General features: G+C 42.9%; 1 protein-coding gene across 2 annotated transcripts; it reads left to right on the top strand.

Annotated features, from left to right (window-relative positions):
* Positions 1–19,506: 19,506 nt before the first annotated feature.
* On the top strand, positions 19,507–40,198 carry LOC307143441 (uncharacterized protein). 2 transcript variants are annotated; one of them, XR_013818608.1, is made up of 4 exons: positions 19,507–19,743; positions 21,851–22,423; positions 24,448–24,673; positions 39,134–39,901. XR_013818608.1 is itself a non-coding variant. In XM_079844994.1 (3 exons), the coding sequence occupies exons 1-3, from the start codon at positions 19,554–19,556 to the stop codon at positions 39,562–39,564; spliced, it is 1,194 nt and encodes a 397-aa protein (XP_079701120.1). In that variant the 5' UTR covers positions 19,510–19,553; the 3' UTR covers positions 39,565–40,198. The 2 variants fall into 2 exon arrangements, 1 of the variants encoding a protein (XP_079701120.1); XM_079844994.1 differs by lacking the exon at positions 24,448–24,673 and having other exon boundaries at positions 19,510–19,743; positions 39,134–40,198.
* Positions 40,199–72,089: the final 31,891 nt, after the last annotated feature.

The raw sequence follows: 72,089 nt of genomic DNA, 5'->3' as shown, positions 1-72,089 counted from the left end.
ATCATATATCAGATCGGAAAGGAATTTATTTTCTATGAATATGAAGAAAATATTAGAAAAGTGAAAATAAAGCTACTAACGCGTTTAATCAGTGTTTATCAGGGTATGTAAACAGACGTGCTCAATTAGAGACGATACAAGTGAGAGGGCCCAATATCATTGGTCTTAAAAAGTGTGTGAGTCGATGCCATCTCCTGGCGAAACGCGGGAATTCTTTCAATGCACGGCGCGACTCTCACAGTGCATTATGGGTATTCTCTAGCCGTCGAGCATACATCGGTTGCAAACTCGTTATTGTGGTGCATTGTGGGATTGTATGAGTGCACTTAATAACGTCCACTAGGGTTTCGGACACCACTAAATGGCTGTTCCCTCAAATAGTGCCCACAGCTGAATCAATCATCCATCCATCTTCCGAACCGCACTGGTCCAGCGCAATATCATGCATACAGGTATAAATGATCCTTTTTAAGATGATTATTATATTGTTTGATTAAGGTTACATGCTAGTTTCCGTAGCAGAGTTCAGGATAAATCTTTTCATTATTACTGGAGCTGCCAAACAGCAAGCACAAACTGCAAAAACGGCAGCCTTTCCGGCGCACTTAGTGTCCGAAATCACTCACTCGTTTTCGAAGTGGACTATATCAGTGGACTAATGTAGGGAATAGTGAATGAGGGTATAGGGGGCGATTTCGGAAACAGCCTGGGTATTTATATAATTCTCCACTTGTGCTGATTGTGTAGACATGTTGATTACTGATTGCTGACAGCTGGTTGGAATGAACAATCAGAGCTGGATCTCTTATGCTGCGTTCACACCAAACGCGAATTGAGCGTCAAAATCGCGTCTACCGCGTCTAGTTTCACGCGCGTACATTTTGAATGCATTCGCGCGTCAGCAGAGAATTGGACGCGCGTAGAAATCGAGCGCTGGAAGCGAAATTGACGCGCGTTCAAGGCACTCCAGGAGAAATATGTCATAAAACACCACTCTGCCTCTTTTCATTTTCATTAAACATATATATTAAGCATTAATAGCCACACAAATGTGGTCCAGGCAACTCCTACATTATCTTCACTGCATGTATGTTTAAATATCCTTAAAATATAAAGTTATAAAACTTCTCTTTGCCCTCAGTCAAAACGATTTGGCAGACAACAAATTATATATTCATGAGAGCAAAGATCGCCCGTTAGATCCACACAAGATGCACCACTACAGGACATCAGAGCCAGCGGCAGCAGCAGAAGGACTGGCCGAGGAAAGCAGGCTGCCTTCGCTGGGGTTATGAGCAGTGATTGCCCGGTGATCGCCTGGATCTCACAACTCCAAAAACACAAGATTATTTTTTTTAAATAGGCGCTCTCTTTATAAATAAACCACAGATTTGAGCTTTAAACAACTACATTCGCACCTGAAAACGTCTTAAAACTACATTTTGTGACACAATAGTACTGTTTTTAATTTATGCAGGGTTTCTCATACACGTCACTTTACCACGTGACAGCAGCGAGCAGGCTCCTGATTGGTTAACGCGGCGCGAATTGACGCCAAAGTTCAAATTTTTCAACTCGGGCGTCAGACGCGAATTCGCCTCAAACGCGTGAATGCACAAAAGCACCATTCGCGTGTAACGCGCGTATCGCGCAAGACGCTCAATTCGCGTCCAATTCGCGCCATTCGCGCGAACTGGACGCGCGAATGAGGCGGATTCGCGTCCTTCGCGCCGCGCGTAACGCGCCTCCCGCGCCGCGGGACCTCCAGACGCGCGTCAACGCGCCTTTCCATTGACTTAACATTGAAATCACTCGCGCCTGACGCTCAATTCGCGTTTGGTGTGAATGCAGCATTAGGCAAGAAATGTTTCATAGCCTGTGAAGCTTTCTGTGCCTCCGTGAAGCATTCCGCGAAACCCGCTACTGCAGGACCGAACAGGCCGCCAGCTGTGATGGGGCATGCAAGAAGGAGGCTCTGTCCGACTCCTTCATCTCAGTGAGGTTTAGCCACAGATGACACTCGAGCACGGTCAGGCTGGCCATGGATTTCCCGATCACCTGGGCGGTGGCTTTGGTCACTCGCAGGGCTATGTCAGTGGCGCTGCAGAGATCCTTGAAAGCTTCCGGGTCAGGGACAGACTCATCCAGCGAGCGGAGAAGTTTTGCCTGAAACACCTGGAGTACAGCCATTGTGTGCAGAGCCGACGCAGCCAGGCCGGCAGAGGCATAAGCTCAACCCGCGAGGGCTGACGTGGTGCGGCAGGGCTTAGAGGGTTGCGATGCCTTTGATTGCCATCCTCTGCCGGAGGGCGGACAAAGGTGGGCGGTGACAGCCTCTTCGAGCGGGGGGGAAGTTCTCGTAACCCTTTTCCTTTGCGCCGTCCACCGTAGAGAGCGCTGGGGAAAAGGAGGATTTGGCGCAAGCAGAAAATGGCGCTGATTCATAACGCTTCGAAGCTTCATGATGCATTGTTTTGAAATCGGTCATCACTATGTACGTCGTTATTTAGGTTTTTTTTGCGCACAAAAACTATTCTCATTGATTCATAAAGTTATTGTAGAACCACTGTAGTGAGATGGACTTTGTAACAACATCTTTAGTACCTTTAATGGGTCTTGAGAGTGTAAAGTGCATTGTGCCAATGGAGGCCTTTCTGAGCCATCAGATTACAACTAAAATATCTTAATTTGTGTTTTCCGAAGATGAACAAAGGTCTTACGGGTGTCGAACGACATGAGGGTAAGTAATTAATGACAGAATTTTCCTTTTTGGGTGAACTAACCCTTTAAGTTGGGTGCCCACCTTAATAATAATAATGAAACCAACACATTTAAAAATATCTCTCTAACCATTAGGGCCCATTTTTAACCATTTTCTTTTACTACTGTAAATATTAAATTATTATGGGATCTCATTTATGCTTTCAGAATTGTTTTAATAATTTTGTTTCTGTATTTTTAAAATATATATTTTATTTTAACATATTTTAATGACAGTATATATTGAACAAAAATGTATTCTTTTATTTATCAAAATAAACATTAACAAAAATAGTACAAACTTTGCTAAATTGATTGTTTTGAACAAGTACTTTCTCCGTGCTTCGTTTCGAAAGGTGACACTATGTTCCGAATGGTAGTAGTCAATTGCCGTTAGACATTTGTGAGAAGGAGAAGAGTTTATAGCGTAATAGCTTGAAACAAAATTGACCATGATGGGACTAGAGTACATTTATTAATTTATGATAAAGCGCATGATGGCAGTAGCCGATGAAATATTAGACTCTTTAAAAGACAGTATGATTGAATATGAGAAGGAGATAGAGCGTCTAAAGCAGGAGAACTGTTCTCTGAGGGGCCAGAACTGCAGAGGTGCATGCAGAAACATGAGTAACCTCTATAAAAGCAGAAGTTTTGGCAGTTTGCTGATCTAGAGCATTCAGGTGTGCTAACACAATGCCAAGAAGTAAAGTCATCACCAATGATTGTAGAGAAGCAATTGTTGCTGTCCATAAATCTAAGAATGGTTACAAGGCCATTTCCAAAGAATTTGAAGCCCAGCATTCTACAGTGAGGAAGATTATTCACAAGTGGAACACATCGTCCCAGAAAATTCACCCCAAGGCCAGGCTGTATAATGCTCAGAGAAATCGCGAAACACCCACAAACTACACCTCAGACTCTACAGGCCTCAGTTAAATGTTAAGTTCATGACAGTATAATTAGAAAAAGACTGAACAAGTATGGCTTGTTTGGAAGGGTTGCCAGGAGAAAGCTTCTTCTAAAAAGAAAACGGGCAGAACGGCTGCTTAGGTTTGCAAAGTTGCATCTGAACAAACCACAAGACTTCTACAAGTTCTAGACCAAAGTGTTTGGCCATAATGCACAGTGCCATATTTGGCAAAAAACCAAACACAGCATATCAGCACAAACACCTCTGTCAAGCACAGTGGTGGAAGGTGATGATTTGGGCTGACCATGAACTCCTCTGTATACAAATATAGGCCTATTCTAGAGTCAAATGTGAGGTCATGAGATTAGGTGTGTGTGTGTGTGTGTGTGTGTGTGTGTGTGTGTGTGTGTGTGTGTGTGTGTGTGTGTGTGTGTGTGTGTGTGTGTGTGTGTGTGTGTGTGTGTGTGTGTGTGTGTGTGTGTGTGTGTGTGTGTGTGTGTGTGTGTGTGTGTGTGTGTGCGTATTGTTGTTTAAATATGTTTTTAGGCTCCACTGGCTGTTTTGTTTTAACAGTTTTTAGAGTTTTATAAGGCTAATAAAAACGTTGGCAGAATGTCATTTGTTTGTTATTTGTGGTGCTAGCATTAGGCTACTTTATCTTATGTTTAATTAAATGCAATGTTTTATCAATGTCATTCTGAACGTTTAGCCCTAATATTTGTGTAATTTTTTTCACAATTTCTACCAGCTGTAACCGTGTTGGGGGTAGTAACACATTACAAGAAACTCGAGTTACGTAATCAGATTACTTTTTTCAACTAGTAAAGTAATACATTACTTTTAAATTTACAACATTTATTGACAGACAGCTCTCTTGTCCCCATGTTGAGTGAAACCGTGAATAACTGCTAAACCTCTATAGCATTGTGGCATTGTGTACACTGTGTAAACCTGATGGTTGTTGTAGTTCTAGACTAAATGTGCAGCAAGCATTTACTTATCTCACTTGCACAAAAAATATTCAGTATTCCTCAAAATGAATAAAATCAGTGAAATGCAAAATATGCAAACTTCCAATAATTACATAAAACATAAAACAAACATTTTAATATACAACCCCAAATCAGAAAAAGTTCGGACAGTATGGAAAACGCAAAAAAAAAAAAAAGAAGTGATTTCTAAATTTACTTTGACTTGTATTTCATTGCAGACAATATGAACACACAATATTTCATGTTTTGTCTGGTCAACTTCATGTCATTTGTAAATATGCATCCTTTCCTGTCATTCAGACCTGCAACACATTTCAAAAAAAGTTGGGACAGGAGCAATTTAGGGCTAGTAATGAGGTAAAATGGTTAAATAATGATGTGATTTGAAACAGGTGATGTCAACAGGTGATTGTAATTATGATTTGGTACAAAAGCAGCATCCAAGAAAGGTCTAATCCTTTAGGAGCAAAGATGGGCCGAGGATCGCAAGTTTGCCAACAAATACGTGAAAAAATTATTGAAATGTTAAAAAACAATGTTCCTCAAAGAAAGATAGGAAGAGATTTGGATATTTCACATTCAACAGTGCATAACATAATTAAAAGATTCAAGGAATCTGGAGGAATTTCAGTGCATAAAGGACAAGGACGCAAGCCTAAGCTGAACAACCGTGATCTCCGATCCCTCAGGCGGCACTGCATCAAGAATCGTCATTCATCTATAAGCGATATCACCACATGGGCTCAGGACTACTTTGGCAAACCTTTGTCAAGTACCACAATACGTAGTTACATCCACAAATGCCAGTTAAAACTGTACTGTGCCAAAAGGAAGCCCTATGTTAACAGTGTCCAGAAGCGCCGTCGACTTCTCTGGGCTCGGAGGCATCTGGGATGGACCATCACACAGTGGAAACGTGTACTGTGGTCAGATGAATCAGTGTTTGAGGTATTTTTTGGGAGGAATGGACGCCATGTGCTCCGGACCAAAGAAGAAAAGGATCATCCAGACTGTTACCAGCTACAAGTCCAAAAGCCAGGGTCTGTCATGGTATGGGGTTGTGTCCTTGGCAAAGGTAACTTGCACTTCTGTGAAGGCACCATTAATGCTGAAAAGTACATAGAGATTTTGGAGCATAATATGCTGCCTTCAAGAAGACATCTTTTCCAGGGACGTCCATGCATATTTCAACAAGACAATGCAAAACCACATTCTGCACACATTACAAAGTCCTGGCTGTGGAGGAAGAGGGTACGGGTACTTGACTGGCCTGCCTGCAGTCCCGACCTGTCTCCAATAGAGAATGTATGGCGCATTTTGAAGCGCAAAATGCGACAACGAAGACCCCGTACTGTTGCCCACCTTAAGACTTGTTTGCAGGAAGAATGGGACAAAATTACACCTGAAACACTTCATCACTTGGTGTCTTCAGTCCCTAAACGTATTTTAAGTGTTGTGAAAAGGAATGGCAACATTACAAAGTGGTAAATGCTTTACTGTCCCAACTTTTTTTGAAATGTGTTGCAGGTCTGAATGACAGGAAAGGATGCATATTTACAAATGACATGAAGTTGACCAGACAAAACATGAAATATGTTGTGTTCATATTGTCTGCAATGAAATACAAGTCAAAGTAAATTTAGAAATCACTTCTTTTTTATTTATTTGCATTTTCCATACTGTCCCAACTTTTTCTGATTTGGGGTTGTATATAATAAGAATAAGAATAATTTGTTACATTTATATAGCGCTTTTCTGGGTACTCAAAGCGCTTTACATGGAAGGGGGAAATCTCCTCAATCACCACCAATGTGCAGCATCCACCTGGATGATGCGACGGCAGCCATATTGTGCCAGAATGCCACTACACACCAGCTTAATGGTGGAGAGGAGACAGAGTGATGAAGCCAATCAGTATATGGGGATTATTAGGAGGCCATGATGGACAGAAGCCATTGGGCAAATTTGGGATTTTTAATGACCACAGAGAGTCAGGACCTCGGTTTAATGTCTCATTCGAAAGACGGTGCTTATTGACAGTATAGTGTCCCCATCACTATACTGGGGTGTTAGGACCCACACAGACCACAGGGTGAGCAGAGACCCTGCTGGCCTCACTAACACCTCTTCCAGCAGCAACCTGGTTTTCCCAGGAGGTCTCCCATCCAGGTACTGGCCAGGCTCAACCCTGCTTAGCTTCAGTGGGAAACCAGTCTTGGGCTACAGTGATCTCACTTTATTGACCAATGTTCTTGCTGCCGACCTTCAATGAGTCAGTTAAAACAGAAGCAAAATAGATTTTTTGTTTTTAATTGTGAAGTAGCCTGAGTGTTAAACTTTCTTTTACTGCATCCTATTCCTCTTCAACCCAGAATGGCAGCACAGCTGAAAGGTTTGGTTGAGCTGCGCCCTCTACTGTACACACGTGATTTTGCATTTCCTTCAGCCTTATTGTTTTAATTTAGGTGTGAAAGTGCCTTTACATTTGCCCAGAAATATAACTTTAAAAAAAATAAAAAAACAAGCTCAGCCCAGGTGAGAAAAAGTAACATAACACATTACTTTTCTTAAAAAGTAACTAAGTAATGCATTATTTTTCACAAGAAGAAAATAAAATTTAAAATCATCATAATCAATAATCAATCAATCATCATAATGGGTTGTGCAGCCATTGTAATGTAAAAGAAACAGTTATGTCTGTTGTGTTCACGTAATACATACAGAATATATTGTAACAACAATGAGTTTCGGGGAATAATTAATTCAAATGGTATAAATATTCATGAGTTTATGAATATGATTTGCTTGTTGTACAGACAATATTAACTTATAAAGGAACCTTTAATCATGTAAAAGTTACCTTTATCCAAATTGATTTCTTCATCAATTATCAATCTTACAAACTTTAAGAAACATTAATCTGCTTGATCAGGACAAATAATATTTCTTATGTTTGTACAATTTTTATTACTGAAGTAGTAATACAAGAAAATCAAGCTTAAATGGGTAGCTAAAATCTTACGTCTCATTGACTTCGATATCTGTGAGCAAAACAATACGGATTCAATTCAATGCAATTATTGGGTTTTAATAAAACAACTACAGTATACAAGCTACGAGTCATACGGGGTAAATATGCATATATATATAGGAGAAAACAAACAATATGGTACAAACAAGGAAAAAATAAAACAAACAAATAATATAAAGGGAAAAAGAATGATGGAAAGAGAGAATTAACAAGGGAGAGAGAGAGAGAGAGAGCGAGAGAGAGACAGACAGAGAGAGAGAGAGACAGTTTCACAGCCCTTTCACAAGAGCCCTCAAGGAATTAACAATCCCGTGAACGGGAATAATTCAGACAACCTTTACTCGCAGTTTGATTGTGAAATAGAATACTTGCATTACTATGGCTTTTCGTGTGAGTGTCTGAGTTCGAATCGTCAGAGGAGTTCGCTAAGGATCTGCCGGTCTCTCTCTCCGTGGCGGGGATGCCTTCTCTCTCAATGGCGAAATGCCAAGGGGTCCTCTCGTTGTGGCGGAATTCAAAGAGTGAATGGTCGGTTCCAGTTCTTATAGATGGGATGGCCGACGCCCAAAGAGTTCAACGTTCCAATCTCTTGCGGAGACACGATGGCATTTCTAATCTAATCAGCGCAGATAATCACATCAACACACAGGCCCTTTGTTTAAGTATGATTTAATTAGAAAAGTCACGAGAGCTGTGAGGAGTTCAGACTTTGGGACTTTATATTGTACAGAGTATGAAAATTAATGACGAGTGTTGCTCCTCAAATTGCAGGAAAAAGGAATAGGCTACAAGACACGTCATTCAAAAAATTGTTAGCAAGAAAACAAGGTCTATGAAAGATTAGGTTTATATACATATACACACACACACACATATATATATATATATTGTATAAAAGGCTCTGACGTTTCTGGGTGCCTGCCGCTTTAAGACTCTTCTTCGGTGGTTACGATTGATGAAGTGTGTGGCTAGTGAGTTGGTTGTGGTTACAGTGAGTTCGGAAACGTATTCAAGTTCAGCAGGATACGTACCTGATTTGTGTAGTTCCTTAATCTGTTATGAATGATCCAGCTTCCAATATTCATGTGTTGAGTTCATGACGAAAAGTAAGTGACTGTCACTTCGTTGTGTTTGTGCTTCTATACTGTAGAATTACAATGCATTAACGTGCCCAGCGTGATGAGTGAGATTTATAGTGATAGAACAATGTTTAAGCTGTAAAACACTGTAGGAAATAATAATTGAACTAATGTGGGCTTTCTGATGTCTAAATTACGTAGTCATGTTGACAATATTTAATTAAGGGAAGTTAATATCGTGCTCAGGAGACCACGTGCGGACGCTGTTGTGCAGTAGCCTTTCCTTACCAGAGGATGTCGCCATTTCTCCTTCTGTAATTCCCTTTAATATAGTTTATTGTAAACTGGTCAGTGATATAGGAGGTGAAGCTATTTTGTGAAGGAAGTAATATCCTCATTATGTAATTGTAGATTATGTTTAAAGGGACATAGCAATGTTTATTGATATATTTATGTTTGATGATCCTGATTTGTATTATTTGTGTGGATTTATTATATACGTTGCATAGTAATTTAAGTACCTAATGGTGATTTATTTGTTTCTTTATTAGACTATAATGACAATACTGGATATTGGAATGTTCTGATGAGTACTGCTGGATCTCAATACAGTTAATCGAAGAAATTACATCTCGTCTTTATTCCTGTGTCCTGACCGATACACCATCCTGTTTACTGGCTAAAACCCTTGATGAACTAGCCCTGCTAGAATACCTCACTAACATTGGTCCTTCGAGCCGGATAGCAGTATTCAGGATGGAGTCAGATGAAGAGATGTATCCTGGTGTGAGACCTAAACGTCAAATACGTCGACCTGTCAGACTTCAAGACTTTGAAGTGGAATATATGGGATATAGTCAACGAGATCAGCACCACTGGGGCCTCTCATCCCCTGCCTTGGATAGGAGGGCGTTCCTCACTCGGGAGGGTCCAGATCAGATGACCCCTTTCCAGACAACCCACCCTCACTCTAGTGGCTTCCCTGGGAATGCTGCTCACCCTGAGATTCCTCAGCTAGCCCCAGACCACAGCCAGAGGAGAGATTTGGATGGGCTTATCCAGCCTGCGCGAACACCCTCATCCCATCAGAGCCCATATCTGGATTCTCGTTTCTCTGAGGAAATCAGAGCTATTCGAGAGGAGAATACTAAACTGCTCCAAACACAACAAGCCTTTCAAACGGGCATAAAGGAACTCAATGAAGCACGGCGTGAGATGAAAGAATTACTGGAGGTGGCCCGCTCACTGAGAGCAGACCTGGTGCAAGTTAATAGCCCAACCTCAAACTATAGTAATCCCACATCTCCACAAGCCGATGCTGTAGCTTCAAGGAGTTTGAGTATAGCGTATGTTAGAGTATGTAGGCCTTGTAAGCCTCCACTGCCTCCTCAGTATCCCGCTCCTACTTCCGATAAAGGGATAGCACCATACCTCTCTACCCGACCCCCTCAGTTGCTCACACACCTTGCCCCAGCTCATGCACCTGTAATGCAATCAGCGCCTGCCCGAACCTACCATCCTTTAGCAGCCACTGGAGCGGTACATGGCATGCCACCACCTAATCAGTTTATGCAGCCGCCAGGGAATGAACAAGTGTATCGAGGGCCCCAACCCACAATCCCAAAGTTCATTCACCCGGATCCCAGTGAATTTGCACGGCTTCGCATAGCTCTAGGAAACCTACTCCCATCTAATGCTACAGAACTCTTCAAGTATCAAATACTTGTAGATCATTTAAAGCTGGAGGAAGCTAAGCTTATTATCGATGCTTATCTAAACTCGCCAAACCCCTACAGTGACACTATGTCAGCCCTCCATGACAAATTCGGTCAGCCTCATCAACTTGCCTTAAAGAAGATAGCAAGTGTTTTAGAAACCCCCGAAGTAAGGCGTGGTGATACGATGGCATTCCAGAAGTTCTCTCTTCAGATACAATCTTTAGTGGGCTTGTTGCAGACGCTGGGTCCTGAGGGAGAAATTGAACTCAACTGTGGCTCACATGTTGCTCGTCTGCTGGGTAAGCTCCCTCCGGAACAGCGAGCTGATTTCCGTAGACATCAGTTCAAGCAGTTAGGGGCAATCCACACTCTACATGATTTGGCAGAATGGCTCCGCTATGAATCATGGTGTCAGGGCTTCGACAGTCAGGCTACTGGACGCAGCATAAGGGAAAGGCAGAATAGAACAGTGACCATCCTACATGAAGCTGGTGAGTCAAAAGAGGCAGCATCTTTGCACCATAAAGAGAGTTCAGCCAGCAGAGGGGCCAAGAGTAAAGCTTACTGTGCCTACTGTGAGAGTACTGAGCATTATCTTAGTCAATGCAGTGCGGTCACCAAACTCTCCAAAGACCAGCTTAGAGAGTGGATACGGGTTAACAAGCGGTGCTGGCGCTGTGCACGAACTCATCAAGCCGCTCAGTGCATATTGAAGAAACCTTGCAACATCTGTCAGGGAAAACACCTGCTGGCTCTTCACAAGATAAATACAAGAGCAGAGAGGGGCAATAAAGATGTAGCTGTTAAAGAAGAGAGCTGCTTAACCAGCTCTGCAGCTGACTCGCTCTACCTGGACAGACCTGGAGCCGGAAATCGGGTCATGTTAAAGGTCGTCCCTGTGTTTGTACATTATGAGGACCGGACACTTGACACCTTTGCGATCCTCGATGATGGGTCAGAGAGGACCATGTTGTTGCCAACAGCAGCTAAGTTTCTTGGCATAAAGGGCACTCCTGAAGCGCTTCCTTTGCGTACAGTCCGACAGGACATCCAGATCCTCCATGGCCACACAGTGTCTTTCAGTGTCTCACCAACTGCAAACCCTCACACCAGCTCTAAGATCAATGGTGCTTTCACAGCTGGCCGCCTCAGCCTAGCACAGCATACTTACCCTATTGACCGCCTGAAGAGGAAATACAAATACCTAAGTGGCATTCCCCTACCTGCCTTAAGAGATGCTCAGCCAACACTCTTTGTAGGCTCTGACAACCCTCAGCTGATAACACCTGTCGAACCAGTCAGACTTGGTCCACCAGGTGGCCCAGCCGCAGTCCGCACCAGGCTTGGGTGGACTCTTCAAGGCCCTACCCCATTCATGGGGCGGCCAATCCAACCTGCACAGTGTCTGTTTACTTCATCTACACCACCAATGGATGAGCTTTACAAGCATGTAGAGAGGCTCTGGCAAGTAGACACTGTACCTTACCGACATGAAAGAGAGGTGACTCGGTCAAAGCAGGATCAGCAGGCTGTAGCATTGCTTGAAGCTAAGACGGTCCGTACTAATGTAGATGGAATTCTTAGGTACGCCACACCATTGCTGCGCCATCCAAGCATGCCACCTTTGCACTCGCCAAAGGAGTCAGTTATGCCCATGTTACGTAGTACTGAGAGGCGACTCTTAAAGGACTCCAAGCTAGCAGATGCATACAAGATAGAAATGCAGAAGCTCATTGAAGCAGGTGCTGTGAGGGAAGTCACTGAGGAGACCTCTACCAAAGTAGGATGGTACATCTCACATCATCTCGTCAGCCACAATGGGAAGAACCGCCTGGTCTTTAACTGCTCTCATCAGTACCTCGGGCAGACCCTGAACCAGTACCTGCTACCTGGCCCTACCCTTGGTGCCCCCTTGCTGGGAGTCTTACTGAGATTTCGTGAACATCCCATAGCGGTTAGTGGAGACATCAAGGGGATGTTTCATCAGGTCCGCCTCATCCCTGAAGATCGCCGCCTTCTAAGGTTCCTGTGGCGGGACCTGAAGGTGGAAGAACCCCCAAGAACATTTGAGTGGCAAGTTTTGCCTTTCGGCACAACCTGTAGCCCGTGCTGTGCGACATACGCCCTGCAGCGCCATGTTGTTGACCACTGCCAGCCGGACGATGACCTGAGATTCTCGGTTGAGAACTGCTTTTATGTAGATAACTGCCTGCAGAGCGTGGGTACGCCGGGTGAAGCTAAACTGCTGGTGGATCGTCTCAGGGATCTTCTGATTTCTGCAGGTTTTGAGTTGCGTCAATGGGCTTGCAACGACCCAGGCGTCCTGAGTCATTTGCCTCAAGAGGCCAGATCTGAAAGCCTGGACCTGTGGCTGGCACAGGATAAGTCCAACCCTCTGGAATCAACCCTTGGTCTGAGCTGGAATTGGGCAACTGACTCCTTGGGCTACAAACATAGGCCTGTGTCCTACGAGGTGCCAACTCTGAGAAACATTTACAGAGTTCTAGCTACACAATACGATCCCTTGGGTTACATGTTACCTTTCTCCACCCGAGCGAAGCTCATCATCAGGCAGCTGTGGTATAAGAAGCGAGGTTGGGATGACTCTAACTTACCCGCCGAACTCCTGCAAGCCTGGTCCAGCTGGGAGGCTGAACTGGAGTCCTTACCTCTCCTTACATTTCCACGTGCATATGTTCCAGCGGACGCCAACCTTGAGGGTGCTACCCGTGAGGTGCACATCTTCGCAGATGCGTCTGAGCAGGCTTATGGAGCTGTAGCCTACATGAGAACTGAGGACAAGGAAGGCCAGATCCACCTGTCTTTCATCCTTGCTCGTTCGCGAGTAGCTCCAAGACGTCTGCATTCTATCCCACGCCTGGAGCTTTGTGGAGCTCTGGTTGCAGCGCAGCTGGCTCATGTCCTCGAGAGGGAACTTACCTTGACAGTGGCTCGAACTGTGTTGTGGTCAGACTCCACTACAGTCCTAACCTGGCTACACTCCCAGTCTTGCCGCTACAAGGTCTTCATAGGCGCCAGAATAGCTGAGATACAGGAGTTAACAGAGAAGTGCACTTGGCGCTACGTGGACTCAGCGAACAATCCTGCTGATGATCTGACAAGAGGGAAGACCCTGGAGGCCCTAATAAATCCCAACCGATGGTCTCAAGGACCTCCCTTCCTTCTCCAGAACCCAGCCACCTGGCCAGAAAGACCTAGCACCGAGCCATTTGAGGACAATGTGGAACTCCGGAAGACCACCTTCTGTGGAGTAACGATTACCTCACCAAAGTCGATCGGCAGGGATGATAAGGTGTACCAAACCTGGCAGCAGCTCATAGATGTCACTGCTCAAGAAATCCTAGGACAAAACCCTTCAAGCTCACCACCTAATGCTGAAGAGTACCAACAGGCAGAGATGATTGTTCTCCAGCGAGCCCAACAACAGTCATTTCCAGAGGACTACAAACTCCTTGCAGCTGGGAAACCTGTCTCACCTGGGAGTCGATTACTCACCTTGGCTCCGGAGTTAGATAAATTCACGGACCTCATACGAGTAGGAGGTCGGCTACGACATTTGGAAGGTCAAGATGACTTGACATTGCACCCTGTAGTTCTGGATGCCTCACACCCAGTTACACGCTTGCTTATCCAAAGGTTCGATAGCAACCTGCACCATCCTGGTCCAGAGCGGGTCTTTGCGGAGATGCGGCGGTCATTCTGGATAATCCATGGAAGGGAGGCGATTCGCAGGCATCAGCGTTCTTGTGCCGAATGTCAGCGCTGGAGAGCTCAGCCTTCCATTCCCCGAATGGCGGACCTTCCCGTTGCTCGTCTCCGATTACACAAACCCGCCTTCCATTCTACTGGAGTGGATTGTTTTGGACCCATGTTTGTGAAGATTGGCCGACGCCAGGAGAAACGCTGGGGAATAATATTTAAGTGCTTAACAACCAGGGCGGTACACTTGGATCTCCTCAGAAACATGGATGCGGATGCTTACTTGATGGCCCTAAGACGGTTCATCGCCAGAAGGGGGACACCTGCAGAGTTGTTGTCAGACCAGGGGACCAACTTCAGAGGAGGAGAACGGGAACTTAGAGAGGCTTTTGCCAGTATGGAGCCAACCTTGCAAAAACAACTCGCGCGTCAGAGGATTAAGTTTCAGTTTAACCCCCCAGCAGCTCCACACTTTGGTGGAGTGTGGGAGAGAGAGGTCCGCTCCGTCAAGTCTGCACTTTACACCTGTGTGGGGGCACAACCTGTTCATGAAGATGTCCTTCTCACCGTTCTCCTGGAAGTTGAGGCAATCCTCAACTCTAAACCTTTGGGTTATGTATCTGCCGACATTGCAGATATCGACCCTGTGACACCCAATAGTCTGCTTATGGGGCGGCCTGATGGATCTCTTCCCCAAGTGGTCTATCCTGAGACGGAGCTCCTGAGTCGCAGACGCTGGAGGCATTCACAAGTTCTCGCTGACCAATTCTGGTCCAGATTCATCAGAGAATATCTCCCTGGGCTGCAGACCAGACAGAAATGGCACTCCACTTCTCCTGAACTATTGGATAAGGCTGTTGTCATGCTGGTGGACCCGCAGCTACCTCGAGCCCTGTGGCCCATTGGACATGTAACCAAGGTTCACCGAAGTGACGATGGATGCATTAGATCCGCTGATGTGGACATCAGAGGACATGTGTACACACGACCGGTAGCTCGGTTGGTGATGTTGCCAGCTCTCCCGTCGGGGGAGGATGATGCCTCGGTGAGCCCCCCTCAGCCTGACTGATGAGCCTTTTTTATGGAAGCAAATGTGCTTGCACATTTGGGGGCGGCTGTATAAAAGGCTCTGACGTTTCTGGGTGCCTGCCGCTTTAAGACTCTTCTTCTGTGGTTACGATTGATGAAGTGTGTGGCTAGTGAGTTGGTTGTGGTTACAGTGAGTTCGGAAACGTATTCAAGTTCAGCAGGATACGTACCTGATTTGTGTAGTTCCTTAATCTGTTATGAATGATCCAGCTTCCAATATTCATGTGTTGAGTTCATGACGAAAAGTAAGTGACTGTCACTTCGTTGTGTTTGTGCTTCTATACTGTAGAATTACAATGCATTAACGTGCCCAGCGTGATGAGTGAGATTTATAGTGATAGAACAATGTTTAAGCTGTAAAACACTGTAGGAAATAATAATTGAACTAATGTGGGCTTTCTGATGTCTAAATTACGTAGTCATGTTGACAATATTTAATTAAGGGAAGTTAATATTGTGCTCAGGAGACCACGTGCGGACGCTGTTGTGCAGTAGCCTTTCCTTACCAGAGGATATCGCCATTTCTCCTTCTGTAATTCCCGCCATTTCTCCTTCTGTAATTCCCTTTAATATAGTTTATTGTAAACTGGTCAGTGATATAGGAGGTGAAGCTATTTTGTGAAGGAAGTAATATCCTCATTATGTAATTGTAGATTATGTTTAAAGGGACATAGCAATGTTTATTGATATATTTATGTTTGATGATCCTGATTTGTATTATTTGTGTGGATTTATTATATACGTTGCATAGTAATTTAAGTACCTAATGGTGATTTATTTGTTTCTTTATTAGACTATAATGACAATACTGGATATTGGAATGTTCTGATGAGTACTGCTGGATCTCAATACAGTTAATCGAAGAAATTACATCTCCTCGTCTTTATTCCTGTGTCCTGACCGATACACCATCCTGTTTACTGGCTAAAACCCTTGATGAACTAGCCCTGCTAGAATACCTCACTAACATATATATATATATATATATATATATATATATATATATATATATATATATATATATATATATATATATATATATATATATATATATATATATATATATATATATATATATATATATATATATATATATATATTAGTGGTGGGCATAGATTAATCTTAGATTAATCTACATTAAAATGGCTCATTTGAATTCTGCCGAAGGCATTCAGAATATGTGTGCTCGTAAGTGATCGTTTGTCTTTTTGTAGTTTGAATAATAAATAACTTCTGTCCCTTTAAGACCTGACGCACGCATGGATCCCACTGTTCCTGTGAGCTGGTTACGACTGTGTTTACATTAAAACTCACCAAGATGGGCATTGAGACATTTTTGAGTGTATTTGACCCTTAATAAGCTGGAAAAAGGAGCTCATTTTTGCCCTTGTATGTCAGAGGCGGCTATTTTACGGTATGTGTGTGCGCTTCAGATGCGAGCGCGAAATCTGCGGGAATTACTAGAATTAACGTTATGTGCAACCCCGCGAGAAATTCAGACCGGTCACACCAATACTAACACGCTAAATCCAGCAGAACACGCGTTCGCCGTGTTCAGAGGGTTAACTGGACTGAATGAGAGGAGGCGGGTTCGTGTCAACTCGCTGTCGGTCGGAGAGGAGAGCGTGGCTGTTATCGATACTGTAGAAAATGAGTGTCGTATCGTTTCAATACACACAGGTTCAAAGACTCGTTCTCTCGCCCCCTACAGTGCAATTCGGCTAGGTATACATCCACGCTAGACTATCAAGGTGAAAGTCATCATAGCTTGCGTAGTGTAGACCCAGCTCCCAACCCAACTTTGAGAATAGATTAACGGCGATATTTTTTTTATCGCCCGATAAGAGTCTCACGTTAACGCAGCACGTTAACGCCGATAACGGCCCACCACTAATATATATATATATATATATATATATATATATATATATATATATATATATATATTAGGGCTGGGCAAATTAACGCGTTAACGCGGGCGATTCATTTTTCCAGCTTAACGCATTAAAAATATTTAACGCAAATAACGCAGCCTCCGTTTTTATAATCATTTTTGCCTAGCGTTACATTATATGCTCACGCTCTTATTCATGTAAATGCTTCCAAGTGCGACAAGACACAAGAAAACGCGCTGTATGTCAATGTCCTGTCTGTGTGGCTGCGTCTTATGTCAGCTAATCGAGGGACACTCTGACACACACACACACACACACTCGACGTGTGAGACGGATGCTCACATCGAGTTCTCTTTTGCTCTTGAACAAGAAATAACAACAACACAGAGAATTTTGAGTATTCTCATATTAGGAGTCTTAAATTAGTCAAATAACGTGAGGAAATGAGATGCGCCGGACAGCGCGTGAGATCCGCGTCATGTTGGTCAGCGCCCGTTCTTAAAGTGACAGGAGCACTGATGATGCCTGTCATTAATGTTCATCAAAGAACAACGGAAACAGAACAAATTTTAGCTTTTAATGATGATTAATCTATATTTCATTTATTATTTATGCAGTTAAGAAAGGTGTTTGATAACTATTACATTTCTGTATATTTCTAACAGGGAAGGCCACTGGTAAAAATAACATTTATTATAATGGGTTTATGTAAAGATTGTTTTAAAGGTCCTGTTCTTCGTGATCCCATTTTTCAAACTTTAGTTAGTGTGTAATGTTGCTGTTAGAGCATAAATAATACCTGTAAAATTATAAAGCTCAAAGTTCAATGCCAAGCGAGATATTTTATTTAACAGAAGTTCCCTTTCAAAGCCTACAGCGAACGGCCGGTTTGGACTACACTCTAAAAAAAAAGTCTCGTAATCATAAGGGAACCTTTTTTAGTGCTATATAGCACCTACTTTGGTGCTTCAGTGGTTCTTCAGAGGTGCTATATAGCACCTTAGTCAAAGAACCGGTGAAGAACCTCTGAAGAACCGGTGAAGAACCTCTGAAGAACCGCTGAAGAACCACTGAAGCACCAAAAATGGTGCTATATAGCACTAAAAAAGGTTCCCCTATGATTACGAGCCAAGAACTATTTTTGGTGCCATATAGAACCTTTTTTTTTTTAGAGTGTACATCCCTGTATATGCTGCTTTAATTACGTCAGTAGAGCAGTTTGTCGACTAACCTCTGCCCACAAGAATACGCGAAAAAGTGGGCGTGGTCCTGTTGCTCCCTCGTGGAGAAGGGGAAGTGTTGCGTTCGGTTCGGTTGCGTTTGTCGCCATGTCGTTCAGACGCTGTTATTTTCATCCCGGAGTCAAATCACCTTTGTTTGGCCTTCAGGGGCTGTAGTTTGAGCGCGTTCATCTCCCCGTTATGGTAAGAGGCGTGACCTTTCCGGTAACGTGCGCTCTGCGTGCCCTAAGCTGCTGTCGAATCACAACACGGGAACCGCTGGCACAATCAGAACTCGTTACGTATTTCTGAAGGAGGGACTTTATAGAACGAGGAAATTCTCAGGCCGTTTTGAGGACAGTGAAAACAGCAGTATACAGATAAGTAAATTGTGTGAAAAATACTGTGTTTTTTTACACATGAAACATGAACACAGGACCTTAGGACCTTTAAGTTCACTTAAATTAAAAGTTGTTTTTTTAAAGCCTAATAAATGTTGAAATTGGGAGCTTTCAGTTATACTGTAATGTAACATTAATGTTTCATAGAGACTTTATCAGTGATACTGGCCTTCATTCATAAAAAGATGCCATTACAACACATATTTTAAATATTAAATACATATATAAATACATTGTCTTTAAATTGTTTCTACATTAATTTGGAGAGTAACTGAAAGTATTACAATATCAAAATATTAAAAACTTGCGATTAATCGCGATTAATTACAGAAAAAAAAATGATTAATTAGTTAATTTTTTTAATCGATTCCCAGCACTAATATATATATATATATATATATATATATATATATATATATATATATATATATATATATATATATATATATATATATATATATATATATATATATATATATATATATATATATAGCCTATAACAACAAGATTGTATTTGAGAATATAATTAAGCAATTCACTATTTCATTTATTCATTATTTATTTATTAGTAGTATTATTATTTTAGATTTAAGTTAGTAAGCTGACTGTGCTAGGGTGTTCCACACTCCAGTTCAGTTGGTGGCGGTAATGCACCTAAATGCTGGTTTGCCAGCCGCCAATAAACATAAAGAAGAAGAAGAAACGGAAGAGAGAGTTTGTAACAAAACGAACAAAATGGGACTTGTGTCTATTCATTCGTTTTTGGTGAAGCGGCTGACAGCAGTAGCCGAAGAAATATTTGACGCTGTCAAAGACAATATGATTGAATATGAGCAGGAGATAGAGCGTTTAAAGCAGGAGAATTGTTGTCTTAGGAGCACACTGACTCACAGCCGAAACGGCATCTATGCAGAAACACGCCATGGTCAGTAAAACATTCACTGTATAAACTATTTTTATTTTGACATGGTCATTGGAAATACCATGTTTTTTGGCCATGATCAATGTTAGTACTATGGAATTATCTGAAGTGTCTTGTTTTCAGGTTACCTTCATGTTACTGCAGTCAGTCAGAATACGTTGTGTAACGTTATTCACCAACGCCAAATCTCAAGTGTGTTGTTCTCACTTAACTCATATTATAACAGACGCCATAAAATATGATAAATTGTAGTCTATTTTAATTGCCATCGTTAAATTAACCCAGTAAAGCCTGACATGAAATAATAGTAAGAAAAAACTATTTGTATATATTTTCATTGTGATTTTATGTATTTGACACATCAGGCTTTTCTTGCCCATATAGAGAGAATATTGAGCTCACACTCAACGTAACACCTCGATTAGCCTATTCAGTGACCTTAACTGAGCAATTTTGTGCAGATGTTGTTGGTTATATGGCCAAAATTTAAGAATATGATAGTTTACACTGAAATCATTTTCAACAGAATCTTTAGTTATTTTTTTTATAACAGTATAACAAACTAAATGCATATCTGTTTTCAGTATGTATCTCCCAATATGTCGTAATAAGATGTTATTTAAAAGCTTAAGATCAAGTGTATTTTTAATAAAATATTTTTATAAAAGTATTTTTAATTTTGGAGGGCAAAACAGTTTAATGCAATGCAATACAATAATGATTGAGAAAATAAACAATCCTCAAATACAGGTTGTATCATATTCAATATACTTTAACAGAGCTGCACGATTCTGGATAAATTAAGAATCACTTTTTTTTTAAGGACATCACAATTCTCCCATGATTCTGAATAGTCAACCAAACAAAATAAACATGGAATTTACTATAGGCTCTAAAGGTATGAAAGCGTATGTGTAGCAATATTCAATTTGAAATGTTATATGCAAAATAGCAATGCAATATGTAAAATGGCAATGCATTTCTGTATTTAGATTTACATTTTCCAGTACATATGTGCAGTGTTTGGTGAAAATTTGAAATGAAAATTCAATTATATAATTTTAATTTGCCATTCCCTATACTAGTTTTAATGTTTAAATTAAATACATATTTTAATGCTTTACAAGTTGCAAAATTAAAATGTATTACTCAAATTGATTTTCAAGCAAAAATTGTAGCAAAATTGTCATTTAAATGTAATTTTAGACTAGGTAGACACTTGGGATTCCATTTTCATCATAATACCGTGTGATTATTGTAGCAAAATGCAGTGTGAATTTCAAAATGCATTCTGAGCCAAAGGTATGGCAAAAGGGTAGCAAAATAATGTTTCTTTTTTCTTAAATGCATTTATGGGTATCAATATTTAATTTAAAATGTAATATGCAAACTGACAATGCAATATGTAAATGGGAATGTATTTCTGTATTTAAATTTACATTTTAAATATGAATGTGCAACATTTGGAGCAAAATGCTAATTCAAATTAAATTATATAATTTACATTTGCTATATCATGTACTAGTTTTAACATATCATTTAAACATATATTTTAAAGCTTTATAAGTTGCAAAATTGAAATGAAAATGTATTACAGAAATTATTAGATATGTTTAACATGTTTCAATGTCAAATCAATGTCTCGATAGAATATAGAATTTTACCCAACTATGATGACTTCCACTTCTGAGAACCCTGGACATTTAAAAAGGGGTCCATTCTAATAACAATATAAATGTTATTCTTGCGTTTTATATTTTTTTTTTAGAAATAAAAAAAACATTAAAAGATTTCATAGCAAAAAGACGTGTACCACAACCTTTTTTTTTTGTTCTTTCTTTTTATTCTAGAAGACTGATGACAAATGTAATATGTTAATCTAAAATTGGCTCTAAAAAATACCAAGCATGATTGATGTCCTCCAGCTAAATAAAATCAAAGTCTAAAGCTAAAAAAAGACAGTTTGTGACAACATCTTACACTTTGCAATTTTATTTGAAATGTCAACTCTGTTTTCCCAAACTCCGCAAACTGGATATTTAAATAACATTGTTATATAGCGTTTCCCTGTCTTACAAGTAAAAACTAATTTTGTGCTTCTGTCACACAGATAATCAGAGAGATGGAGGTCTGCATGGTCCATTGGGTTCAGAACTCTCAGAAATACAAGTAAAGATGGAGGTTGCCACTGTGGTGTCCCATGAGCCTTTGAGACAAGCTTCTACCAATACTTCTCCCCTTTCTGAAGGTTTTAAATGGGAGGAACCCTCTCACTGCCTCTCACTCCTGCCAAATGTGCTGTCTAAGAATGAAAATAATGGTGGTACAGATACACAATCATCAATCACAATTAAGTCAGAGCTGTGTGAAAATCAGGCTGATCATTCATACTCATCTGCAGTTCAGTCTGGCAGTGATTGTCATGTTGAACTTCCAGCACCTGAACAAGACCTGCAGTCTCTTCAAATTTACATTGAAACTTCTAATGAGATGTCACAAAAGGCAATTCAAAGTCACCAAAACACATTAATATGCAAGATTTGCAGAAAAATTTTCAGCACCAAAGGACGTTTGCAGAAACACACTTTAGTGCACCAGAACGAGACGCCTTTCTGCTGTGGTTCATGTGGGAGTCGTTTCAAATCGAAATTCCACTTGAAAGAACATGAGAGACTTCATACAGGTGATTATCACTACAGCTTCCAATCAAAGTCTGCCAGTCTTAATTCTTAAAAAAAAAAGGTGGCCAAGGGCTCAGCTGCTCGGGTTGAGTTAGAACGCAATCAGACAGAACGTGTTTTTCAGGTTCGAAAAACGTGATGTGCACTGCACTGCCTTTTATTGGTCGACGTTTTTCAATTTAGAAAATAGAAGAGCTCTGCAGTTTTTTTTATGTTGCTAGGAAACCCCCGAATCAGCTGTCCTGTCCATAGATATCCATTATAAAGGCTAGATGTCTCGTCCACGCTGCTGGCCAATGGAGGTCGACGTCCGCACCTGGCGGCCATCTTGTCACAGGCAGCTCGCTCACTCATAACATTGTTTTCATGGGTGCTAGCACTTTTTAAATAACCATAACTTGCTCAATTTTCTACCGATTTTCAAACTGTTTGGTTTGTTATAAACGTCAGAGATGTAGTTATGACACTGCATACTTATGAAAAATTATTAATAATTTGTTCAAGCACCCATAATTATAGCCACGTTAATAAAGTTTGTAAGAAACCAAACCATTTGTAAATCTGTCTAGATTTCAGTGAGATAAGAGTATTTGTGTTCATGCAGATCACTCGCCTTACATCAGGTACCACAGAGCCCTGCCTGTGACAAGATGGCCACCAGTGATGACGTTAGAGACTCCGCCGTAAGACATCTAGCCTTTTTTATGGATATCTATGAATGTAACGGTCACCACAACGGAAGGCCCGCCTCTCCATTCATTCGATTGGACAATGGGGGGAAAACGCGATGATGTCGGGCCCTTTTCTGCTCAGAGGTTTTTTTTTCAACTTCATGCGCTCAGAGAGCTCCTTCAAAAACGTGAGGCGCAGCATGCGGTTAAAACGTGAGGTGCCCGGGGCGCATAAGCAGCGCGCATAACGCTCACTGCCATCAGAAATCTATAAATAAAAAGAAAAAAAACGCCTGTCACTGCAAAAATGCGTTCTGTCTGATTGGGGCCTTAGGCAGGTCATTCCACCAGCAGGGAACAGTCCAGGTAAAGGTCTGTGAAAGTGATTTGAGTAAGTCTGAAGAAGTAAATTAAGCTATGGGGTTGCACAGCCAGTGGTTCTGTAGGCAAACATCAGTGCCTTGAATTTGATACAAGCTGCTATTGGCAACCAGTGCAAATTGATGTAGAGGAGTAGGACGTGCGCTCTCTTTGGCTCATTAAAGGCCAGATTTGCTGTAGCTTTGCTGACTAGTGTTGCCTTTCCAATGTTGAAGTGCCTAAACCTCGTTTTAAATGTCATTACTCTCCCCCAATTTGTTCCAAACCCATAAGACTTTTCAAACTCTAAATTGTTTTTGTTTTTTTTGCACTAATTCTAATATTATTTTTTTTCCAATTGAAACTTTCCTGCTCCAAAAAGTAAGTAATACATGAGACTCCAGTGATTTAATCCAAATTTCCAGAAGCAATGTATTTCTCTAAAAAAAAAAAAAGTTAGTTCATTGTTGGCCAACGATAAGATACTGAGGCATTTATTGAGGTATTTTGAGTCAATGAGGCACTAATAAAGTGATGTTAATGATATCATGAATTGGGGTTTTAGTCCAAAGAATGAAATCGTTTTGTAGGGCTGTACAATTGATTAATCACATCTCACATCACATACAAGTCTGTGTTTACATAATATGTATATATATATATATATATATATATATATATATATATATATATATATATATATATATATATATATATATATATATATATATATATATATATATAATATTTATTTGTTTGTGTGTGTGTTTATACCATATATAGACACACACACACTGGCATCAAAATGTTAGCAGCAGATCATTTAGGTCCTGTAATTTGCGAGGTTGGGCCTCCATTGATTGCACTTGTTTGTTCAGCACAACCCACAGATGCTCGGTTGGATTGAGATCTTGGGAATTTTGAGGTCAGTCAACACCTCAAACTCGTTGTTATGCTCCTCAAACCATTCCTGAACCATTTTTGCTTTGTGGCAGGGCGCATTATCCTGCTGAAAGAGGCCACAGCCACCAGGGAATACTGTTTCCATGAAAGGGTGAACATGGTCTGCAACAATGCTTAGGTCGGTGGTACGTGTCAAAGTAATATCCACTTGGATGGCAGGACCCAAGGTTTCCTAGCAGAACATTGCCCAAAGTATCACACTGCCTCCGCCGGGTTTCCTTCTTCCCATAGTGCATCCTGGTGCCATGTGTTCCCCAGGTAAGCGACTCACACACACCCGGCCATCCACAAGATGTAAAAAAAAACCGTGATTCATCAGTCCAGGCCACCTTCTATTGCTCCGTGGTCCAGTTTTGATGCTCACGTGTCCGCTGTTGGCGCATTCAGCGGTGGATAGGGGTCAGCATGGGCACCCTGACTGGTCTGCGGTTATACAGCCCCATATGCAACAAACTGCAATGCACTGTGTATTCTGACACCTTTCTATCAGAACCAGCATTAACTTCTTGAGGAATCTGAGCTACAGTAGCTCGACTGTTTGATCGGAACACACGGGCCAGCCTTCGTTCCCCACGTGCATCAATGAGCCTTGGCCTACCATGACCACTGCAGACTGGGAACACCCCACAAGAGCTGCCGTTTTGGAGATGCTCTGACCCAGTCGTCTAGCCATCACAATTTGGCCCTTGTCAAACTCGCTGAAATGAGCATTTATGCTTGCCCATTTTTCCTGCTTCTAACACATCAACTTTGAGGACAAAATGTTCACTTGCTGCCTAATAAATCCCACCCAATACCTGGTGCCGAAGAGATGTCAATTGTCATAATGTTATGCCTGATCGGTGTCTGTATATAACACACACACACACACACACACACACACACACACACACACACACACACACACACACACACACACACACACACACACACACACACACACACACACACACACAGAGAAATACACTCACCTAAAGGATTATTAGGAACACCATACTAATATACTGTGTTTGACCCCCTTTCGCCTTCAGAACTGCCTTAATTCTACGTGGCATTGATTCAACAAGGTGCTGAAAGCATTCTTTAGAAATGTTGGCCCATATTGATAGGATAGCATCTTGCAGTTGATGGAGATTTGTGGGATGCACATCCAGGGCACGAAGTAGAGGGCTGCATTGGGATTGAGTCCCGCCGGGTCCCGCGGGACCCAACGTAAATCTCGCAGGAGCGGGCGGTTTGAATTTTGCTGCGGGCGGGAATGGGCGGCTAAAAAAAATCGCGGGAATCGGCGGGATAGGGAGGTTGCCTAACGACATGATGGAGAAGATGTCAATAGATGATGTAGAAAAGAACCCCAAACGAGGTATTTACAGCACAAAAGCTAAACAAGGAAAGTCTGACATTTGGAGAAGTTTCTCAATTGTTTTGGTAGGCAAAATCATGCGGTATAACGTTATATGTATTAGAGCCCGACCGATAAAGGATTTTTAAGGCCGATACCGATACAAATATTTGGTCACTTAAAAATCCGATATTCCGATATATCAGCCGATATATATATAAAAAATAAAATAATAAAATAACAGAAACGCGTAAAAAAACACAAACAGATTTCCCTTATACATCAGTTATTTGTAGTTATTCATGATCCCTCAGCCTCTCTAAAATAATATGATAATGCAGTTTAAAAATAAACTTGTTTGTTTTATTGTTACAACAGAACAGAGGAACATAAAATATATTAAAGTTCTGATAAATAAAATGTATAAAAATACAAACTTAAGATATGAAACTTAAAGTCGTTTGGACGAAAACACAATAGGCTAACAAAAACAAAAAATCAAAGTTACCAGTATTAATAGATGTGGTAAGCTTTATAAATATAACTTTTAGCAAGACTGGAAAAAAAATATTCAGTTAAGTTCTAGAAGTTCTGATAAATAACAACAACAGCAAAACATAAACTATATACAGTATAAAAATGAGCCACCTTATAATTACAATGTCAACTTGCTTATCTCTTTACATGCACTTTTAATTCTATCCATCAAGCTTCCACAAACCATTTTCAATCATCATTTGCTGCCTGCCTTCTAAAATCTACTAACGTTACTGATGATGACTCGTGTAATCCATTATTTGACTCGTTAATGCGGCGTCTGAACGAAGTCACGCACTTTCGTTCACTCTTCACGAGCCTAACTTACGATTTACAATGCAGAGACTGGAACTACAAATATACTAGTTATAAATACAGTAATCATTACTTTATTTAGGCAGAATAAGTTTGTTGTGATTTCCAAGGCGCATTAATGTTAGCGGTCTCCCACTGATAGCCATGGCATTAGCTAGCTTTGTGGTTAGCGTCTATGATAAGTTATAATTTAGAAATATGTATACTTTTTCAAAATAACGGGCAGGGGAGAGATGATACGTCTCATGCTGTCAAACTGTCAGACTATTAAAGAAATACATTTTATTCAGTCACATTGTCCGAGGTAAAATAAGTCAGTCAACTGTAACCTAGCGTAATTACCAGCTCTCTTGGCTTACATGTAACAGCAAAACTGGACTTGGCAGTTACAAATTGTGTCATGTTATTTGAGTTAAGAGAACTGATGGGGATGTTCTTTTAACTGTTATTCAATTCAAGCAATGTATGTCTCGTTGCCAACTTACATGCATTTCGCGGATGATCTGTGTTGTGAATGCAGCGCTCAGAGCCCTGAAGCTCAGCATGACTCTGCTGGATCAGCTGGTGGTGTTGCCAGCCGGCACGTTGTAGAGCGCCCTCTGGTGGACAAACTATGAAACGCCAACACTCAATGTGTTTGAGAGGCGTTTCGTCCGGTTTTTTTATTTTTAAAAAAATATTCATTTATCGGCCATCATAAATGCCGATACCGATAGTTTGGAAAAAGCCTAATATCGGCCGATAATATCGGCCCGCCGATATATCGGTCGGGCTCTAATATGTATCCACATATTGCGCAGCTGGCAAATACATAGCTACTTGATCATACCTCACCAAAAACGCTCAGCACTCCCTGCAGGTCAAGTTGACTGTTTGGTGTCTTTGACAAACAATACATAGAAGTTTAGTGAGTGGAAATGGATTGTTTCTAAATGTCCGTTTGCTATTTTGTGTTCACATTACGTTCTGTTGAAGCATGTTTTCTCAGGTTTCCTTTCAGTCGGTCACGTTCGACGTACGTCGGAACTGACCGACGAATTGGGATCTGTTTTTTGTTTCTCAATCTGTTTTTCTGTTTTGCAAAGCAGTCTATTTGATAAAAACGAAATTATATTTGAATGTATTTGTCTTTTTTTTTTTTTTACATGCAGGCCAGGGAAACGAAACAAACAACCCCATGAATCTCTTTAATAATATCAATACAAATACATGTTTTTTTTTTCCTGCGGGACGGGAGAAGACACAAAATCATTGCATCTCTATTATTGTGCGGGAATAAATTCTCAGAGTTTTGCGGGTGCGGGCGGGAGTGGACATGCATATTGCGGGAGCGGGCGGGAGTGTAACACATACGTTGCGGGAGCGGGTGGTAATGGTCAGAAATTCGGCGGGTGCGGGCGGGAGCGGGATGAAGAAAACAGTCCCGCGCAGGGCTCTAGCACGAAGCTCCCGTTCCACCACATCCCAAAGATGCTCTATTGGGTTTAGATCTGGTGACTGTGGGGGCCATTTTAGTACAGTGAACTCATTGTCATGTTCAAGAAACCAATTTGAAATGTTTCGAGCTTTGTGACATGGTGCATTATCCTCCTGGAAGTAGCCATCAGAGGATGGTACATGGTGGTCATAAAGGGATGGACATGGTCAGAAACAATGCTCAGGTAGTCCATGGCATTTAAACAATGCCCAATTGGCACTAAGGGGCTTAAAGTGTGCCAAGAAAACATCCCCCACACCATTACACCACCACCACCAGCCTGCACAGTGGTAACAAGGCATGATGGATCCATGTTCTCATTCTGTTTACACCAAATTCTGACTCGACCATCTGAATGTCTCAACAGAAATTGAGACTCATCAGACCAGGCAACATTTTTCCAGTCTTCAACTGTCCAATTTTGGTGAGCTTGTGTAAATTGTAGCCTCTTTCCTATTTGTAGAGGGTTGATGAGTGGTACCCGGTGGGGTCTTCTGCTGTTGTAGCCCATCTGCCTCAAGGTTGTGCGTGTTGTGGCTTCACAAATGCTTTGCTGCATACCTCTGTTGTAACGAGTGGTTATTTCAGTCAAAGTTGCTCTTCTATCAGCTTGAATCAGTCGGCCCATTCTCCTCTGACCTCTAGCATCAACAAGGCATTTTCGCCCACAGGACTGCCGCATACTGGATGTTTTTCCCTTTTCACACCATTCTTTGTAAACCCTAGAAATGGTTGTGCGTGAAAATCCCAGTAACTGAGCAGATTGTGAAATACTCAGACCGGCCCGTCTGGCACCAACAACCATGCCACGCTCAAAATAGCTTAAATCACCTTTCTTTCCCCTTCTGACATTCTGTTTGGAGTTCAGGAGATTGTCTTGACCAGGACCACACCCCTAAATGGATTGAAGCAGCTGCCATGTGATTGGTTGATTAGATAATTGCATTAATGAGAAATTGAACAGGTGTTCCTAATAATCCTTTAGGTGAGTGTGTGTATATATATATATATATATATATATATATATATATATATATATATATATATATATATATATATATATATATATATATATATATATATATATATATATATATATATATATATATAATGTAATATTATATAAATATTTCTGTGTGTGTGTGTTTATACAGACACCGATTAGGCATAACATTATGACAATTGACATCTCTTGACAATTGACATCAGACAATTGACATCTGACATCTCAATTGACATCTGTCTGTATATAAACACACACACACACACGTTGGGTTTTCATGTTTTATGGGGACTTTCCATAGGCGTAATGGTTTTTATACCGTACATACCGTATATTATATCCCCCTACACTGCCCCTGCCCCTAAACCTACCCATCACAGGAGACATTCTGCATTTTTACATTTTCAAAAAACATCACTTAGTCTGATTTATAAGATGTTTTCCTCATGGGGACATAAAAATGTCCCCACACGGATGAGGATTTCGGATATTGCCATCTTTGTGGGGACATTTTGTCCCCATAACGTAGGGATTACCAGTTAAGACACACACACACACACACACACAGATGTTATATATATATATATATATAAACAGACATTTATGTTGGATGTGATTAATCGTGATTAATCGATTTTACAGCCCTCTTAATTTGCATTTTGGGGTGACCCATATCAACATTGTGTTTTAATAGGATTGTCAAAATTAAAAAAATGCAGTGTTTTTTTTCTTCTCTCTCCAGAACTCAAATATGTACTGGTGCGCTGTCTGTGAAGCAGCTCTGTGAACAAACGCCTGTAGCATGCGCACAGAATGCCGCTTCAGACAGCGTCTCAGTGCCACATTGAGTTCTCTTTCACATTTGAACGGACAAAAGAAACCACACAAAATTTAGTCGAAATTAGCCCGTTATTCAAGTCAAGTCAACTTTATTTATATAGCGCTTTTACAATGCAGATTCTTTCAAAACAGCTTCACAGTGTTAAACAGGAAAATAATGCAACAGAATTTTATTTGGCCGTACAGCCGCTCCGGAGAAAATGATGTCATCTAGCTCAGTTCAATTATCATACAATGTGGGCAGTAGATTAGTTATTATATCAGTAATTTAGTTTATATGGTTAATTTAGTTTACTAATTAGATTTATTTGGATATTTAGTTGAAAAATGTAGTGTCCCCAACTGAGCAAGCCAAGCCAAAGGCGACAGTGTCAAGGAAACCAAAACCCCATCAGGTGACCTAATGGAGAAAAATAAACCTTGGTAGAAACCAGGCTCAGTCGAGGTGCCAGTTCTCCTCTGGCCAATTAACAAACAGCGTGTGATTATTATTCTGGCAACTTTACAGGTCAGGGGTCATATTAGATCGGATGATCGATTGATCTTAGATTCATCGGTCATATTAGATTGGAATATTCAAAAGATCGGAGGCAACACGCCGGAGACGGGTTTATAGAGGATGACGTATGGTTTAAACAATTATTAAAGTGCAATATTTGAAAGATCGGAGCCATCAGGCCGGAGACAGGTTTATTGAGGATGCCGTATTGACTAAACAATTATTAAATTGCAATATTCGAAAGATCGGAGCCGTCAGGCCAGAGACAAGTTTATTGAGGATGACATATCGATTAAACAATTATTAAATAGGAATATTCGAAAGATCGGAGTCATCACGCCGGAGACGGGTTTATTGAGGATGCCGTGTCGATGAGGTAATTTCAGGGGGAGTCTAATTGACACAGTCTCTGCAGACACTTCAGGGTCATGCGTTGGTCATGTCTGGGCGCAGATCCGGCAGGGCAACCAGAAGCACAACACATGTGCATTTATACTACGAATGCAATCTTGTCAAATGCGTTTTCACCTTCCTCCGGAAGTGGTCAAAAGTGGACAAGCTCAAAATGTTTTAGATCCTGTTTACACCTGTATTTAATGTCGTCCACTTGTGATTCGATCAACCAAAATGTTAATCTTAATACCAGGTGTAAACAGGGCCAAAGCGACAGCACCCTAATAAACCCTCTGCTGTTTGTAACTAATGTTAATTAAAGAACAAAAAACAAAGAGAAAATCACTCACTGCTCTTGACATTAAAAATTTTAGCTTTCAGTTATACGCTAATGTTGAATGTCTATAATTAATGGCTAGAATTGAGGGGGGAAAAACATGTAATAGAGACATCAGTATCAGTACAGGTATCAGTGATACTGTCCTTAATTCATAGTACTTAGAAAAAAGATTAAACAAATATTTAAAATGTACTCCATTTCTATTGTTTCTACATTGTTTTGGATATTCAGTGTGAAAATATTACAATATAAAAAATATATTAAAAACTTAAAAAATGTGTGATTAATTTGCTATTTTTGTATGTATTGATAGCACTAGTTCCCTTTCGTTCAGTCACTACGACGTACGTTAGTGACTAACGAATGGGGGTTTCGCTTAGAAGCCAATCATCTTCGAGTATTCAACAGCGCCCAATGGCAGTGCCAATGCCATGGGCATGCGGAATTTGCATGCGTAACTCCGCCCCACCTCGTGGGTATATCAGGAAGTACGCTGGCAACATCGCATTATGTTTCTGCTTTGGAGCCAAGAGGATCTCTTCACTCCTTCAAGCCTGATCTGAGTCTTCGACAGCTTTTCGAGACGAACAGCTTTCCAGAGGCGTTGGTGTTACGGCGCGTTCCAGTGATCATCATACTGCCTGCCTGCTGATCTGCGCAGTGGTCCACTAGACAGCTGGTGTGTGGTCCCTGGGCGCTTCGGCGTTCTCTGCGAGGCTTCCTCTCCTAAAAGAGCTTACACGTGACGCGTCCTTTTCAGGATGTCTCGTCCGTGTACTTCTGGGTGTGGTCGGTCGTTATCTCCCTCTGATGGGCACACACACTGCCTGGTATGTTTGGGCTTTCAACATGCCCAGGCAGCGTTTGTGGATGAGTTATGTTCCCACTGCGGGGACATGACCATCGCGGTGTTGCGGTCAAGACTCCATGACCTTCGTAATGAAGTGAGAGTCCCCTCTACCACACCCCGATCTACTGAGTCCCAGAGGCCCAGTACTTCGGCTGGTGGTCAGGGTGACCTGACGGTTACGGTGTGGAACAAAGCCCCGACGCTCATGCCTCGGGCCACACCCCCGTCTTGCACACTGCAACCCGCGAGCGTTCAGACGCAGATCGCGGGGCCGGCTCCGGCCCCCCCGCGTGTCTCGTTTGGCGCTCCAGAGGAAGATGCGATGTCGATCACCGCATCACAAGGTGGGCTCGAGTCCTCTGAGGATGATGACTCGGCTGTGCTGCCGCCTTCGGGCGCGCCAGCATTGCCCGAGTCGGACCCAGAGCTGACAGCCATGTTGTCTCGGGCAGCCGCGAGCCTAGGGATAGAGTGGAACCCTCCACCCCGTCCCGAACGCTCAAGGCTCGACTATTGGTTTTTGGGAGCCCGCGCTGACAACAGTCAGTCCCCGCCCCCAATACCTTTCTTTCCCGAGCTGCATGAGGAACTCGCGCGGTCCTGGAAGTCCCCGTTGTCTTCCCGTGACCGTTCGGCGACTTCCTCCGCCTTCTCCGTCCTCGATGGGGCGGCAGCTAAAGGGTACACTGGGGTCCCTCCAGTTGAACGTTCTGTTGCGATGCAACTGTGTCCTCAGAGCGCTTCAACCTGGCGTGGTGATCCTAAGCACCCCTCCAAAGCCTGTCGATTCACATCAACCTTGGTGGCGAAATCGCACAGAGCCGCGGGGCAGGCTGCCGCTTCGCTGCATGCCATGGCGATCCTTCAGGTCTACCAGGCCAGGATCCTCAAGGACATGCACGAGGCCGGAGTTGATCCGGGGCTCTTAAATGAGCTGCGTGCCGCCACCGACCTCGCCCTCCGGGCGACGAAGGTGACCGCACGCTCCCTGGGTCAAGTGATGTCCACAAATGTGGTCCAGGAGCGTCACCTGTGGCTGAACCTGGCTGATATGCGGGACACCGAGCGGACCCGGTTCCTCGATGCCCCCATATCCCAGGCCGGCCTCTTCGGCGGGGCGGTTGAGGACTTTGCCCAACAGTTCTCAATCGCCCAGAAGCAGACTGAGGCTATCAAACACGTACTGCCCCGGCAGCCAGCTGCTGCCTCCACCCAGCCGCCGGCACAGTCGTCTCAGTCTGCTCCACGCCGAGGACGCCCTCCTAAGGCTCCCGCCCCTCCCACCCGGTCCAAGCAGCAGCCTTCACCCGGGCCGGGTCGCGGAGGAAGCCGTAGGAAGGCGTCCAAGTCCCCTCAGGCCGCCCCGCTAAACGCCAGGCCAAGCGGCGCTCCTGAGACGGACAGCTCAGGGATGGGAAATTCTTTCGAGGAGATGGTAGCAGGACCACTCCTTCCCCCGGTGGAGGGCCGGGGGAGAATCCTTTGTTCAGCTGCTGGCCCCCGGGTCAGCAGCACCCTATTTTGGTCAAAGAAATAATTAACACTCCCATCCCTGAGCCCACAGAGTCCGGTGATGACGGTGCGCGCCACCCACGGGTCCCGCCACTCGCATCCCACTCTGTCGCCAGCCTCCTGGCAGAGCAGACCCCAGTGGAACGTGCGTCCTTCCCTGGTCTCCTCTGTCAGGACGCAGCTGTCAACCGTGCCCCCGCACCGGGACGCCCCACAGCCTCCCATGTCCGGGCCGGTGACGCTGCATCGCTGCAAGCCCACACCGGGTACGTCTGTACTCCGTATGACCCCGCTGGTGCAGTTTCTGGATGTCTGGCTTCAGCTTCCAGGGCTGTCCCGCTGGGTCGCGCGGACCGTCAGGCGCGGCTACGCGATTCAGTTCGCGCAGGTTCCTCCCTGCTTCCGGGGAGTCCGTTCCACCATGATCGGGGCCAACGCCCCCGTCATGCGAGCGGAGATTGCCACCCTACTGGCGAAGGGTGCGATCTAACCTGTCCCTCCAGCCGAGATGAATTACGGGTTTTACAGCCCGTACTTCATTGTACCCAAAAAGACCGGTGGGCTACGGCCAATCCTGGACCTGCGCGTCTTGAACCGTTACCTTCACCGGTTTCCGTTCAAGATGTTGACAGCGAAACGCCTTTTCGAATGCGTTCGTCCACACGATTGGTTTGCAGCGATCGACCTGAAGGACGCCTACTTCCATGTCTCCATTCTACCTCGACACAGACCGTTCCTACGGTTTGCTTTCGAGGGGCGGGCATATCAATACTAGAGCCCGACCGATATATCGGCGGGCCGATATTATCGGCCGATATTAGGCTTTTTCCAAACTATCGGTATCGGCATTTATGATGGCCGATAAATGAATATTTTTTTAAAAATAAAAAAACCGGACGAAACGCCTCTCAAACACATTGAGTGTTGGCGTTTCATAGTTTGTCCACCAGAGGGCGCTCTACAACGTGCCGGCTGGCAACACCACCAGCTGATCCAGCAGAGTCATGCTGAGCTTCAGGGCTCTGAGCGCTGCATTCACAACACAGATCATCCGCGAAATGCATGTAAGTTGGCAACGAGACATACATTGCTTGAATTGAATAACAGTTAAAAGAACATCCCCATCAGTTCTCTTAACTCAAATAACATGACACAATTTGTAACTGCCAAGTCCAGTTTTGCTGTTACATGTAAGCCAAGAGAGCTGGTAATTACGCTAGGTTACAGTTGACTGACTTATTTTACCTCGGACAATGTGACTGAATAAAATGTATTTCTTTAATAGTCTGACAGTTTGACAGCATGAGACGTATCATCTCTCCCCTGCCCGTTATTTTGAAAAAGTATACATATTTCTAAATTATAACTTATCATAGACGCTAACCACAAAGCTAGCTAATGCCATGGCTATCAGTGGGAGACCGCTAACATTAATGCGCCTTGGAAATCACAACAAACTTATTCTGCCTAAATAAAGTAATGATTACTGTATTTATAACTAGTATATTTGTAGTTCCAGTCTCTGCATTGTAAATCGTAAGTTAGGCTCGTGAAGAGTGAACGAAAGTGCGTGACTTCGTTCAGACGCCGCATTAACGAGTCAAATAATGGATTACACGAGTCATCATCAGTAACGTTAGTAGATTTTAGAAGGCAGGCAGCAAATGATGATTGAAAATGGTTTGTGGAAGCTTGATGGATAGAATTAAAAGTGCATGTAAAGAGATAAGCAAGTTGACATTGTAATTATAAGGTGGCTCATTTTTATACTGTATATAGTTTATGTTTTGCTGTTGTTGTTATTTATCAGAACTTCTAGAACTTAACTGAATATTTTTTTTCCAGTCTTGCTAAAAGTTATATTTATAAAGCTTACCACATCTATTAATACTGGTAACTTTGATTTTTTGTTTTTGTTAGCCTATTGTGTTTTCGTCCAAACGACTTTAAGTTTCATATCTTAAGTTTGTATTTTTATACATTTTATTTATCAGAACTTTAATATATTTTATGTTCCTCTGTTCTGTTGTAACAATAAAACAAACAAGTTTATTTTTAAACTGCATTATCATATTATTTTAGAGAGGCTGAGGGATCATGAATAACTACAAATAACTGATGTATAAGGGAAATCTGTTTGTGTTTTTTTACGCGTTTCTGTTATTTTATTATTTTATTTTTTATATATATATCGGCTGATATATCGGAATATCGGATTTTTAAGTGACCAAATATTTGTATCGGTATCGGCCTTAAAAATCCTTTATCGGTCGGGCTCTAATCAATACGCAGTTCTACCATTCGGGCTATCTCTGTCCCCTCGCGTCTTTACGAAGATTGCCGAGGCAGCCCTTGCGAACCCCGTGCTGCCGAAGGGGCGCATCCTGAATTACCTCGACGACTGGCTCATACTGGGTCACTCTCGAGAGCAGGTTTGCGGACACAGAGATTTGGTGCTCCATCACCTAGCCCGTCTGGGCCTTCGGGTCAACTGGGAGAAGAGCAAACTTTGCCCCGCGCAGAGGATCTCTTTTCTCGGCATGGATATCGACTCGGTCGCCATGTGCGCGCAGCTTTCGAGCGCGCGCGCAGTCTCTGCTGACTTCCCTTCGTCAAATCGAGGGCAAGAGTGCGGTTCCACTGAAACTGTTTCAGAGGCTCCTGGGGCATATGGCATCTGCAGCCGCGGTAACGCCGCTCGGATTGCTTCATATGAGACCGCTTCAGCACTGGCTACGCAATCGAGTCCCGAGATGGGCATGGCGGTCTGGCACGCTCCAGGTACAAGTGACTCGGGCCTGCTTACAGACACACACCCCGTGGTCGAACCTCAGCTTTCTACGGACCGGAGTGTCCTTAGAACGAGTTTCCAGGCATGTTGTTGTGACAACAGATGCATCATCCACGGGCTGGGGTGCCATGTGCAATGGACAAGCAGCCGCGGGCTCCTGGACAGGACCCCAGCGCCTTCTGCATGTCAATTGCTTCGAGTTACTGGCAGTACGGTTCGCCCTGCACCGCTTCCGAGCGTTGCTGAGGGGTCAACATGTACTAGTCAGGACAGACAACACGGCCGTAGTAGCGTACATCAACCACCAGGGCGGTCTACGCTCCCACCGTATGTCTCAACTCGCCCGCCATCTCGTTTTGTGGAGTCAGAAGCGCCTGAGGTCCCTTCGTGCTGTCCACATCCCGGGAGACCTGAACCGTGCAGCCGACGAGCTCTCACGGATTCAGCCTCTCCCCGGAGAGTGGAGACTCCACCCCCAGACGGTCCAGCTGATATGGGAACGGTTCGGCGACGCACAGGTAGATCTGTTTGCCTCCCAGGACTCTTCCCATTGCTCCCTGTATTATTCCCTGACCGAGGGCACCCTCGGCACGGATGCACTGGCGCACAGCTGGCCGTCAGGGCTACGCAAGTATGCGTTTCCCCCAGGGAGCCTTCTTGCACGGGTACTGTGCAAGATCAGGGAGGACAAGGAGCAGGTCATGTTGGTCGCCCCGTATTGGCACGGCCAGACCTGGTTCCCAGAACTTTTACTCCTTGCGACAGCCCCTCCCTGGCCTATTCCTCTGAGACCGGACCTCCTCACTCAGAGACGGGGCACCTTTTGGACGCGGCAGGTTTGAGTAGCCTTCCACCTGCGGTGGTCGCTACCATCACTTCCGCTAGAGCTGAGTCTACGCGACGCCTCTATGCGTTGAAGTGGAACCTCTTCGTCACATGGTGCTCTTCCCGCCAAGAAGACCCCTGGAAATGCCCGATCGGGTCCGTACTATCGTTTCTCCAGGAGGGGGTGGAGCGAAGGCTGTCTCCCTCCACCCTTAAAGTATATGTGGCCGCAATATCTGCCTACCACGATCTCCTGGGGGACAAAAAGGTAAGTCAGCACGACCTGATCATCAGGTTCCTGAGGGGGGCGAGGAGACTGAATCCTCCTCGCTCTCCTCTCGTTCCCTCTTGGGACCTCTCAGTAGTCTTAAGTGCTCTGCAGAGGCCTCCCTTTGAGCCTTTGCGGTCGGCTGAGATTAAGTTCTTGTCTATGAAGACGGCTCTGCTGACCGCATTGGCCTCGCTTAAGAGGGTCGGGGACCTGCAAGCATTTTCGGTTGACGAAGCGTGCCTTGAGTTCGGGCCGGCCAACTCTCACGTGATCCTGAGACCCCGGCCCGGATATGTGCCCAAGGTTCCTACCACTCCGTTCCGAGATCAGGTGGTGAACCTGCAAGCGCTGCCTTTGGAGGAGGCAGACCCAGCCTTGGCATTGCTCTGTCCAGTACGCGCTCTCCGCGCCTACGTAGACATGACGCGGTGTTTCAGGACCTCAGACCAGCTCTTTGTCTGTTATGGTGGAGAGCGGAAGGGAAGTGCTCTCTCAAAGCAGAGGTTGTCTCACTGGATAGTGGACACCATTGTTTTGGCATACCAGCAGCAAGGCCGACCATGTACCCTTGGTGTGAGGGCACACTCCACCCGGAGTGTGGCCTCCTCTTGGGCTCTAGCGCATGGCGCCTCGCGAACAGACATCTGCAGAGCTGCAGGCTGGGCGACACCCAACACATTCGCCAGATTCTACAATCTCCGAGTGGAGCCAGTGTCCGACTATGTACTCGCCCCTACGGGTGGCCGGTAATGGGCCAGGCTCAGGTGTCTTCGCTTGCTCGCCATTCCACTCCTAGGACTGGATACGTGCGATATTTTTCCTCAGGTGAGCTCCCCGAGAGCCCTGAGCTCCTCCAGCACTGCTTACGCCGACATCAGTTCAGTCTGCCCTTTCGAGCCCAGACCCTCATGTCCGGCCAGGTGCTCCGTGTGCATGGTTCCCTCCGGCGACCCCCACACGAGTATTTCCACCGTAAGCCTCCTCAGTGAGCAGGTGTCTTTCCCTTGGCAAGTCCCTGCCACCCCTAGGGTTAAAAATCCACCTTCGGCTGGTACCCTAGTGATCTTCCATATGTAGCCCTCAGCGGGTCATATGTGTATTCTCTAAGCCCTCCCTACGGTAGGCATCTTGGCATTCCCTCACTGGGATATGCTTCCCAGTGTACCTTGGTAATCCTGTGATAAGTGGGAGTCCTTCGTCCGTACTAGTCTTACGACAGGGTACTCACACTTACGCAGGGCACTGGATGACAGCTGAGTGGCGTTGTTGTATTGGAACCCCCATTCGTTAGTCACTAACGTACGTCGTAGTGACTGAACGAAAGGGAACGTCTCGGTTACGTATGTAACCCTCGTTCCCTGAGGAGGGAACGGAGACGTACGTTTCCTTTGCCACGTCAGCTGTTCTGCCTGGAACGCGGAGTTCAGTCTTGGCTCCTGCAGCAGTAACATAATGCGATGTTGCCAGCGTACTTCCTGATATACCCACGAGGTGGGGCGGAGTTACGCATGCAAATTCCGCATGCCCATGGCATTGGCACTGCCATTGGGCGCTGTTGAATACTCGACGATGATTGGCTTCTAAGCGAAACCCCCATTCGTTAGTCACTAACGTACGTCTCCGTTCCCTCCTCAGGGAACGAGGGTTACATACGTAACCGAGACGTTTTTAACAGATAATCATATTTGTAGACTTAATTGCAATAACATTTATTTCCCTACAGAAAGACGAGCAGAGGGACGGTTCGAAGAACCACTGAACTCACAGCTTTCCCATGTGGAAATAATTCTGCAACCAGAAAGTGTAAATGTGGACACAAACCAACGGCACTCTATTAAATCAAGTCTTTCTGATCAGGGACCCGGGAAATATCCTTTCTATTGTAAGATATGTGATAGGCCATTCAAACGTCTAAAGAGCATGAAAAACCACATGCTTTTACATCAAGGTGATCGAAACTACCCCTGTAAGTTTTGTGGCAGAAGATTCTATAAGAGCTGGCATCTTGCAGAACATTTAAGAATTCACACTGGTGAAAAACCATTTGGGTGCAATAAATGTGGAAAGGGGTTTGTTCAGTGGAATCAGGCAAGATCACATATAATCAAGCACCATGAAGGAGATATGTCACTGTTATCAAAGGAAAAAGCCTAAACCTGTAAATTGGCTTTTGTTATTACCACCTCTTTAGCAAGGAAATTAGAATAGTAATGTTAATTTTAAATTTCAGATGTACATTTCTAATAATAAATGTTACACAGAGACCTTTAACTCAGGTTTTGTAGATGCACATACTCTTCCTACACCCCATGTCTGTCATTTAAAAAAAGCCATTTTGCTTACATTTTATTTTAAATTTTTTACAGCATTTTACACAATGTACATGGTTTCAAAGCAGCTTTACAGAATTTTCTTTGCAGTACTAATATATAAAATTTAATAGGTATTCATTGTGCAGTTCTTGTTAATGCTTCATTAAACGTTATGCATTAATATATTTGTCATTATTCCACTAACAAGTAAACCAAAGGAAACTTATTTAAGGTGTACTCACAATAGGCGATCTGGGCACGGACTGATTGAACACGGACTGATTGAACTCGTATGCATGTAGTGTTACCAGAGTACAGAACTCGTATGTGCACTACTGTCATCATTACAACAAACACCTTCTATTACTACTTAGTACACTTTTGAATTATTCAGAGTAGATTTAGTGTTACGTTCCAAAAGTGTTTTGTGTATGTTTTTTTTCCTGTCCCCCGTTGTTTCTTTATTCCACTCCTAGGTGTACGATCCCTGGACCTTCCTGTCAATCATTGTGACTTTCTGCTTAACCAACCCACTGATTTCCAAGGGCCTGATTTTAAGGTGTGGGTGTGAGCGAAGTCAGCGTCCGATGTCACTTGAGTTTGTGTTGGCAGTCAGGCCTCAAGCATTGCATGTTTTGCGTGTTTTACAGGTCCATTTACAACCCTAGATATTGTCCCTAGAATGACATGGTCTGTTTTTGCCTTATTTGGAAGGGTCATGAATAGTAATGTGGAGTTCTGCTCTGATTGGCTGTTTCACTGCGCGTCAGCAGCCACTCACACAATGTTGTCATGACAACCGGCACACAACATTCACTTCAGGAGGTTACTATTATTAGTATTATTTCGTATCATATACCTTATAGAAAAGACGAGAGTCACATTTGTTTCTGTTGAGCCCGATTTATCAAAATGGTGCGTGTGCGCGCTTATCCTGGGTACCATGACAACAGTGCAAGTTATAGTAAGCATAAGCACCTGCTGATGACTCGCAGGCACTCACAGGAACACTAACGACTGAGCTCAGTATTTTGACTGAATAACGTTTTTTTTCTCACAATACCTTGTAGTATACCTCTTGAACACTTTCTATATATGACACGCGTCTCACTGTATCATTGCGTGATACTTTTGTATAATTTTTTTAATGTTTTAGCCTGCCATTGCCAATTCATTGCCATTATAGGAAGGAGCGCGTGCAGGACTATTTTTAAAATTTCTTCTTTTGAGGTCAGAAAAAGATAGAAGGACACAGGGAATTGGAACTACAGGGAGTGCAGAATTATTAGGCACGTTGATTTTCTGATCATATTTTTTTTCCAGGCACATTTGACCAATTCCAAACCACAGTAATCCTAATAACTACTATTGATTTAGTATTTAATAATGTATAAGTGATATATAATTGTTCATGAAGGCTGGAAATGAAAATCACCTTATATTCAGGTGTGCAGAATTATTAGGCATGTTTTCTTTTACAGATAAATTGAGCCAAAAAAGAGATTTAACTCAGACTGAAAAGTCAAAAAGTATTAAATGCCCATGAGAAGGATGCAATACTAATGCAATACTAGACGTTGCAGTTGGACAGTGAAATGCTCGTTGGGTCAGCAGGATCTGACAAAAACAGGTGGTGAAGAAAAGACACCTGTTAACTGCAAAAGAATTAAGAATTAAGGTGAAGAATTAAGGGTGAAACCATCAGGAACCCTTTAGTCTCCAGCGCCACCATTTTCCAAAGCTGCAACCTACCTGGAGTCTCCAAAAGTGCAAGGTGTCAGGATCTCAGAGACTTCAGTTAGGTAAAGAATCCTAAAAAATGACCCCCACTAGATAAGAATCACAAGCTGAAGTGTTGTAAAATACATGAAGAAGGTTTTTTTTATAGGTTTTATGGACAGATAGGTTGAGAGTGACTCTTGAAGGACCAGCACCACATCCTCTAGTACCACTGTTTGAAGAATTCATCTTCCAGAATCTGGCAGTACGTTTTGGGAGTTAATTTTTAGTCCATCTCTGCAAAACGGACTTCAGGATGGACTAAAATGAACTCCCAAAACGTACTGCCAGATTCTGGAAGATGAATTCTTCAAACAGTGGTACTAGAGGATGTGGTTCTGGTCCTTCAAGAGTCATTCTCAACCAATAAAAACCTATAAAGCCTATAAAAAAGCAGGCTTCATGTATTTTACAACACCTCAGCTTGTGATTCTTATTTAGTGGGGGTCATTTTTTAGGATTCTTAACCTAACTGAAGTCTCTGAGATCCTGACACCTTGCACTTCTGGAGACTCCAGGTAGGTTGCAGCTTTGGAAAATGGTGGCGCTGGAGACTAAAGGGTTTCTGATGGTTTCACCCTTAATTCTTCACCTTAATTCTTAATTCTTTTGCAGTTAACAGGTGTCTTTTCTTCACCACCTGTTTTTGTCAGATCCTGCTGACCCAACGAGCATTTCACTGTCCAATGGTCATGCCTTAACTGCAGTGTCTAGTATTGCATTAGTATTGCATCCTTCTCATGGGCATTTAATACTTTTTGACTTTTCAGTCGGAGTTAAATCTCTTTTTTGGCTCAATTTATCTGTAAAAGAAAACATGCCTAATAATTCTGCACACCTGAATATAAGGTGATTTTCATTTCCAGCCTTCATGAACAATTATATATCACTTATACATTATTAAATACTAAATCAATAGTAGTTATTAGGATTACTGTGGTTTGGAATTGGTCAAATGTGCCTGGAAAAAAAATATGATCAGAAAATCAATGTGCCTAATAATTCTGCACTCCCTGTACAGCCGGGTGAGTAAAAAATGGCTTTATTTTCATTTCAGGGTGAACTATCCTTTACACGTTAACTCATAACGTCTGCAGTCAACTTTGTTTTTAGCATTGTAAAAACATTTTCGGTGTCCTCAATACGGTGTCACCGTATGATTTTACAATGATAGCTGCTTCACTTTGAATCACAATACCTGCAGTTCCGCCTGGCCTTGAGCATGCAAATGCTGGGGGCGTACATATTAATGATCCCGACTGTTGCGTAACAGTCTGTGTTATGTTGAGATTCACCTTTTTTCCTGTGGTTTTTTTCACGCACAAGATTTACATATGAAGGAGGACGCAACGGTGTTTGAGACTCACAGTATGTGATATCCATGTACTGAACTTGTTATTCAACTATGCCAAGGTTATAATTAAATTCTAGGGCATTCGCCTTTGCTCCTTGCTATCTGCCCCTTGACCATGTCTTAAGCCTTGATTCCACCGAGATTACCCGGAACAATTTGTACCAGGAACTTTTTTTTACAGGAACTTTTTTCCCCCCCAGACCTGCTACTGTCTGCGTTGCCACTGCGGTCTAAAGTACCGTGAAGATTAGGCAAATTAGTCCAGAGACGTGGGACTGCGCGCGACTGTTCCTCTCAGTCACCGACGGACAGTAATCATTTTTGTGCGATACTGTCTGCAACAATAACAAGTATAGAGGAGATTCAAGCAGCGCTGCTTTTGCTAGTTATGTATTGGTTTACCAAAAAGGTAATTAACAAAACTGCGGAAAAGAGACTGAAAGGCGGAAAAGGCACTGATACTAAAGTGTATTCTGAAAGCTCGTAAAGCTATAAGGCAACGTATGTTATTATTAGCTATTACAGACATTGACCGTGCGATTGCTGAGACAACATGCTCCATCGGACAGAAAGAGCAAGACTGATATTTACTGAACGCAGAACGAACCTCGCAAAAGACTTTTAAAAATGCCGGTTGAAATAAAATGCTGCGTGAGCTCAACCAATCAGCATGTTCAGCGTCCAAGTCCCACCCTCGAAAGTTCGAGATCTTTGAAAAAGTGCTACCTCGCGAGCAGGGCCGTTTGGAGGGGGAAATATTTACCCGGAACTTCATTTAGACCCTGGTTCCTGCGGTCGAAACACACCGAGTACCACCCCAAAGTTCCTAGTTCCTGGGGAAAGTTCCTGCGGTGGAAACGCAGCTTTAGTTACTCAGCTGGTACTTGGTTTACTACTTGTTTAAGTTATTGCTTGGGTTTGTTTTCTAATTCGGTTGATTTGTGTTTGTGCAGTAATTATGAGTATTTATATGTAGTATTTTCCTTGTTAGTTCTTATGTTCAGAGTGATCGCCATCCCCTGTAACTTCGGTCTATATTTAGCGTAGTTTATTTAGGGCGTTGTATATGCCGAAGATTTCGCTTTCACTCTTTCTTTTTGGTAGATAGTTCACAGGATTTGGGTCATTAATAAATTATTTGGTTTTGTTCTTTTCTTTGGTGACACCTTTTATTTATTTTTTTCCTTTTTTATTTTTGCTTTCATTATCCTTTGTAAATTATTTTCATAGTTTAGAAATTGAAGATAAATTATTTCCATCATTTTTGTTAATAAACTATACATGCGTTTCAACTTCTGTTTCATTGATTGATTCTGCTGTTTGCACACTTGGTAAAAGTTGTCTCACTTAAATGTTATGTAATCATCCCACCATAACATCAAGCATGTAACATTAGGTTTATAACAGGTTTGGTTCTCACCTTTTTAGCGAATAAGCTCAGAGGGGAAATATTAATAATTATTCATAACTCATTATGATTATTCATTATAATTAATTATGTATATTTGAATCAGTTAATTAACTGAATCAGAGATTAACTTGATGTAGCTACATTAACATTACAATCAATCAATCAGGTCATCATGTGAACGCTTGGTATTGATTATTAATTAATTCTATGAAAAGGATATTTTTCATGGCCACAGAAAAATTATTATTCTTTTGTTTTTACAGCACTTAAAGTGCATAACAATATTGATCATTCTAGTGACAATTTTTGCAGGCAGGGAGTCAGAACCAAACATGTATTGTTCACAAACGTTATTAACTAAATCACGAACATGACTATACTAAACAGGACACACAAATCACATGCATTAGTAAGATGCAAGGTTAAAGTGGTTGAAAAACCGGGTCAGAACAGATGGATGAAGCTATGAAAACACCTGGTAGAACCATCAGTATTACAAGTTCCCTTGCCTGAACAAAGGTGTTTGTAGCTTTTACTAACTACACAGTGATTTGTATATCGTACATTACTTGCATTTAGCCTGAGCTGTTGACGAGTGTCCGATGTGAAATCACAGGAGAAAGTCTTGATAGTTCGGTCCGATGGTGTTGAAGTTGCAATCGATTTCTTCTGTGTTGACTGAAGAAATATGATGCACTTGCAGTTATGTCGACTCCATCAAGGTCGAGGAAGTTGCACATGGCTTGAGGTGTTGGGCCTGCCGGCCTACGACCGTGTGCTCGGGGGTTTCCTTTCCCACACACGGTTTCTCAGTGCAGTGATGACGTAGTTGCAATTTCCTTCCGAGTTGGAATGAGGAAATTTCAGTCTGACTCTGTTGGAAGAGTCCTCTCTCCTGGGCGGAGTGTGAAGACATAGCAGGCTGTGGTTGAGGCCTGCCGGCGCCCATGGGCCCCAGTGGGGTCCCTCCCACACCCATCAACCAGGCAGGAGCAGCAGTAGAAAGAAGCAGAAGAGAGAGGGCAGATCTGTGCGTCTCTCTTTAAGGTCTGCGAAAAGTCACCAGGCTTTCGGAGAGAACGTTTTTCTGATCGTTTGCAGATTGGTTGCTGATGAAGGAACTATTAAAGATTATTGTAATACTAATATGTTGCACAGTTATTGACATATCATACACACAATCATTCAGATCTTTAAATTACAACTTCGTAGACACCAAACATGCCATACACATGATTTTCGTTAACCATAGTATGCAATTCTGAAACATAAATCCAACAGAGATTGAATTAATACATAGACCGAACCCTATAAAAGGAAAATCATGTGATGGATATATGTTTATATATTTCTCAAGTGGTTATATATAGGCTATATGGGTTTAAGATGGTTTATTTGTAAAAAAATAAAATAAAATAAACAAAAGAATTAAGTGGGAGTCACAGCTCTCCGCAAATTCTTTCTGGTTGTAAACCTTATCAGTTCCCATGTGTCCTCTAACCAGAGGCCTCTTCTTGCTCTTATGGGTCTTTTGGAGGATGGGCCCATAGATTTCAGAGTGAGTTTTAAAGATTATTTGTTTAATTGTACAAATAATTGTGTCTGATTTGTCTCAGTCGCTACACTTGTTGATGAATAGGAATTGTAATTTGTGATTAAAACTGCATACCGTAAAAATTCAAATAATAGCCGAGTCCCAAATAGACGCCTGTCTCTTTTAAACGCCTGGTGTGACGACAGGTTTGGGTAAATAAAGGCCGGTCTCAAATAGACGCCGGGTCTGTTTTTTAGTATCGGGCTGTATTTGATCTTCTCAAACCCGTCAGATCGTCTGTTCTATGTTTTGATTAAATTTCACGTGACAGACGGAACCGTTCATGAACGTCTCATCACTATGGCAAAGAGGTTAACGAACTTTCAGTCTTCAGTTTTTCTTAATTCTCTCAATACCACCATGGAGAAAAGTATAATTTGACATTTAAGCTGACAGTTGTCAAATTTCAAGCGTGGGTAAAGCTGGATACGGAGCGGCTGAAAAATTCCTTTAATGCTTGCTCCCAGACGTGCGCGTGTGTTTGTGTGTGCGAGGGAGAAGGAGGAGATATATTTCATTAACTTCGGGATGTTATCCTTAGGTATGTGGCCTGCCAGTAGCTTCTGATGGAAGCGAGGACCACATTATCCATTGTTTCAAAGAGGGAGAGCCGTGCGCATCTGGGCGGAGCTGTTAGTGCGAGCAAGGCAGGCAGAGTTAGCGGAGGCTGGAGAGGGAGAAGTGGAGGAGGAATTCGCCCATGAACTTGAATCAAGAATCGCGGGGATGATGATAGTGATGAATAGAGTAATTTTCTATCACATGATTGCAGTTGTTTTACAGGGTAGTCTTCATTCTTTCTTGTTGATGTGTTTCGGGCAACAAGTTCATACGCTCAATGGATTTTAGCGGTAATTTATATTGTTCTATTTCTGCCCATTGCTGTCACATCGTTTCGTTTTTTGTGCTGCCAATAATCTAAGACATTTCTTACATTAAATGATTTGTTAAACACATTCGAATTAATTATAAATAAAACGTAATATAATGTGGTAACCTCCTACTGTCATGCTTGAACATCTCAACACTAAATTAAAGGCCTGTCTCTTATAGACGCCTGTTTCAAATACAAGCCGGTGCAGTTCGGCGATTTGGGTAAATAGAAGCCCGGGCTTTTATTTGAAGTTTTACGGTATTCCTCCCTCAACATCACCTGCCTCAATAGTAATATTGTGATGCGTGCAGCAGGAGCATGATTAAATAAAAATCATTACGCTACATTAAAGTGCCCCTATTATGGATTTTTGAAAATTACCTTTCATGTAGTGTGTAACATAGTTCTAAATGAATAAAAACATCCTGCAAAGTTTAAAATATGAATGTGCACCGTATATAAATGTATTATCTCTCAAAAGTAAGAGTCGACTCTGAGTCAATTAAATGAAACGTTTTTTAAATGAGTCCTAAGTTGTTTCGTTCTGACGTCAAGACGAAACATTAGCATATTGTCCGTCCACTTATTGCGCACACAGACACCAGGGAAAACATGAACCACCTCAAACACTGCAGCTGATTCCTGTGGATACTGGATAGTAGTGGTGTCAACAATAATCGATTCAGCGATGCATCGCAATGCGGGGCATGCACGATTCAGCATCGATGCGGCAAAGTGCCATAATCGATTATGTCACCGTTTATTTTCTGGACTTGAGTTGGACAATAAAGTTGTGAAGTTTCAATTACTTCCAAGGTCATAACAACAACAATCAAGATGGCTGAGGCGGAGGGAGATGACCGCGATAGACGGGTAATTAAAAACGCCCCCAAAGCTTGGAAAGCGGACATCTGGGCACATTTCGGATTCTGACGCCGGCTTCACACCGCACGCGGAGCGGTGGGTATGGAGAGCCGGAGCCCGCGCCCCCATTGTGGATTCACACGGGCAGCTTTTGTCTCGCGCAGATATTGCAAATACAGACAAATATTGTACATTATGTAACATTTTCCGGTCTTCTCCTCCGAGCCCCGTCTGTCTCGTGCTTTGATTTATGATGGGCAGCATATGCTGCAAATGCGACCGCGTTCCCCTCTGTCCCAATCACACATGCATATAACTTGTTGTATATAAGTAGTTCACATGATAAATGTAAGTTAACATTAAAGTGAATATATGCTTTAATCATTTAAACAGGCTTTTGAAGTTTGGGCAAAAACTGCTGGCAGTGTTGTGTTTTTAATTTTTTTAACAGCTCTGGATGTCATATGGTGATTGTGAAACACACGGGCACTTCACTACATGATTTTATGGTGAAATTTGTTATATTCCATGTTAATCTGGTCAGTTTTGATCAAGAACAATCCACTGTGGCTTTAAATCAGCGTGAACAGCGCAGCAAAAATAGACTCGGCGCCGAAACGATCGCGGCACTGCTGCTTCTGCTCCTGCGATGCGTTGCTGCCGCGCCGCCTCTGCGTGCGATGTGAATGCTCTAATCTGTTAACATGGGCGCCGAAAAAAATATGCGCTGCTTACGCCCTGCTAACGCGCCTGCCACACAATCAAGCACGAGAATTGACGAGTCGCTAGTGTCAACGTTACTGTGTGTGTTGCACTGAATATTTGTATTGGTGCCTGGGTGGTGGTTGTTGTTACAATAGTGTCACTGTAATTACGGATTAATATTTGCACAGGAGTTCATGAAGTGCCCTGTCTTAGAGCTTTTTACTGTGTGTAAAAAAAAAACACTTATGTTCACTGCTGGAAAAAGTTAACTTAGTTGGTTATTATTGCTCTATATAATTTCAAATGGTTCTAAAGCAGAGAGACGAAAAACATTTCTCATTCAAAGCACTGAAAGCAGTGATTTATGTTTTCTTTTTCAGGTTTGAAAATGCCATATCCAATACCCTGTACCATTCTATTTTATTTTATTTAATGACATTTATGTCAAAGATACAGGAGAGTGATAATACACACATAGCAGCCAATACAATCTGTTGTTCAATATCTGACTGCTTGTTTTCCCTCATGATGACTGATTAAAAATTTGCCTTGTTGTGTGCAGTAGAATTTTGATGCATCGCAATGCATCGTAGAATCGAATTGAATCGAATCGTTACCTGGTGAATCGTAATCGAATCGAATTGTGAGGGCAGTGCCAATGCACACCCCTACTGGATAGCATCATGTCGAGAAGATGCTGTGCTCTACAATGTGTTTATTGAGTTTCATATTGTGTAGGTATCTGGCTAACCGACTAACTCACGTTATTACTGTCTTACTGAAATAATACTGTAAATCAGCTGTGGGCCACTATTACCTAAAACTGTGTCTATTAATGCAGATTGTCATTCTTTCTACTTTGAGTAAAGATAAAGGATGGAGCAAGATTTGTTTTGCAAACTTTAATGTTACATCAGTCATTCACATTAGTGCTCGGCTAACATACTGTATGTGCTGTTATTGATACAGATCCCGCATGTGCACCTCAATAAATTAGAAACACACACACACACACACACACTTGTTAATGCTGATGGTGAAGAATTACAGTGGAAACATCTCATAATGTACCTCAAACTGAGTAGCATCACTGAGAAAAGTCCTGCTCAAGGTTCGGGTTGAATAACTAATTCTTCCAATGTTTCATCGATTCGGACTCGTGCTGGAATTGGTATAAAATCGATGTCCTCGTTACTGCCTTTACAGTGTGTAGCCTACAATCGTTGAGCGGAAGCCTCCGGAAGGAGCTGGAGTTCAGTTACGGTAATGGCCGTGTCAGCATAGAACGTGCAATAGAGTGGTGCAAGTATGACGTCACCTAGGCCAACCAGCAGTTAGCATCGCACTGGTTCCGGGGGGGCGACCAAGATGGCGGTGTGAACGGACAGAATTTTCGAGCTCTCAGCACCAAACTCAGTTAAAGGTAGGGTAGGTAGGTACTTTTTTTCCAAATTTGTTTAAACTTTCTTTATATATCAATACATAATTAAAATGTAAGTACTCAGAAAAAGAAAGTATAAAAATTGAGTGTCTGTAGACCTCTCACAACTGTTTTAAAGGTCCCATGGCATGGCATTTTTCTATTATTTTATAATGTTTCCTGAGGTGTACTTATATTGTTTGTATGATTTTTACATCATAAAATGTCATAATGTAGAAATAAAAGGCATTTTTTCTATACTGCTGTTTGCCCTGTGGCTGAAGGCCCTGTTACAAGAGGCGTGTCTGCTGTGAGACTTCAGTAAAAACGCCCACTGTTGTGATTGGCTGACATCTTTGCATTTGATATGAGCGGAGGGGGCGTGGTTTAACGAGGTCTACGAGGCACGAGCTGCTGCCAGAGAGATGGATGGACCGGAGTTCACTTCACATCGGTTCTGTCAGTCTCAGTTCAGTGAACTGTTTTAGTTACAGCATATACTTCAGGTTATTAGTCTATTTCTAGTCAGAGGGGCTGTCACTCATGTCAGAAAGTTAGTAACTTTAGTAAATTATGGATCAGCGCTGACTGGAGACGCGAACCGTTTAGAACGATTCAGTCCGATTTGGTGAACTGATTCGGTTCACTAAAAAGAACCGGTTCAAAAGAAAGATCGTTCGCGAACCGGACATCACTAATGTACCAGAGACGGAGCTCAGCGATTGCTAACAAAGTTATTTATAGTAACTACTGAGTTATGAGAGTGCTGTCAGTTTATTGTGTTTGTATTTGAGAGTTCTGAATAAACACGAGTCCCAGTCACGCCGAGTCCGTCTTCATCATTATTACCAACTTTGTAACACATGCAAAGTACCATTACAGCTGTCGAGATGAACGAGTTATGAGTAAGTGTTGATAATACCATTATTTTTAGATATGTTCCTATCATATGGAAAGCGTCAGTGACGCGCATTGAGTACACAGCGCAAACAAAGACACAACAGCAGTAATCGAATGTAATCCAGTTTATTGTGGGGATAGCTGGCTAGCCTAGCCCAGATACCCTCACACTTACCCCCCTTCTGCTTAATCTCGCGCCGCGTTTGGTGCCTCTGCTGTGGGCCAGATGCAGTACTGGGGGTCGGGGATGTTGGAGGCCGGTTGGAGGTCAGTGCAGCCCGAGCCTCGGCGTGTGTAAGGTTTATCTCTAAAGATGTTACTCTGCTGATGTTGAGCAGAAACGACTGTATGCACATTGTAGAACAGATAGACGCGACGAGGACGTACAAAAACACTGACTCACAAGATAGAAAACACGAAAACACCGTTCTGTCGGGGGAGAGAGAAGCCGCAGCGTGTGCACAAATAATAAATAATTAGCTACACATAAGAAATCACAGATCAGAAGGAACTGAAAAAAGACTTCTGTTTTCATTTGTACATCCAAACACTGAGAAACTGCCAGCGTTCACTCGTTCACAAGCAATGATCTCTCGAGCGCTTGCATGGGCGTGTCAGATTCTCTGGGTGGAGGAAAGGGAGGTAACCGTTCCTGCTTGGACGTCAAACCAGGAGACTTCAGGATTGGCTAGTCTGGCCTGTCATTTTCTCAAAGGCAGAGAAAGACAGCCAGAACTCGGGTTTACACCGATCAACATTTCTATCCACTTGGGGACAATATTCAGGCTAGGGGAACTCATATTAATGTTGAAAAACCTCATAAAATGAAAATTTCATGCCATGGGACCTTTAAAGACAGCTCATTATTTCCATTCACTCCACCTTCTCCCTTCTGGGCTCTTTCCAAAGCCACGCCCCCAAAACACATGAACGCGCTACGCCGACCACAATCCGCTCAGCTGAAAGACGCATTATTTACCTGAGGCCAGTGGAGAAGAAGTGCATGTAGTGACATCATGTCAGAATCACATGTAATAAAAAATCTAACTTTATCATTATGAATATAAACAAATAAGATGTCTTTTAGTAATCACTATCAAGCTAGAATAACGATACTGGTAAAGTTTAAAATACACACACAACACAGTGTCTACGACACAGCACAGTGTCCACACACAGATACAAGATAAAAACATCAACATTAACATTGGTAGAGTATATAAAAACAAACCAAGGGCCGAAATAAACGTGCAGGTAAAGTTCCCGGTGAACATGGTAAAAGAGTTTAGACAGAGGGTAGTAGCTGAAGCTAACTTAGTTCTAAAAAAAGTTCCTGGATGCGGTGTACTAGCTTTTACACATGCATTTTGTTATCTAAAGTTACATTTTGTGAAATTCAACACGACAGCGATCAACTTGAGCTAGGCATAATGAGTATTTATCATCTCTACTAATGGTTCGTTAAGTGTATAACATTGTAACTTTATGCTAAGTAATGTTATGTTAGCTATATTAGGCAGCTACGTGTGCTAGTGAGACATGCTTCATGAAAACATAAACCAAAAAAATGTATAATCAAAATGAAAGATTACCTTTCCAGCAGAAATACAGCCTCTTGAACTCAAATCAAACGGGTGCGCCTGGGTTGCCATGTTTTCACAACAAAATCCGCCCAATTGCTACTCAAAACTATCCCAAAACAAGCCCAACCGTGTTTCTCCAGTAAAAATAGTGGACGCGTTTGGGGGGTAAAATATGTGTCTTTTTGGTAGGGCTGCCTGCTAAAATTCGCAAATCCCAGGGCAAAATATCACATAATTGGGGTCGCTTCAACCCGCGGACATGACAAACAGCCCGCGGCAACAGTGTTGAAGTAGCCCGACTTGGCAACACTGGGGTGCGCGCATGTGGGCAGATCCTGTAGCAAAAGCGGTGGTAGCCATGGTAGCGAGAGAGAGTGACAGTCACCCAAGCCAATCACTTGTTTCGGCCCGAACGAAAATAATGAGCGGTGTTTATTGCACATTAAAAAGTCTAGAGTCACTCGATTTTTATACTCTCTTTTACAGAGTACTTAAATTTTAATTATGTATTGACATATAAAGAAAGTTTAAACAAATTTGGACAAAGGTGTTGTAGATCATTCTTACCTACCCCACCTTTAAGTAGGATAAAACAGAACTTTGAAAGATCTATCGATTTTAGCAAAAGTGTACAGCATTTCGGCGTAATTATTTGCATTATAAAATCGATGTAAAATAAACAAATCTGCGCAGAAACGTCCAAATTCTGTTAGCAAAACAGTGAACAGTGATAGCATGCCGGTTAACACTGACCATGAGTATGAAGACGGAATTCACGACCTGGGGAACGAAGAAGAATTTCCCCCACTTCCCATAACACCCAGTAAGCCTCCAATAGCAAAAAACCCCCACGCTCTCCCAAACCAGTACCGAAAACTTGAAGTCTGACGAGATTGTTGCTAAACTGGCTAATCTCATTAACAACTGAAGTGACGCCCTAGAAGCAGAGGCGAACCAACATTGAGTGGGGGCCCCAGGCAAAATTAATCAATGAGGCCCTATTAAATGTTTTTGTTTTATGTTAATATATCTTTGTTATCTAACTTTACAACATACAAAAAGTAGTCAAAATACATCTAACAAAAAAAAAAGAGATCAGTTGCCAGCGGTGATAGATGTCGCGCACTGCGTGGGGTCCAAGCGTCCGAACGAGTCGAGGCTTCGAGCTGTCATCATTCGCTTCGTTGTGAGGCGATACAGGGAAACAGTGTGGAAAGCTGCAAAAAACAACCCGTTCCTTCGAGATCATGGCTTGCACTTCACTGAAGATTTAACAAAGGAGGATAGGGAATCAAGGCAGAAATTGTGGCCAGTGATTAAAAAGGCAAGAGAAGAGGGAAAATCGGCATACTTTGTGGGCGGTTGAGGGTTTGTGGGCAAATAGCACTTCTCACTCTCCCTGAAGAGCTCAGACCGAAACTAACCGAAGGCATGAAATCTGGCAGCATAATAGACCGAATCCGTGATGAAACGGACGAAGCCATATATGAACGACTAAAACAGGCATTATTAGAAATGAGGGGACCGACACACGCAGATTGGAGCAAAATACTAGAAATCCAACAGGCGAGTGATGAAACATTTGAGACATATGCCGAGCGGTTATGGGTAACGTACAGAGAACACTCAGGATTAGAAAATGCAGATCGAGACCATGACGCGTTATTACAACTTGTGAAAAATAATGCTGGCATCCCAATCCAACGGGCTTTGTCAAATGGCGTCGATCCAGTTAAAAACACATTCCAATCAATAGTAGACCGGGGCTCAAGAATAGAAAATAGATGGAAATCTAAGCTAAATGCTGAAAAGTGCATGACTCCCATAATGCTTAACAGCAATGGGATTAAAAAGCATGTTCACTTCGTAGATGAGGTGACTTGCTCTAATGAATCTGAAGCATTTAGTTCAGAAAATGCACAAGAAAGTGTGTCTATTTTAGCTCTTAAGGGGATGCAGGATGATTTGCAAGCATCCGAGAGTCATGAATATACTGAAACTCCAGGAGAACGTAGCAGACAACCCAATGGCAAAGAGAACGTATCGGTTACGTATGTAACCCTCGTTCCCTGAAGGAGGGAACGGAGACGTACGTCGGAACTGACCGACGAATTGGGATCTGATCTCAGAGACCAATCTACTTCGAGTGTATTAAAAACGAGCCAATGGAGATTGGCATGCGATCCACGCATTCCACGCACCGCCCCGCAGCGCGGGTATAAATAAGGAAGTGGAATGCTTGATCATTGCCTTTTTCTGCTGAGGAGCCGAACTAGTGACTCGGCCCCCTAGCGGAAGCACAGCACCTGGCGACGGGACGTACGTCTCCGTTCCCTCCTTCAGGGAACGAGGGTTACATACGTAACCGAGACGTTCCCTTTCAGTCGGTCACGTTCGACATACGTCGGAACTGACAGACGAATTGGGATCCCTACCAAAACACCAGGCGGTGCTTGAGCGCACTGGACCGTCTTAGATGGTACGGAAGTCAGGGCTCCAAGCAGGGAGGTCAGTCACTGCTGTTTCTGCAAGACCCACTCAGTGTGACTATTGGATAACGCTGGGAAAGCGTGCCCGTCTCGGGAGATGGTACGCTGCGGAGCCACGTCCTTCGTAGAAGGCTAGGTGGCAGAATACACATAAGGACTAACCTGGCAGGGTAGTGCAACATATGGCAGTCTCTGGGGTGGTTCCAGCCTGGTCCCAGGGGGGAAAGAACACGCCCAGAGACGACAGAGCGGGCTCTGTCAAGGGAAAGACACGGGGCTAGCCGAGTAGGGTAGCTGGTACCGTGGAAGAATACACATATGGGGTAGCCGTGAGGGGACCGCTACATATGGAACCCAGCCTACACACACGTTTCACAAGCATACGGGTGCAGGCCTGGCGTCAGACGGCCGCAACGTCTGGCACCGCAGGGGTGACGGAGGAGCTCCACAGGGTTAGCCGTTTCCGGGGAACACAACTGGAGAAAATAGACGCACGTATCCGGCCCAGAGGGCGGGAGTGGCGTTGCAAGCCGACACTTAGAACGGGCACTTAGCGCTACTGGCCACTGGGGGCGAGGATGCAGGAAGATACCGGCTCTACACGGAGGCTATAGAATCTAGAGAACGTGTTAGGTGTCGCCCAGCCCGCAGCTCTACATATATCTGTCAGCGAGGCGCCTTGAGCCAGCGCCCAGGAAGAAGCAACACTCCTTGTTGAGTGTGCTCGCAACCCGAACGGGCAAGGCACGTCTTGGGACTGGTAAGCCAAGACGATAGCATCCACTATCCAGTGGGCTAACCTCTGCTTGGAGACAGCCTTTCCCTTCTGCTGGCCTCCGTAACAGACAAAGAGTTGCTCTGAGGTCCGAAAGCTTTGAGTCCGGTCGACGTAAGCGCGAAGAGCGCGGACGGGACATAACAAAGCCTGGGCTGGGTCTGCCTCCTCCGAGGGCAGCGCTTGCAGGTTCACTACCTGGTCCCGGAAGGGAGGGGTAGGAACCTTGGGCACGTATCCAGGCCGGGGTCTCAGGACAACGTGAGAGTTGGCCGGCCCGAATTCTAGGCACGATTCGTTGACCGAAAGTGCATGCAGGTTCCCTACCCTCTTGATGGAGGCCAATGCCGTCAGAAGCACTGTCTTCATTGACAGGATTTTAAGCTCCACAGACTGCAAAGGCTCAAAGGGAGGGCTCTGAAGTGCTCTGAGCAATAGAGCTAAGTCCCAAGAGGGTAACGAGTTTGGACGAGGAGGAATTAGCCTCCTCGCACCTCTGAGGAACCTGACGATTAAGTCGTGCTTTCCTATGTACTTACCTTCGACTGCGTCGTGATACGCCGCTATTTCTGCGACGTACACTTTGAGGGTGGAGGGAGACAGCCTTCGCTCCAGCCCATCTTGCAGGAAAGAAAGCACGACACTAACCGAACACCTTCGGGGGTCTTCCCGGTGGGAAGAGCACCATTCAACGAACAGGTTCCACTTCAAAGCGTAGAGGCGCCTCGTAGAGGGGGCTCTAGCAGAAGAGATGGTGTCCACCACTGCCTGTGGTAGACCACCTAGAACCTCCGCGTCCCGTCCAGGGACCAGACATGGAGTTTCCAGAGGTCTGGACGCGGGTGCCATAGAGTGCCCTGTCCCTGAGAAAGAAGGTCCCTCCTCAGGGGGATCGGCCAAGGAGGGGCTGTCGCGAGGAGAGTTAGTTCTGGGAACCAGGTCCGGTTGGGCCAGTAGGGCGCAACTAACAAGACCTGCTCCTCGTCCTCCCTGACCTTGCACAGGGTCTGTGCAAGAAGGCTCACTGGGGGAAACGCATATTTGCGCAGGTCCCGGGGCCAGCTGTGCGCCAGTGCATCCGTGCCGAGGGTGCCCCCGGTCAGGGAATAGTACCACTGGCAATGGGTCGAGTCCGGAGAGGCAAACAGGTCTACCTGTGCGGCTCCGAAGAGGTCCCATATCAGCTGGACCGCCTGGGGATGGAGTCGCCACTCCTCCGGAGGTGTCGACTGGCGAGAGAGCTCGTCGGCTGTCTGGTTCAGCGCACCTGGGATGTGAATGGCACGAAGCGACCTCAGATGCTTCTGACTCCAAAGGAGGAGGTGGCGGGCGAGTTGGAACATGCAACGGGAGCGTAGACCACCCTGACGGTTGATGTACGCAACGGCCGCAGTGCTGTCCGTACGGACCAGTACATGCTTGCCACGTAGCGGCCCCTTGAGGCGGCGCAGTGCCAAGTGTACCGCTAACAACTCGAGGCAATTTATATGCCAATGCAATTGAGGTCCCGTCCACAGACCTGAAACTGCATGCCCGTTGTACGTGGCCCCCTAGCCCGTGGAGGAGGCATCCGTGAAGAGCACAGCATGCCTGGACACTTGTTCTAAGGGCACCCCGGCCCGGAGAAACGAAGCGTCGGACCATGGGCTGAAAGTTTGGCGGCAGTAAGGAGTCACGGGGACCCGGTACTGGCCGCTCTGCCACACCCACCTCGGGACTCGGCCATGGAGCCAGTGTTGAAGCGGTCTCATATGAAGCAATCCGAGCGGCGTTACCGCGGCTGCAGATGCCATATGCCCCAGGAGCCTCTGAAAAAATTTCAGTGGGACCGCTGTCCTGTTCTTGAACGAATTCAAGCAGTTCAACACCGACCGGACCCGCTCTTCCGTGAGGCGCGCAGTCTGGCTGACCGAATCCAGCTCCATACCGAGATAAGAGATCCTCTGCGTGGGACAGAGTTTGCTCTTCTCTCGGTTGACCTGAAGGCCCAACAGGCTGAGGTGACTGAGCACCATGTCCCTGTGTTCGCACAACTGCTCCCGAGACTGGGCGAGTATGAGCCAGTCGTCGAGATAGTTGAGGATACGAACGCCGCGTTCTCTGAGCGGAACAATGGCTGCCTCTGCGACTTTCGTGAAGACGCGAGGCGACAGGGACAGCCCGAAGGGCAGGACTTTGTACTGATATGCCTTCCCCTCGAACGCAAAACGTAGGAACGTCTGTGTCGAGGAAGGATAGAGACATGAAAGTACGCATCCTTCAGGTCGATCGCTGCGAACCAATCTTGGGGACGGATGCATTCGAAGATGCGTTTCTGCGTTAGCATCCGGAACGGGAGCTTGTGCAGGGCCCGATTCAGGATACGCAGGTCCAAGATTGGCCGTAACCCACCCCCTTTCTTGGGTACAATGAAGTAGGGGCTGTAGAACCCCGCCTTCATATCGGCTGGAGGAACCGGCTCGACCGCGTCCTTCGCCAGTAGGACATCGATCTCTGACCGCAAGACCTGAGCATCGCTGCTTCGCACGGAGGTGAAGAGGATGCCCTTGTACTTGTGAGGCCGGTGAGCGAACTGAATCGCGTAGCCGAGTCTGTTGGTACGGATGAGCCAGCGAGACGGCCTGGGGGCCGAAGCCCAGAGACCGCACAAGCGGGACCAACGGCACCACAGACGTACCCGGGGTGGGGCAGCAAGGCGGAATAGACAGACCCGACTCGGGAGGCCCGGAGGCGGCCCGGAGTGTTGTCTGAGTATTCCAGGGTGGGGCAGAGTGTGGGTGAGAAGGCCCGGGGGCGTTCTCGGTGCCCACACTGCTGCCCCCTGGCGAAGGGAGGGGAGGAAAGAAGTGACAAGGCCCGGGGGCGTCGCACACTGCCAACCTGGCCCTCTTGGGGCCCAGGGAGAGAGGAAACTGCTCTGAAAATGTGGGTACCGCTGGACTCCGGAGAGCCAGCGGCAGAGTATTGACACCAGTCAGGGCCCCCGGTCCTCCTCCGGGGGGGTGAGGGAGGGGTGCGGACACCAACTCCCTCGGAGCAGCTCCTGTTCTCCCTGGGCTGCCCATCTCAGGGCCGCTTGCCCTTACGCTTGCTTGTAGACTAGCAAGCCCTGAGTGGGTTGGGCGCCTCCCTTACGTCCGGCACCCTGCCTCCCAGGTGGAGGCTGCTGCCTGGGTTTCGCAGGGGCAGAGGCGGACGCAGGGGGGGCGCCCTCGGCGACAAGCAGGCAGAGGTGCTGCGAATTAGGATTTTTTTTTTTTTTTTTAAACCACCTCTGTCTGCTTCTAGGCCATCGAGAACTGCTGGGCAAAGTACTTGACGGCGTCGCCGAAGAGGCCAGCCTGACAGACAGGGGCGTTAAGGAACCGAACTTAGTCGGACTCACGCATATCTGCCAGGTTTAGCCCCAGGTTCCTGGACCACTAGTGTGGACATCGCCTGACCCAGGGAGCGTGCAGTGACTTCCGTCGCCCAGAGAGCGAGGTCCACCACCGCACGCAGTTCCTGCATAACCCCTGGGTCGGGACTACCCTCGTACATGCAGGACAGAGGGTAGTGAGAGAGGGAAAAATTTATACAGATTTCGGCCCTTTTGGTGTTCCATATTTTGACACCAAATAGTTCCATACTGCTAATTTTTCCAATGCCCATCCGGGAAAAAAGGCACGGGGGTAGGCAAGGCGATTTAAGCGTTGCACTACGCCTCAGCCACCCGGGAAAGCATGGCTGCCAACTCTGAATCTGATTCAGCAAAAGCACACACCATTATAGTGGGAAACTCAGCATCATCATTTCCAGTGCATAACAGCCCTCTCTCCGATGCAGCAATTGACATCTGTCCTCTGCCAGAGCCACAAATGAAACATTAGGTCTCCTTGTTTTAAAAGGACCAGCAATCCCATCTGTAAGCTACCAGCAGGCATGTGAAACAGTGAACGTGGCCGTCAAACTCGACGGCACACGGTGCGCTGAACGCTCAAGCCCTATGAAAAGGCAAGACGAACACCGCACCGACGTGGTCATGTTCTCATGAGAGAACATGAACCACCCACGAACAAAGTCTCGGCATGCTCATGATGCGATAGAGGAGTGGGGGCCCGAAGAGATGTACCCGGCGGGGATGCCCCACTGTAATCCTCAGGTCCACCAAAGCTTATTAGCTAAAGTAGTCCTTTTCTGATGCACCAGAAAAGAAACTAGATCAGGGAATAAGGAAAGGGACTCAACTCCATTTGAGGTTTCATAGTCTGGACCGCGCATCTAGAGAGTGCCGAGTGACGCGCTGGGTTGCCGTGGCAACCCCCGCTGTCAGCCGGCGCTCGACGGCACACGGCGCGCTGAACGCTCGAGCCCTTACGAGAAAGGTGAGACGAACAACGCGCCGACGTGACCATGCTCTCCTGAGAGAGCATGGATCACCCACGAACGCAATCACACATGTTTATATGTGAGAGAGATCGTGGCCGTCAAATGAGGACAGGAAACAACCGCATCCAGAAACACACGGTTTGAATGACATCTTGAAAAAGACGCAGGGTCAAACCGTGTTGCTCTTTTAGAAAAGGAAAACCGCTCTTTCAGTGCTGAAGCACTCAGGGAGATGACCGCGGCTCACACAGTTCAGATAGTGCAAGCCTGCGTGAGCACTCAGAAATGGAAACGCCCAGCCAACCAACAAAACCAGCTCTTTATCTCCTCTGAAGCGGCCACCCGCTGAAAAGCGCCGTCACACCCGCACTGGAACAGCAATCCTTCTCACGAGACTCGAATAACACTCTTCGTAGACACAGCAATGACGCTGTTCGGCTCCGAAAAAAAAGGCAATGATCAAGCATTCCACTTCCTTATTTATACCCGCGCTGCGGGGCGGTGCGTGGAATGCGTGGATCGCATGCCAATCTCCATTGGCTCGTTTTTAATACACTCAAAGTAGATTGGTCTCTGAGATCAGATCCCAATTCGTCGGTCAGTTCCGACGTACGTCGAACGTGACCGACTGAAAGGGAACAGGTTTTGCAGATCCTGTCAGAAAATCGGGCATGTCGAGGGAAAATGCTGGTCACTGGGTAACGGGCGACCTCCGCCGTATTTTCAGAAAAATAGGAAATTACTTTCTAAAGGCAAAGAACAGCGCTCATTTGCAGGTAAAACTCTCAGTGAGCTAACTGCAGTGTTCATGCAAGGCCTTCAGCTATTGACGTCACTTGCGAGCGGGCTAGCAGCCTCTTAGCAAGGAGTTTAATAGTAAAACATCCAGATTGCAATGATCCTGTTTGTATTTTCAAATTTGTAATTGTATAACACATTGTGCGCATTGATTACACATAATAGTTGTTTGTGTTACAAGATACACATAGACTAGTCAAGTTTATTCTTTAAAACACATGATTGCTTTACTGTAAGTGATGAAACACTTAGGATAAAGGCCGTAGATGCTGCGCATTCTGGGCCATGTATCTTGTGTAAATTGGAATAACTTTAATACTGGAATTGTACAGCAATTTCAAGTTGCATGTGTCAATGTTGAATTTGTTTGTCTCCTATAATGCAAGCTCTGCTATTTCCCATATAGCTGCAGTAAACCATAAACAGGAACATAGAATTGCCATCTGGCTACAGTGTGAATTACAATTGCATTAACCATGAAAATGTCTTCATCGCAACAGGACTCAATAAATCTGACCTTTGCTATTTCTAATTTGAGCAAGTTATAATACTTTTCATTGGTTCAATTCCCTGTGCCAAAAAGGAGGGGAATTGTGCTGTTAAATGTGGCACAGATAATAGAAAACCAATTCATAGTTAAATGTGGCACAGACAATAGAAAACCAATTCATAACCAATTCATCCTTCACTCAAAATGACTGTAATGAAGTCTCATAACCAATTCATCCTTCACTCAGATTGTGAAGGCTCGACTGCCAGAACAGTCTTAAGTGTTAATACACAGAAACAACAGCAGCAATTAACTGTGTTTCTCTCTAAATTTGTTTCTCTTTAAATTTGTAATTTGTTTCTATCTCAGGATGACAATTGCAATTCCTTGGAGGACGGACGGCCAAAAGGCCCCCCTCCCCCTGCATCTCAAAACTTGAGATGTGAGAGATGGGTGCGAATATCTTTAAATATATTTGATGGGGTCAATCACACCTCACAATATGTCTACATGACCTCCCAGTGAAAAAACTGGAATTAAATTATGCAACACAGATTGATATTGATTAGATTCCACCCATCTCCAAAACATTAACACAGAACACACCCTACACTCACGACAACATCACCTGGAATAGACCAAATCTATTCAGGCTGAACACTACACATCATAAACGACTAAAAGTCTAAGGGCCCTATCTTGCACCCAGCGCAATTGACTTTGTACACCGACGCATGTGTCATTCCTATTTTGCACCCGCGCAAAGCGCGCTTTTCCCTCCACAGAAGCACGTCGCTAAACTAGTGAATGAACTTGCGCTCCCTGGGCGGTTCAGCGCAAAAAAGGAGGCGTGTTCCGGCGCAAACAATCCCTGGTGCTATTTTGCTGTTCCATTAAACAATTGCGCCACTGACCAGAAAAAACCTAGTCTAAAGTCAGTGGCGCGTTGCGCGTTGTTCATTATGCTATTTTAAGGGCGCATGCTTGACCATAATGTATAGCGTGCACAACGCGCATACACTTTGCTCATGTAACCTACACAGATGCAACAGTTATTTTTGCAAATCATAAATTGTTACACTAAAAAAATATTAACACATGACATGACGGAAATCATTGTGGTGTGCCACGAAGATGTGAAAAAATAGGCATAAATCTAGCTTACAAATGATTCAGGCTAATTGTAATAAGGATAAGACCTGTTTGCCCAATAGTGGCAAGACATATATGTAGCCTATATAAGGACATCTGACAAATTGGTTTGTCCGTCAAGAACCAGGAAAAAAAATCGACTGAAAAACTGAAAAAACTGAAAGACTGAAAAAAAAAAAGACTGTGAAATCACCTTTACCATAATGTACAACATTACAACTTCACTTCTCTGTCTTTCACTGCTCTTACAAGCACATCCGTCTCCTCTGTGAACCGCTCCTGGCGTGCGCCTGGTAAATACGCCATAATAATAGCAATCCATAATGGAACCTGCTTTTACAGGGAATGTTGGATGACGCTCTGATTGGTTTATTCACGTTACGCCCAAACCACACCTATGAATAATGAAGCTACTTCAGACCAACCCATTTTAGATTTGCGCCGGGCGCAAGAGCCATTTATCCCGCCGGGAAAATAGCAACAGCGCCGAGACCCGCCCACAAAGTTACTTGCGCTTCGCGCTTTGAAACTTGCGTTTCAGATCGTTAAAATAGGGCCCTAAAAGTGTTACTTCACTAAAGATCTATTGTTCATCTTTTCACACTAACGTATCAATTACAAACTATTGCTACTAACCTATAAAGCCCAAAATGGTTTAGCTCCAGTGTATCTAACGGATCTTCTATCGCCCTACAATCCATCGCGCTCTTTAAGATCACTAAACTCTAGGCTTCTGGTCATTCCTAGGATATCTAAGTCCACTAAAGGAGGGAGGGCTTTTTCACATTTAGCTCCTAAACTCTGGAATAGTCTTCCTGATATTGTTCGAGGTTCAGACTCGCTGTCCCAGTTTAAAACTAGATTAAAGACGCATCTCTTTAGCCAAGCATTCACATTATAATTATCTTTTTATACTACAGTTAAATCGGATCAAAAGCATTAATATAATATTCTGAACAGCAGCTACGCTAATCATTTCCCATCTGCTTTTCTGTTGTTATCTCGGGACACTAGTCCCGAGGTAAATAGTTCATCAGCTCCAGTTTGTATCCAGCCTCTCATGGAGACTTCGGATGCCCCGACACCTGTGATGAGACGACTCCACGCCTGTGAAGAGACGACTCAACGCCAGCGTTGTTATGGCCTAAATTAATACACGATTGATTAACTTTTTCGAACATTATTCTTTAACATTGTCTTTCTAACATTTTTACTGTACATCTATGAAATGCACTTTCTGTAAAGCTGCTTTGAAACAATGTGTATTGTGAAAAGCGCTATACAAATAAATTTGAATTGAATTGAATTGAACTAACAGATCCAGATAGCTATACACACTCACACTCACACACACACACACACACACACACACACACACACACACACACACACACACACACACACACACACACACACACACACACACACACACACACACACACTCTGTTACCAGGAATACCCATTATTGTATGACTAATCATATTTAGATCTACATTAATTACATTGGAAGATTCCTGAACAAACACAGTGGTTATTATATATATGTATGCTTTCATAAATGTGATTGATTTGTTATTTTTCTTTTATGGTTTATTGATGAGTACCATCTTTTTTAATGTATCAATTGCACTGACTTTTGCTACATTTCCTTCGAGAAATTCAGACCAAAATGCTCAAATTCCACTACCACCAAAATAGTGGAAAGTTAGATGAACTTTGAGTTTGATTTCCGAGTCTTGGTTACACTGAATATTTTGCTAATACTCCTCATGAAAAGGGGGACTTAAAATCAACAATGATTTGTTTTGTTATAATGCATTTTATTTCAATGTTCCCAGAAACAATGTACGAGCTTGTGGAATCTTCTTTTTATTCTCAAACCCTGACCACTTTATTAAGTATTTCGATTTAAGTGCTTATTGCCGGAGACCATTTTGATATGACCACATCAGACTTCTGACCACTGAAAAATGCCATGTATGCTTTTGTTCTTTGTTGTGCTAAATGATCTTTTAACCACAGAATACCTGCAGCAAAAGTTCGCTCCTGTGTCCTGCCTCAAAAGAGCGACTGTTCTTGAGGTGTGAAGTTTTCAATGGACGTTTTTGCATATCAATGATGAAGTTCTCATGCAGGGCTACAAGGACAACTGAAAACTGATCAGCTGCTTTTGCAACAAGTCTGGACGAAAAGTCTGAAGAATAACATCTACACACAGCAGAAAGCATATCTTTGTGGACAATGCCACCTTTGGACTCAATGGTTGTGGCCAATGGTGCCAAACGGGGAACTGTAAGGTGGAAAATAATCAAAGATATTTGAAATATGACAAAATCATCTGCTTTGCTGTTAGCAGCCATCGTCGTGATCAGGATATTGAAATTGACTCAACCCCCTCCCCCTTAACGCCATCAGAGGGGCCAGTTGGGGTTTGAAGAACAAAAGGCTGGCTGGTCAAAAGGTTTTCGCACCTGTGATACAATGGGGGAAAGTTTTGTCTGATTGGTTACTTTCAAATGTCTCACGGTTTGGTCTGATTGGTCAGTTTTACAAGAGTCAGATTTGAATTTGGTGACTTCAGGGAAGAGGATAAAAGAGAATTTCATCTGTAGCTCGCTCTCTTTGGATTCTCTGCTTTCTCTGGAGAGAGCTATTCTTTAGCTCTCTCTTTCTTTCTCTCTCTCTCTCTCTCTCTCTCTTTCTCTTTCTCTCTCTCTCACAGGTAACATTCTAGGCAGAGGCCTACAGAGCATAATTAAGGGTTTATGTTTTACATTTATTTGAAACTATTTTAAGTGTAACCATAACAAGAATTTGTGTTTCCTTTTAGAAGAGATTTATGTCTATGATGTAATTGACATTTTACATTTACTTGATTGTTAATAAATTGTTACATTTTGATCCTTTCTGAATTAATCTGTAATTATTAACTATCTCCAATGTGGAACGGTATAATTGCAACAAAGGGTTAAAACGGAACGATTAAATGTATGATTAACTATCAAATATAGATGACCAAACAACCGGTTGGGATTCTCTTCTAAATGCGACAACTATGATAAATGGAGTCAGATAAAGAATATTATAATCAAATCCATTCTTCCAGCTGAGACACTGAACGCGTGCGGCCTTCACCGCGGTTTGCTGCCGATCCTTGGAGCGAATTCATGCGGTCTTACAGTCGATGCCGTGGAAATCACATAAGCAATTGACTTATATTGCAATCTGAGTCTTAAAGGTAGGGTAGGTAGGATTTGGTTAAAAAACTTTTTTTCCAAATTTGTTTAAACTTTCTTTATATATCAATACATAATTAAAATGTAAGTACTCTGAAAAATAAATTATGAAAACATAAACCAAAAAAATGTATTATCAAAATGAAAGATTACCTGTCCAGCAGAAATACAGCCTCGTGAACTCCTCAAATCAAACGGTTGCGCCAGGGTTGTGTCTTTTTGGTAGGGCTGCCTGCTAAAATTCGCAAATCCCGGGGCAAAATATCACATAATTGGGGTCGCTTCAACCCGCGGACATGAATAACAGCCCGCGGCAACAGTGTTGAAGTAGCCCGACTTGGCAACACTGGGGTGCGCGCATGTGGGCAGATCCTGTAGCAAAAGCGGTGGTAGCCATGGTAGCGAGAGAGAGTGACAGTCGCCCAAGCCAATCACTTGTTTCGGCCCGAACGAAAATAATGAGCGGTGTTTATTGCAGATTAAAAAGTCTAGTGTCACTCGATTTTTATACTCTTTTTCAGAGTACTTACATTTTAATTATGTATTGACATATAAAGAAAGTTTAAACAAATTTGGACAAAAGTGTTTTAGATCATTCTTACCTACCCTACCTTTAAGGTTGGTCTGCATCTTAGAGAAAATGGCCACTTGTTATGCTTTTATGAAAGTGAAGAATTGGCCTAACAGAATGGATAATGGGCAATTATCCTAGTTTTATTTGTTTATAATGGGTGCTGATCTTGATTCTTAGTTCATTATATTCATCTAAAGGTTTTCTTTAAATACGTTGTATGTTCAATTTGTTCTATTAAACCTGCTGGATTTATCTCTTATATCTTTTAACGCTAGGGGGTTGTGTAATACTATTAAAAGGAAAGCATTTTTTCTATTTGCTAGACAATTCAGGGCTGATTTTTGTTATATACAAGAAGCACATTCAGTTAATGATAATGCCAAATTCTGGAATTCTCAATATGGTTTTCCCATGGTTCTGAACATTCAGCGGGGGTAATGACACTTAAGAATAGGTTTAGTGGTGAAGTTGTGCAATCTTTATGTGATACAGAAGGTCACTTTGTTTGTTTACTACTAAATTATAATGATATGTTTATTATTACAGCTAATATTTATGGGTACAATATGAAATCAGAAAATGACAATCTTTTAGGGGTCATAGAAAATGCATTTAAAGGTTGGTTAGACAAATATCCAAATGCTTATATTATAATGGGAGGGGATTTTAATATGGTTCAGGACAATGCTGTAGATAAATGGCCACCAGGTAGATTAAACTCGACAAACGCTAATCTCAAAAATGTTATGGATAAATTTAATCTTATAGATATATGGAGAACTAAATGTCCAAATAGTACAGTCTTTACATGGAGTAACAAATCAGGCTCAAATATGTCTAGAATAGACTATTGGTTAATTTCGGAAAGTCTTGACAAAGATGGGATTGAGGTAGATATTTTACCCACTCCCTTAATAGATCACAGAGCTATTTATATAAATGTGAAGCTGTTCCACAAAAAAACAATGTGCAATCTTCATATTGGAAACTCAACAATTCCCTTCTGCTGCATAAGGAGGTCCAAAAGAAAGTTAAAGATTTGATTTCTAGTTATTGGATTAAAGCCAAGATGGAAAATGCATTTAGTACAAATTGGGAACTACTAAAGTTTGAAACTGGCAAATATATGAGAAAATACGGTTCCTCTATGGCCAAAAGTAAAAGAGCTGAAGAAACAAGAATAATAATAAGAATAACAAATTTGTCTCAGAAAAATCTAGACTCTCTCCTAGAGGATGAAAAATTGGAGATGATTGAGTTAATGAGTAAATTAGATGATATGTATAAGAAAAAAGTTGAAGGTGCTTTTATTCGTTCAAAAAGAAAGTGGCTTGAGGAAGGGGAACAAAACTTGCATTATTTTTTCAATTTAGAAAGGCGTAATTTTGTTAGTAACACCATTAATAAGTTAAACATTGATGGGGGTTTGACAGATGATCATACAGTAATTTCTCAATATTGTAGTGAGTTTTATAAAAAATTATATACCTCTAGTTACTCTCAGGTGACAGCTGATGCCTTTTTGAATTCGTTGCAAATTAAACCCATTGATAAACCTTAAAAGGACACTTGTGATAAACCTATTATAAATTTCTGAATTGACGGATGCAATTAACCATCTGAAAAATCTGAAGTCACCAGGTACTGATGGTTTGACATCAGAATTCTACAAGTTATTTTCTAAAGAATTGGCTCCTTTTCTTATAGAGGTATTTGCTGAAAGCATTGAGAGACAGTATCTTCCACCCACTTTAACACAAGGTTTAATTACATTACTTCCCAAACCAAAGATAAGTTGTACATTGATAATTGGCACCCTATCTGTTTATTAAACAATGATTATAAATTGCTGGCCCTAATTTTAGCTAGAAGATTGAAAACAGTACTGAATGACATAATTGATGAATCACAATCCGGATTCATGAAAAATCGGCATATAACAAATAATATAAGATTAGTTTTAGATGTCCTGCATTACTCAGAATTGATTAGTGATAATGGGTTTATACTGTTTTTAGACTTTTATAAAGCATTCGATTCAGTAGAGCATCAGTGTCATCAGTTCATGACACACTTAAGAAATTTGATTTTGGGTTTTATTTTTCTGCAGTAATTAAAACACTCTATAAAAATGGCTACTGTTCTATTAAAGGTCCCATGGCATGAAATTTTCATTTTATGAGGTTTTTCAACATTAATATGAGTTCCCCTAGCCTGAATATTGTCCCCAAGTGGATAGAAATGTTGATCGGTGTAAACCCGAGTTCTGGCTGTCTCTCTCTGCCTTTGAGAAAATGACAGGCCAGACGAGCCAATCCTGAAGTCTCCTGGTTTGACGTCCAAGCAGGAACGGTTACCTCCCTTTCCTCCGCCCAGAGAATCTGGCTCGCCCATGCAAACGCTCGAGAGATCATGGGTTGTGAACGAGTGAATGCTGGCAGTTTCTCAGTGTTTGGATGTACAAATGAAAACAGAAGTCTTTTTTCAGTTCCTTCTGATCTGTGATCAGTGATTTCTGATGTGTAGCTAATTATTTATTATTCGTGCACACAATGCGGCTTCTCTCTCTCCAGACAGAACGGTGTTTTCGTGTTTTCTATCTTGTGAGTCAGTGTTTTTGTTCGTCCTCGTCGCGTCTATCGGTTCTAAAATGTGCATACAGTCATGAGTTTCTGCTCAACATCGGCCTCACACACGCCGAAGCTCGGGCTGCACTGGCCGGTGGCCTTCAACATCCCCGACCCCCAGTACTGCATCTGGCCCACAGCGGAGGCACCAAACGCGGCGTGAGATTAAGCAGAAGGGGGGTAAGCGTGAGCATATTCGGGCTAGCCAGCCTAGCCCCACAATAAACTGGATTACATTCGATTACTGCTGTTGTGTCTTTGTTTGCGCTGTGTACTCAACGCGCGTCACTGACGCTTTTATTTTATTTTAAAAATAATGCTATTATCAACACTTACTTTTAACTCGTTCATCTCGACAGCTGTAATGGTACTTTGCATGTGTTACAAAGTTGGTAATAATGATGAAGACGGACTCGGTGTGACTGGGACTCGTGTTTATTCAGAACTCTCAGATACAAACACAATAAACTCGCGCTGACTGACAGTGCTCTCATAACTCAGTAGTTACTATAAATAACTTTGTTAGCAATCGCTGAGCTCCGTCTCTGGTACATTAGTGATGTCCGGTTCGCGAACAATCTTTCTTTTGAACCAGTTCTTTTTAGTGAACCGAATCAGTTCACCAAATCGGACTGAATCGTTCTAAACGGTTCGCGTCTCCAGTCAGCGCTGATCCATAATTTACTAAAGTTACTAACTTTCTGACATGAGTGACAGTCCCTCCGACTAGAAATAGACTAATAACCTGAAGTATATGCTGTAACTACAACAGTTCAGACATGCTGAGAACTGATGTGAAGTGAACTCAGGTCCATCCGTCTCTCTGGCAGCAGCTCGTGCCTGCTCGTGCCTCGTAGACCTCGTTAAACCACGCCCCCTCCGCTCATTTAAAATGCAAAGATGTCAGCCAATCACAACAGTGGGCGTTTTTACTGAAGTCTCACAGCAGACACGCCTCTTGAAGCAGGGCATTCAGCCACAGGGCAAACAGCAGTATAGAAAAAATGCCTTTTATTTCTAAATGATAACATTTTATGATGTAAAAGTCATACTAACAATATAAGTACACCTCAGGAAACATTATAAAATAATAGAAAAATGCCATGCCATGGGACCTTTAAGTTATTAAATGGAACTTCCCCTAGATTCAATATTACTAGAGGAATTAGGTCGGGGTGTCCTGTCTCTCCACATCTCTTCTTATTAGTGAGTCAGCTTCTTTCTTCTCATATCAAATCAAGTCCAATGAAAGGAATCACTATTGTTGATAGAGAGGTAAAAATAACCCAGTTAGCCGATGACACAACACTCTTCATACAGAATGAATGAATTTTCAAAGGCATCTGGTGTATATTTAAATTTGGCTAAATGTGATCTTATGGCCATCAAGGAATGTTCCGTTTCATCTTACTACGGCATTACCTTAAAAAATGAGGTGCAGTATTTGGGAATAATCATTACTAAAGATCAGCACACAAGATGTTTACTAAATTTCAATCCTATGGTTGAAAAAACTAAAAGGAAATTAAATCAATGGCTTATGAGAGATCTTTCTTTAAGGAGCAGAATTTTAATTACAAAGGCTGAGGGTATCTCTAGACTAAATTATGCAGCAATGGCTTTACATCTTAATAAAAAAAATATGTAAAGAGATTGATAAAATACTTTTTGACTTTATATGGAAAAACAAAATACATTACAAAAAAACAACAATTATGAATTCATATGAAAATGGCGGCCTAAATGTTTTGGATTTTGAAACGTTGAATAATACATTTAAAGTTAATTGGCTTAGTCAAATTGTTAGAAATCCTAATTCTATTTCGAATTTTATCCCCTCCCATATTTTTTCATACTCTGGTAATATCGATTTTCTTCTTGGTTATAATTATAGTATTGACAAAATACCTGTGAATCGTCAGGCTTTTTTATCATGGTCCTTGATCTACAAACACAATTTTTCACCACATAAGTACTATATAATGGAACAATAGGGATATATTATATAAACGCAAATCATTATTTTTGAAACATTGGTTTGATAATGGCATTATATTGGTGAATCAGTTATTTAATTCAAATGGCTTTCTTTTCACTTACAATGAGTTTTTGGCACATTATAAGATGCCTGTAACACCAGGGGACTATATGCAAAAGTTTTTGGTGCTATATCCCCTAAAATATGTATGTTGTTTAGACATCAAGAAAGACTTAACATTCAACAATGGTCCCCACCTACTATAGTGAGTTCTTATGTAGGTAATATTTGTTTTTCCTTTAACTCACAAAACAGATTCATAAGAGAATTATTTCAAAGAAACATTGTGTCTTTGCCTTATATTTACTCACATTGGAATCACTTTATAGACTCTATTGTATGGAAAAAGGTCTGGCTTATACCTAATCAATATTTAATTACAAACAAAGTCAAAGAGGTATCATTTAAAATTATACATAGGATTTACCCAGTGAAACATTACTTTGTAAAATTTAAAGGTGATATTGATTTTAATTGCACTTTTTGTGACAGTAGCCCTGAAACTGTGGTTCATTTATTTTGGCACAGCCCATATGTAAGACAGTTTTGGCAAAATGTTTGTGATTTTATCACAAAGAACATTGATAACAAATTTGTGTTATTCTGGAGACATTTATTATTTGGGCTTTTGGAGAACTATAAAGACAAGCGCACTCAGGTCTATTATCTATATAATAAATTTTATTCTTTTAATGGCAAAATTCCATGTTCACAAATGTAAATTTTCATGTAAAAAACCCTGTTTTATATCATTCAAGAAAGAAATGGAGCATTATATTGAATCAATCCAATTTTCTATCAAGCAAAAAGCAGTTAAAATGTTAAAAGTTTGCAAACTTTTCAATGTCTTTATGTAGGTCTAGTTTAAACCTTCCCCCTAGTGTTTGTTACTTTTATGTTGTATTGTCTTTGTAATTTTTTTTGTAAAATTTTGTCTTGCAATAAAAAAATTAATTAAAAAAAAATCGCACTGGTTCCCTCAAGAAAACTCCAATAGGATTTTCCCATAAGCTTTTGGATTATGGCAAAAAAAAAAAACAAGATCTGTGATCAACAAAAGTTTATGATCCTTACATGTTTTGTCCATCAAGATAATGATCTGGTTCAAAAAAACGGTTCACCGGTTCTTTTACGTCATCACGTAATGTTGTCATTTCTATCATCCCGGCGGATGAAAATACATTAAAACACATTCATATAAAGTAATTTGTAATCATAACTTAGTATAATAATAATAATAAGTATCGTCATCATCAACAAGTTCTTACACTAACGTTTTGCAAAAGCACTCAATACAGCCACTGTGGTGCAAACGTGGATGTTTACAGGGATTAAA

The sequence above is a fragment of the Gobio gobio genome (genome assembly GCF_949357685.1).
Source record: "Gobio gobio genome assembly, chromosome: 19".
NCBI lineage: Eukaryota > Metazoa > Chordata > Actinopteri > Cypriniformes > Gobionidae > Gobio > Gobio gobio.
Note: the sequence above shows the minus strand (reverse complement) of the source record. Positions and strands in the feature narration are given on the sequence as shown.

Coding starts and splice junctions, on each gene's coding strand:
- LOC307143441 (XM_079844994.1), top strand. CDS start 19,554: ATGGGACTTGTGTCTATTCATTCGTTTTTGGTGAAGCGGCTGACAGCA. Junction 19,744..21,850: donor CTATGCAGAAACACGCCATG/GTCAGTAAAACA, acceptor TCTGTCACACAG/ATAATCAGAGAGATGGAGGT. Junction 22,424..39,133: donor ACATGAGAGACTTCATACAG/GTGATTATCACT, acceptor ATTTCCCTACAG/AAAGACGAGCAGAGGGACGG.